Source organism: Gouania willdenowi, chromosome 22, assembly GCF_900634775.1.
Source record: "Gouania willdenowi chromosome 22, fGouWil2.1, whole genome shotgun sequence".
In the NCBI taxonomy this organism is placed as follows: Eukaryota; Metazoa; Chordata; class Actinopteri; order Blenniiformes; family Gobiesocidae; genus Gouania; species Gouania willdenowi.
This window is the reverse complement of record NC_041065.1, coordinates 21,548,475-21,620,563: the sequence shown is the minus strand read 5'-3', so window position 1 is coordinate 21,620,563 and position 72,089 is coordinate 21,548,475. Positions and strand designations below refer to the sequence as shown.

The 72,089-nt window shown below is 37.6% G+C and overlaps 2 protein-coding genes across 6 annotated transcripts; one reads left to right on the top strand and one right to left on the bottom strand.

Annotated features, from left to right (window-relative positions):
• Positions 1 to 5,282: 5,282 nt before the first annotated feature.
• Positions 5,283 to 10,388, bottom strand: pax1a (paired box 1a). 2 transcript variants are annotated; one of them, XM_028438955.1, is made up of 5 exons: positions 10,083 to 10,388; positions 8,974 to 9,603; positions 8,080 to 8,213; positions 7,599 to 7,812; positions 5,283 to 5,859 (listed from the first exon to the last, which is right to left on the bottom strand). In XM_028438955.1, exons 1-5 carry the CDS (start codon positions 10,090 to 10,092, stop codon positions 5,771 to 5,773), a joined length of 1,077 nt encoding a protein of 358 aa, XP_028294756.1. In that variant the 5' UTR covers positions 10,093 to 10,388; the 3' UTR covers positions 5,283 to 5,770. The 2 variants fall into 2 exon arrangements, with proteins under 2 accessions (XP_028294756.1, XP_028294757.1); XM_028438956.1 differs by having other exon boundaries at positions 5,283 to 5,855.
• Positions 10,389 to 52,634: 42,246 nt separating this feature from the next.
• Positions 52,635 to 66,747, top strand: nkx2.2a (NK2 homeobox 2a). Of its 4 annotated transcripts, none has more exons than XM_028439082.1 (3): positions 52,635 to 52,660; positions 57,223 to 57,565; positions 58,233 to 60,306. In XM_028439082.1, exons 2-3 carry the CDS (start codon positions 57,298 to 57,300, stop codon positions 58,811 to 58,813), a joined length of 849 nt encoding a protein of 282 aa, XP_028294883.1. In that variant the 5' UTR covers positions 52,635 to 52,660; positions 57,223 to 57,297; the 3' UTR covers positions 58,814 to 60,306. The 4 variants fall into 4 exon arrangements, with proteins under 4 accessions (XP_028294883.1, XP_028294882.1, XP_028294885.1 ...); XM_028439081.1 differs by lacking the exon at positions 52,635 to 52,660 and adding an exon at positions 56,870 to 56,998; XM_028439084.1 differs by lacking the exon at positions 52,635 to 52,660 and adding an exon at positions 66,280 to 66,747 and having other exon boundaries at positions 56,876 to 57,565; positions 58,233 to 58,565.
• The last annotated feature ends 5,342 nt before the right edge of the window (positions 66,748 to 72,089 follow it).

Sequence of the window (72,089 nt, the reverse complement as noted above, 5' to 3'; positions counted from 1 at the left end):
ATTTTTTTTGTTTTCTTTCTGCTGCTGTTGTTATTTTTCTAATTCATGTATGTCCTACATTTTGCATTATTATCTTATGTTAGTTTTTATTTTTGTTCTTACTCTTAATAGCTGCTCTTATATTGTGTTGCTGCAAATGTGAATTTCCCCTCATGGGGATCAATAAAGGTCTATTCTATTCTATTCTATTCTATTCTATTCTATTCTATTCTATTCTATTCCACAATATCTCGTGTTGGTAAAGAAAGAGGTCAGCATTTCTCTCTTTGCTTGAACATCAGTTTGATTCCGTGCTTGTTCATCATCAGACAAGGCTGGGATAGTTTTACTTCTATTCTATACTTTCATCTTAGTATTTTCTATATGATAAGAGCAACATATTTCTACCCAACAGACACTGGGATGCTTTGCCACATGGGGCTTTGAATAAACGCAGTCGTCCCTTTTATCACTACAGATGTAAATGCGAGCAAAGGACTCAGAGGATTATACATATTTAAAGTATAAAGTATTACATAGCTTGAGCTGAGCACGGTATATGTTTTGGCTTGCTCTAAATAGGTCACAGATGGGCCTTTCATGAAATTTGTAGTTTCCACAAAATTACAGAGGACTTTAGGACCATCTCTGTCTCACAGTCAGGATATTTATTAAAAAGAAAAGGAGAAAGAAAAATGATATCCTGCAGAATAACTGTTGACAAGCTTTCGGGTCTGATGTTCTTTCTCTTCAGGCAAAAGACTATAGAAATCTCAGCCACTTCCAAAAACCCAACTGTCAAGGATTTTCCATTCTATTTGTAGTTTTAACCAGATTTTTCTCAATATGTTTATTTTATCGTCATCAAAACTGGACTCCGCAAATAACAAAATCATCTGAAAGGAGATTGTTTTTGTTTTTGGAAGGTTGAATGTCATCATCGTGTCTTTGTCCCTTTCACTTTTCCGAGCAGCTAGTTGATGTGGTGAGCTGGGAGAGCAAGTAAGAACATGGAAAGGAGACATTTATCATCCTCCTGGTAACCCTGCCTGCTTGGAAATCTTGAGGACAGTCAATGGGGGGAAAAAAGAAGTCAACGCCGATCAAGTTACAAGAATGACATCGTCTCCAACACTTCCTTTCAGTCCGGCTATTATTGAAAGTATGATTTTATAGTGTTAATTTGTGATAGCGCGAGTGCGAGTGTCGCTTTTCAGCATCGTTTCCGGTGTTTTCTTCAATTCCCCAAACTCTGTTCAACAATATTCCACCATGCAGGCATGCAGCTCTAACCACGTTTAATTGATGCCTTTGTGTCTGCTTGTCAGGCAATGAAGTCCTGCTTGTCAAAGACAGGAGCAGACACATTTCCCAGCATGAAACAGGTTTGTATGCATCATGTTTCCATGGCAAAGTCCATCCATCCAAAATCAGGCGCTGACAGCGTCAACTCAAAGTCAGACACTCTGCCAACAGCTATTGGTTGTTTCGATATCTTTCCTTTCCGTTCCATTTGACTTGTGATGACCTTTTTGAATCATGCAAGTAGGAGAGGGTGCGTGACCTCAGGTTGGTTAGTTTTCCTTATTTGGGCACATTAAAAAAAAAAGTCATTCAGGAGAAAACGGTGAAATCGTAAACAGAATGACATTCAGCCTCTAAGTTACCTTTAAGCATAGACGTATTGCTACGCTCTAATTAGTATATGACAGAACATCTGTCATCATTCCAGCTGTACTTTGTTCAATAACATGACTTAATATCCATTAGGATCAAGCATGGGAAGTCCCTTATACAGTATGTCACTCCAAAAATATGTTTATATGGAGTTTTTAAAAAAACCTAAAATGTCTGCTGTGATACTAAAAGATCAGAGAACTGCACAGTTTTATATCTGGACGTTGGTTTGTTTCAGGGAAAGATGATTGTTTTTAAAATGAAGTTATTTTACTTAAGTAAGTTTTGTGTGGCGCTACACCCTGCGTCACACTGCAATGCCTAACATCCGCAGTGAGCTGGAAACGGACCAGGTACCCAAAGAACACGAAGGCAAAAAAGGAAATCACAAAATGTTCACATTGCAGAAATATTTTACTGCAAAAGGAGGTTTTTAAAGCAATAAGGATTGATGTATTTTCTTAACATATCAGGAGGTTATTTAAAATTTGCACAAAACATCTTCAAGTTTGGAATCGCCACATATTGGCCAAAAGTAAAAGTTAGGGATGTTTGACTTTGAGGAGGTTTTATCCTGTAAACAGTAATTTTTTAATATTTTTACATTTAAATATTCACAAAGCTGCTGCATTTGGACATTTTTGGATTTTTGCACTACAATGAAACCTAAAACTCAGGACACTTTATTGGTGGTCTAAGTAGATTATTATTTTATCATCTATCCCAAACCCTGTAATTATCTTTTTATTTCTTAACCCAAAATACAGCTGTGCACTATATTTTTTGTCAAAGAGCTCAAAACAGGTCCGCAGTGGAACCTGTTGGACACGTTTAGTTTGTTTTTATTAAATGTGAAAGTGAAAGAAATATATAACTTATATAATTTAGTATTTTGGACAGCAATGTTCTAAACTTTTCATTTTTGTTTGAGATAACTATACCTCATGTGCAGTTAAAACAGTATTGCTTTATGGATATTGTTCAATGTTTTACAATAAAATAAGTTTGGAACATTCAAGGTCAGGCTTTTAAAAAATTGGTAATCAATGATCAGCCAGAAAATAGCAATCGTGCACCCCTAAATGACCTTATATGATCAGTTATTTATGAGTGGAAATGTTTCTCCATCCTCATCATCAGGTCATGATTCTGCATCTTTAGCTTGTTCTGCATCAATAAGAAACAACATGTAGAACAAGGCCACCTGCTGCCTCGCTAACACTCGAGGTCTTCAGAAGACACAGTGGGGGGCAACACTCTCTGCTCTGATTGATGAGCATAGGTCCCACAGGAAGTAACCCCGCCACCATGAAGGAGTGTTTTCCGAACCCCAAGTGGTATCCGGAAAAACATGGACAGCTCCAACCAGGGAGCATATGTACTCAAAGGCCATCCTAATGTTTGGATACACTGAGTCACCAGGGACTTCAGTGCAGAAAGGGAACGACTCCCAGATTCCAATGGGAATGTTAAGAAAAAAGGTGATAAAACACCTTCTTTTTTGTCTTGTGTATTAATCAGATTACAAACGCTTCCCACATTTTCTCTATTTTTGAATCTCTTTTGCAATTGTATTCTATCACAGTGTCACGAACACTTTTCTCTTTCTGTATCCAGTAAAACATCACACAGGCCACAGTTATAGACGTGTGTTTATACAACATAAATGTTTAAAACTGGAATATCTTTTTGGAACTCATTGTTTTTATTCCCATTTTACTGTAGCACTTTAAGATTTGTTTGTCAAATGCATTATGACTAAAATGTATTATTATTATTCATAGCATTATAATAAAACTGGATTCTTCCAAAACAGCCACATACTTTCAGCTGTTTGTTCCTATTCTTTTACCGTCATTCAATTTGAATAGTATAATAATCTTTAAAAAAAAAAAAACCCACAAATGTTTATTAAATATATTTTCTTCTTTGTTTTTGATACTGAGTATTAATAAGAAACAGTTCTTCATCTTTCTTTCTTTCTTTCTTTCTTTCTTTCTTTCTTTCTTTCTTTCTTTCTTTCTGCAAACTAAGCAGGTTTATCTCTGTTTAGAGTGACAAGATAAAATCAGGAATCTCTCCGATTCGCTTTTCCCTGCTGAACATAAGCTTTTAAAGAAGTGGTGTCAAAAAATATGCCTTAGTGGGCCAAAACCCCACAGGTTACTGTGGCCCTAGTGCTTATATTGCAATATTTTGGGAAATATGAATACTAAATATCATATATGACAATATATTGTTTAATATATTGCAATCTATTTTTGTTTCGTAAGGGCTTATAGTTAGGAAAAAGAGGAATAATTTGCTAAAAGCGTGTGTTTTAGATTGTCCTCACATTTTATATGATTTATATATAGGATTTACTATGATCCATAAGGTATAAGTTCATAAACTAGAAATTATTATGAACATTATAAACAATTGTACGAATGTGGACTGACTTGAATTTTTTTTCAATGAAGCAAATCTTTTTTTTTTCTTTTATGAAGATGCTCATATATACAGGTTATCATGCTTTTTAGACTGTACATGAATAACCTGACTAGCCGTGTTTGTCTCTAAATGCTGATAAAAGATCTTGAACGCACCATCAAACCATATGTTTATGTATATTTAAAAACAGAAACGTCTATTTTACAGTACATGTTTTGTTACATTTAAAAAAGGTCTTAAATTGGTAAAAAAAAAAAAAAAAAAGTACAGTTTTTTTTTTGTTTTTTTTAAATTACTGTTGTCTTGTTCTTTTGCTTAACCATTGCGGTCCTATTTTTCTTGTAATAAAAACTTAAAACGTGTAGTTTTTTTTTTTTTTTTTTTTCATTTAGTGAAAAAAATATATTAATTTCTTTATTTTATTCCAACAGTTTCAGAGCAGAATGGGTCTTCCATTGCTTGCTGTGGTTTTCCAAATAGAAAGGTTGCCTATATACTGTATATATATATGATAATAATCAAATAAAATACATGATGAAAAGTAGTGCACTTGCTCCTTTCTGGTGCATCTGTTTGTGTTGCGCAAAACTACGCATATGATTATGTAAGATTTAAAACGTCATCAGGTAATATATTAGATGTGACTTATCATACAGAGCAAGAGGACAGTTTGGACTAAAAAACTGTAATCTTATGGATCAACAGGTAGGAATATAGTTCCCTCTCTTCTTCACATCGTTCATGAACGCGCATGGTTTCCACATCATGGCGCGTCTGAATTAAAGGCCCTGATAGCATCAGCACAGGCGCCAGCTGTTTCTTTCCCCTCGTTAATCATTATCAAAATTTTAAATCAAAAGCGTTTTTCGAAAATTACCAAAGCTATAATAAACCCAATTTAAACACAGCAATGATCGCTGCTGTTTAAAAGACCCAGAACTAAAACGAAAGGTCTCAGAGGGCCTCGGTCCTGCATGTTTTCCCTCCCTTTAACTGTGAGGCATGACGTGTGCAGTATGTATATGATAAAAAAAACAACAACTCCACCTCCAGATTATTATCAACAACAAATACCAGCAACAATAACCTGTTAAACCACTAGCCAGCGACTTCATCACCATTATCACCATTTATAACAAAAATAAATAAATAAATAAAGCAGAAGACACCATGCAGCTGCAGGACAACACAAATAGCAATCAAAAAGGCCTTTATTTTTGGAATATGTACAGTGACATTATAAAAAATATATAATTAAAGCTTTGGCAAATATTTTACATTTAGACAATTTATATATATTTTTCACATTCACATGAGAATTATGGTCAAATGGGATCATACAGCCTATAATATGATACAGATTACAGAATAGCCCGCGTGTATTGTAATAAGGACACATGACAGGGGGGACCGGATGCTGTGGTAGCACCTATACCGAGGATTCCCATTTGAATTAAGAAAAAAACAAGTGCGGGTGGGGGGAGCTGGGGGGGGGGGGGGTACCCGACACATCCATGCAAGCTTTACATTCATACGGCCACGAAGCCCCGATAAAGCGACACTGTGCTCGCATTGCGTGCTGAATGGCTCCGTGTTTGACTGTCAGTACAAACAAGCCGTTCAAGACTTACTGTTTGAAATGAGTTCAGTTAAAGGGGAGGAAAACAAGCTGCAGTCCACGTTAGGATGGCGAGGTAGCGAGACTGAGTCCGTGCACACTGCTCAAGTCTTCGTGCTGCTGTTTGCTCAAGGGACTGGGCGGCTTTCTGTCTGTGGTGATGGAGAAACACGCAGTGAGTGTGCTGTGCGTAAAAAGCGCACCATGCAGAAGCCAAAAGTGAGCCATTGTTAATAAAACGAGGAGTGAGGACAATGTCAGTCTATTGATCAGAATCTCACGTTCATGTTCATCTTCCCATTAAACAGCTAATAATCCAGTTTATCTGATCTCATTGCCATAAAAATACTGAAACTCATCTTAAACGTAACAGGAAATGTCTGCTGGATTCTAGAAGATTCAAATCCACATTGACAGTTATTGTGATTGATTATAGTGTAATTCATGTTTGCTTCATACTGTTGTTTCTGTCTATAATCAATGCTCTTTTTATACTTTATTAAATTATTGTTGTTGTTTTTTTACACACTGAATAAAGAAAAAAAGCATTCCCCTCCTGTGTCATTATAATTTCTTTATATAAATAGATAAACAACTTTGATTCTTGTACATATTTGTATTATATTTTACATTAGTGTATTTGTATTATTATTTTATCTTTTTTCTACTGCAATGTGTGCACTTGTATTTAATCCTTTTTTTTAATTAATAGTATTCTACTGTACGTTTTTACTTCTCTTTCTTTCTTTGTTTAGTGTTTATTTTTCATTTTTATTTTTCATTTTTTTTTGTAAATAAAGTATTTCAGATTCTGATTCTGAAATAAGCTGTTGTAACTTTCTTTCCCAAAGGTTTGGATGCACATTATCATTTAATTTTTAAAAAAACACATTCAGCATTCAGCTAAAACCTCATAATAAATAAATATTTAAATACTCAAAAAATATTTGATAAAAGAAACATCACCATTGCACCAATGCAACCTCTACTCACATTTGTTAATGGAAAAAAATAAATAAATACTTATTGACTTTTAAAGTGAAGACATAATACAGAATAAATAATAAAAAGTCAGAATTGTTTCCTATTTTTAAAAATGTGAGAAAATACATCAGGTTTTGATATTCGTTAATGGGTTGCATAATAATTTAAAAACAACCTTATCTTGTTATTCTTCTAAAACAAACTAGTGTGATATTCTCAGTTGTGTAGAAAAAAAGTTTAAAAGTGAGTATTAGATTATCAACATTGTATTATCTTTTTAAAGATGAAAATAAATCTAAATAATTATATTTGGGTGGATCGTTAATCAAATGGAATAAAAGTAAAATGATTTTGGTCTCTCTTTCACAAAAATAAGCATATTGCATTTTTCTAATGTGTTTTAAGGATGATTAATATTCAATAATAATTTCTTTAGAAAAAAAAAAACCTAAACATTACCTTATACTGTGTTTTAAATGTATTGTGTTGACCTATCTACCATTATTTTCTTTTTTCTAATTTCAACAGATTATGTCCATGTGGGGGAAAAAAATGGCCTCAAAATTGACAAAAAAAGAAAAAAAAAATCATTATTAGCTGAAACAAAATAACCAGGGAGCCTAAACAGTGAAAAATAAATATATATAAATTTAAAAAGCTAACGTGGTCTCAGTTAGAACACTTGGCAAACCTGAAAGGTCAACAGTGAGCATTTGACATTTGATTAGGCTTTAACAGTTGGTAAATGTTGACATTGGTTATGGTCACTGCTTAGAAAGTGATAGAGGAGGGGCGGAAACACAACGTTATTATTATATAACAGCTATTCTACTACAATATAATAATAATAATAATAATAATAATAATAATAATAATAATAATAATAATAATAATAATAATACCGCACCTTCCCGGGATTGATGTTTGAAAGCCATTGCTGAGTGGATGTCCCCCGCGTGCATCCCCATCCCGGTTCCCGGGTGGGACAAGGCCGGGCTCTGCGGCTGCCAGTGGTGGTGACCCGGGGCCACGTAGCCGCCCGTCGGTCCGCTGTACACTCCGTACTGGTTGGTTGGAGAATACGCACACGCTGAGACGTAAGTGGACAATGTTGAAGAAGGCTTCAAGGAGAGAGAGAGAAAAGAACAAAAAAAAAAAAAAAAGATTTGAAAAGAATAAGTGAGAAAAGATGTACAAAAGGTGTGAATATAAAACATACGATAATAGTTTCCCTTTTTTATTTACCAAAGAATGTTCAATAATAAACAAAATCATCATCATCATCATCCTGAAACAGTAGATTTCAAATAAATAATTTAAAATTCAAATTAAAACAAACATTTTTGACACAATTACCACCCAAACATAAAGTGACAGTGTTCTCTTACCTGGCCGTATTTGATGTCTTGTTCGATGGCTGACTTGTCGATGCCGTTGACGCCGTGAGCCGCGGGGAAAGCTGCTCTGTTCATACTGCTCCATTCCTCCATCTTTGGGGGATATCCCTCCGCCCCAGCGATCGCTGTTTGGGAGAGAGCAGCTTCTTTTTACAGTGCGCAAAACGTGTCCAAAATAACCCCAAACAATATAAAATACAATCTCAGTGATTAATACACCTGTTTAAAACATAAGCTTTGAATTAACAAACAAAATAATATTTGATCCTTCAATATGCGTAAAATAATTTAACCAAATGCAACTTTTTTTTTTTTTTTTTTAAGATATATGTTTTGTTTACGTTCATATAAATCATGCAAAGCTGCCATTTCTGTTTGGTAATAAAGCTACTCTTGTGCGTAAAGTCTGGATTTCTTTATCAGAACAGTAATGATGTACTAAGCTATTGTTTATTGGTTAAAAATGTTGCAAACAATATGTGAATGGATGAAATTTTAGAGGCAAGTTAAACATCCTGCACCATGCAGACGTGTTGAAAACACAGACAAATGAGCGGCTCAGAAGTGAATAATGACTATTTGAAGGACTGGGATGAGGATGAAGGTGTTTACAAATTCATTATGGCATGAAAAGGCCTATTGAGAGTGGATTTACTGGTTCAGGCCTGTGTAGCTTTTTAATGGACACATTGTCTCATCGTACGTGTCTACTGCATGGGGGAATAGGTTGTATGGAGATGTGGCAAATAAATTACCAACATTTAGTTTAATGAAGAAAAAAAAAAAAAAAAACACTTATTTTGAGATTATTTTGATAATTTTTATTTTTTTTAATTTTTTTTTTACTTTGACGCAGAATATCTGGGATTTCATATGTTTTCCTACCAGATGGATCCATGAAGGCTCGAATCCCCAGGATGTTGCTGACGGTGTGCGCAGAAGGCCAGGCCCGGGATAAGCTCATATGTCCAGCCGTGACCGATACTCCAGGAGGGCTGCCCATTTTAGTGCCAGTGGGGGACATGGCGTTGGGGTAAGAATAAGGATAAATGTGGTTATAGGGGAGACCGGCCTGTGCAGAGCCTTGCTTGCCGTTCTCGTACTGGCTCGGCTGGGACAGATTTCCAATCTTGTTGCGTAAAATCCTGCTGATCGAGCTCACCGACGGCACGTTGTACTTGTCACAAACACCGTCAGCCAAAAGCCTGTCCCGGATCTCCCAGGCAAAGATCCCGGGGTCACTTTGTTTGTATTCCCTGATGTTTTTCACCACGTTAGGTGTAGTGACGCGAGGTTTGCTCCCACCGATCGCTCCGGGTAAGATGGAGCCAGTCTCATTGTACCTCGCCAGGATCTTACTCACACAGCCGTGGGACACTCGCAGTTGTCGGCTTATATCACAGGGTCTGATCCCGAGCTGTGCCAGCTCTACTATGCGTAACCGTATGGCGTTGGGCAAGGGTCGGCCATTGACAAATACACCACCAAGCTGGTTCACCTCCCCATAGGTTTGCTCTGCAGGGAAACAAAACACAAATAACCAAACTGGAGGGGAGAGAAAAAAGTAAATGATTTGAATGCATGCGCCTGTTATTTTTTGGAACAAGTGGTATATCCGCTGCTTCTAAACCCTCTGTTTTGCATATTTACTCAAGTGTGCATGATAGCATAGCTGTGTGGTTACACTTGGGCACAACCAAAGCCGGTCTGAAAATGGCGAGATCCCTTCAAAGAGAAGCTTTACATGGGATAATTGGTGGTGTGGTTCCGTTTAGAGCTTTAACAAAGTGTCAGCTCTGCTAAACAGCGATGGGAGGAAAAAAAAAATCCCCCGTGAAATACATCTGACAAGCTGTCGACAAAGAGTTTCTTCACATTTGAGCAACAACCTTCGTTATTTCAGCTTTTTACGCAGGCGTGGTGAGTCTTTTTTACGCTTCCATATACGCGCCATGCCGCTGGAGCATGCATACACGGTAAATGGCATGGCTTACCCATCTGCATTTGTGCAATGAGATGCTGTGAAATATAGGTGCCCCCTGAAATGGCTGAACGCGTCAGGGCAGAAGAAGAAGAAGAGCCAGAAGAGAGGAAAAAATAGTCCTGCGTCTCCTCCGTCAGCTGCAGCAGCAGCGGGAAGCAAAACCTTCTGGTTTCAGGACGAGAAGGCACAGCGACAGCAGAGTGATCTTCATAGGATAAGTGGAAATTGTAGTTATCCCATGGAGTCCAGAGTCGGCTGAGATTAATTTGACGCGTCCTCCTCCACGTCAATCTTCACTGTTACACGCGCAGCCTCTTCTTCTGTCCTATTGGTCGCCGTGCGCTGCAGACGCACTCAGCCAATACCAACCAACCCCATCCGGTCCGGGCTGTGCTGCCTCTTTCAATGTTTTTGCATAGCTATGAAGAGAAGTAGCAGTAATGCAAACGTTTTAACCACCATTTTTTCTAAAGAATCTGTTTTAAGTAAAGTTTTTATTTTATATTTATTTATTTTTAGAATTATTTTTAAATGAGTCTATTTTCTAATATTTTATACCATGCAAATTTATACAGATTAACTCTTAAACTGATGAACTTTTTATTCCGACATTTACCGAAACCTATGTTGTTTTTATGATGATGTTTGACTTGAATATTTGCAGTGTACTTGGATGTCGTTGGAAGGGGCATGTGCAATTTAGTTGTATTGTGCAATAACAATAATAATAATAATAATAATAATAATAATAATAATAAAAGATTCTATTCTATTCTACAAGGAATTTTATGATGCAAAAAAAAAAAAAAAAAAAACAGAAACAGTATTATAATATTAATAAAAATTAACAAATACAAATAATTAATATAAATATGAACATATATACAAGTAGTGCAGGTAGTAACATGCATTATTTTGTAAAAAGTCAACAAGTCTTATTTATTTATTTATTTGATTTGATACAGTGAAACGTGTTCATAGTTTGCATTTTTCTATTTTTAGAGAGAACAATATGTTTTGCTCCAGTTTATATTTATATATATTAAAAAAATGCTAAATAAGGATTACATAAAATCTATGTGAAAAGCATTCAATCAGAGACTATATAAGTAAACTCTATGATTTCCTTTGCCTAACTTTGCATTTAAATTATTTTCCCCTGTGGATTATTAAAGTATTTCCAATTCTGATTCTGAACTATTTTCTATTTCACACTGTTCTAATATTTATTCTTTTTCATTTACATCCCACGGTGCGTGCACAAACACCATTTAAATGTTTTTATTTGAACAAAACCGGTCTTTAACGCACAAACGTCCTAAATGTGACCTAAAAATAACCCAGAATTATAGGCCTTATGTCCTCTCTTAGGTATCAGTCACTATTATGAGGATCACATATGCAAAAGGCCTTATGTAATTGATACGTAGAGCAGCCCAGACTATATATGGCCTGGATTGTGTAGACGTCTATTATCACAGCATGTTTTCCGCGTTTCCTGTGCACGTATAGAAGGAATCGTTTATAAGCTTGCAAAACGTGACTTGTAAAAGTTAACAGTTGACCCAATAGTAACAAGGTGCAGTTTCCTCATCCCTCCTCTTCATGCACCTTCATCCTGACAGAATCACAGGAGAAGAGAACCTATTGTTCTTTAATTCATACACGGAGAGTTGAACTTAAAACAGATTCATCTTGTCAAAAGAGGAAACTTCTAAATGTCAGGGGACAATCTGAACCAAATGGAAAATTTGATGTTCTCTATAGTTTGATGACAACAGCAGCATAACGTCCTTATCCCCTGTCAACCTCCTCTCTATATTTTACTCTATGCTTTGCTGGCCTGGTTGAAAATCCCTCATCTGGACAACATGGGAATTGCTTGTTCTCATCGCACTACATTTTTCCTCTGAAAACTAAAAATCATCTTAGAATAGATTAAGTTATTGTTAAAGTTTAAAATTTCCCCAAACATTTTTTTCTAAAGCATCTTTTCCATTTATTATTATTATTATTATTATTATTATTATTATTATTATTATTATTATTATTATTATTATTATTATTTGTGCAATTGTCTACCTAAATGTGCATTGATGAAATATTATAAGAATATTGCATAATAACATTATAGGAATGTTATATTTAATTAGCCTTAAAAAAATTCCACTTTTTTTTTTTTTTTATCATATATTATAATCTCTAGTATTTTTAAATGTTAACCTATTTATTTTTTTCTTTTTAAACCTGTGGTGGCTTCAAAAAAACAACAATAATAATAATACTAATAATAATAATAATACTAATAATAATACTAATACTAATAATAATAATAAGGAAAATATTTAATTTGATGAATTTTTTTTTTATTGCATTTCTATTTTCCCATTCATTCTGTAAAATTTTACGTTATTTGCAATTTTGCAGCCATTTTTCTGGTGTGATTTTGAATATACCAAAACTGATTTTATATATTATTTCAGATGCGAGCAGGTTAAATCAGCAGCACGTATCAGTGCAATTCATTGACATTTTTTTTCTTCTATGCCTTCATCATATAATGTGAAATAATTAAAAAAAATAGTTGGGAAAAAAAAAACGGATAAAGGAGAGTGCATGGGATAATCCCCGCCCGTGAGGTTCCATGTTCTTTACGTGCTTCCACAACCGTCAGATTGAGTTTGTCATGTGTGACAAAACAAAAACAAAAGCAGCAATAGACGGTTTTTAGCAGCAGTGTGTTCATGTAACACATGCCCACATCAACACAGCAGCACGAACACAAACAACTAATGGAGCCTCTACTGTTTGATATAAAACCTCACACACACACACACACACACACACACACACACACACACACACACACACACACACACACACACACACACACACACACACACACACACACACACACACACACACACACACACACACACACACACACACAGGCCTGGAACAGAAATTCAAAAGCAAAGTTTTGGAGGATTTGATTGGAGAAACACATGACTTCAAATGATTGAACTCACAAAGACTCGGGTTTATTTAATACATGTTTGTGTCCGTTCCGTCTATAATTTAGAAATTATGCTAATAATAATAACAACAACAACAACAATAATAATAATAATAATAATAATAATAATAATAATAATAATAATAAAAGATTTTTAAATGTTTGCATCCAAAAACAAGATTAAGTATCTTCCATATTACAATAAATAAATAAATAAATGAATATTCGTAACAAAATTGCCCGATTTTTATTTTATTTTTTTCCAATTTTTCACAGTTTTCAGCATGTATCAAAGTGTAGAGATAAACTGGCGTGTTCGGATCCCACAGTGGAGATGTGAATGTGAGAAGGTGAAAGGCATTGGGTCCCGTGGGCCCATCATCACCAAGGCCTCCAAGGCACAGTTTCTCCCGAGGATAAACAGGTCTATAATTAATATTAGGCCTATAAAACTAATTTAAATAATGCGCTGCAAATATAAATCTAAATGAGTGGTGATGCATTGAGATTCATGCATCAGAATATTAACCTTTTATTTCAATGATGATACATTTGAACATACATTACTGATTTCGGTTATTGTATTAAAAATGTCAAAAGCAACGTTAAATGGGTTTTGATTTATCACATTTACATTGGAATTATTTGCACAGTCCACATTATAAACAGAAGCCTCCACAGTCTTTAGATCCGGCTCAGGTAAAACCCATCTAATCGACACCTGAGTCCCGCAAGGTGCAACGACCCCCGTCGGTAAATATTGGCGTTGGTTTCAAGTGTCTTCAAAGGATTCACTTCCTCCTGTGTGCTTTGTCTTTAAAGTCTTTCTCAGAATTTAAGGACCGATTTTTCATTGTCTTCACAGGGCCGGGTTGGGGGGGGGGGGGGGGGGGGGGGGTGCGCACAAACCCCTGATTGGATCTATACAATGCAAGAAAATGTAAATTTTGCTCAACTAATGCCCACAATTGACCCCCTGTCATGAGAATATAAAAATGTGCGAACATGCACAATAAGGTATACCGTAGGTTTGACCTAGTGCAAAACCCCCCCCCCCAAAAAAAAAACATTTAATTTGACTAAATTGTAATTGCAGCTTGTTGCTACCATCTTCAGTGATGTTTTAACTACCAAAATGTCAGACCATTCATTTAATTTACATTTAAGTTAATTTATTAAATGACCTTATATCTATCAACCTGAATGAATCTGCCCAACTTACACTCCCTTATTTATTTATTTTTTTTCCTATAAGTTTGTACAGAGTTAAGTCCTTTTTTCTTTTTCTCTTTAAACTGGAATCAAATAATGTTTTTGTTTTTCAAACTGCTATCAGTGGCAAACTATAACTGTGGATTGAAAAACCTTATCATTTTTTCAAGTGGTTGGTTCCATTTTTCTAATCTTTTTTTTTCTTTTCAAAAAGATTACATCAAAATGTGCGTTCCTTTTATCGGTTTTGCTCTGTTTTCTATTTAAATGTTATGTGTACCTCTTAAAGGTGGGACGATGTATCGTGTGACAAGATTTTACGATTTCAAAACGTGACGATATGTACGTATCGTCGAGGGTAAAAGTGGTATCACGAGATGGGATCTGCACTGATCTTACGCATCAAATGGTTATGGTTTGTTTTTACTTTATTTATTTAATAAACTGAATAAAAGCCCTGTTCCAACTGCAATTTCCTTTGTTTTTTTTAATCATAACTCATTGCATCGTCCCACCCTCATAGTACCTAAATATCTCTTGAAAATGAGAACTTGGGTTTGACACTTGCTTTTTAAATAAAGTTTGAATAACTGAAGAAGAAAAAACAAAAAACTGTAGCACAATTAGTGTTAATACATGAGATCATTTATTCATATCTGAATGAGTCAGAGGTGTAAATGAGAAGCCGGTTCATTGTTGGAAAGCTTGATAATCTCAGTGAATGGCATGGAAGTGATTACCGGCTGCTTGTTGCACATTTTGGATTCAAAAGTGAGATAAAAGCTCGTGTTTCTGCAGCTTCATTTGTCTTTTTGCCTGCATCTTTGTTCTGCTGCTTTGAAACATAATACACGGACACATCAACCAATTCAAATATCTTGATGTTTAGCCAGCATGTGAACCTTTTTCGTCTGTTAGGTTGGCCAAAACATTGAGTAGCCTAGTTCTTATCTACTGGGAGCCATAAAGTGGCTACTATTGTTGAGTAGACCTATATATTAAAATGTTGAGAAAACCACAGATCAGATCTGTTGCTGTGAGAGTTTTGTCCATTCCTATCTAATCTTGAGGTGGTGATGTGTAGTTTCTTTGTGCTCCCGCTGGTGAGGCTTGGAAAGCAGCGAGTTCACTTCTTTTATAGCTACAAGACCCACTCGGAGCAGCAGAACACGCCTAATGAGGGCGTGCAGCGGTGCCATGTGAGACATGCCAGCTTTTACCAGGCTCCATAATAGCTTGTGACCTTCACTAAATACGTCTCATATGTCCTCATGTTCTGAGCGCTCCTCTAATTGTTACATTAAAGGGGACGCCTGAGGATTAGACTTTACAGGCGTAAAGAGCAGAGAAACTGCTAAATAATAGTTTATTTTGTTATGGATTGGTGCACAGAAAGTCTGTGAGATGACATGGCCAACACATACTGCCCAAATAAACAAGCTGCATGTTGTTTAACTTCGGTCTTTATTTAATAGTATTTACAAATGGCTTGTTGGGTTTTTTTTTTTTTGTTCTTTTTCTTGTTTACAAGTGATACCATAGCATTGCAGATTGATCTCTGATGTGGTTCGGCCTGTGTTATCATACTTTACAACAACACTATTCATTGTAGCACCTCTTAAACACTTTGATTTGATTCAATTGTGAAACAGCAGTCAGCACGGCGGTCAGGTTTTGGTTTATTTAATTCATAATAAAACAAATATCATATGGCAAATAATAAAAAGAATAACATGCACTACATCAGCAACTGTCCTTCCATTGGTAAATCACGTTTCACGTTTACTTTTTGTTACGTCTCTATGACATGGTGTTAGTTATGGGCTTCATTCAACAATAATAATTAATAACAACAACAGCCTTGAGGGCTGCTGTCCTGCAGGTTTCAGACGTCCTCCACACATGCACGAAAAGAGTTTTCTTTCATCGTACTCTCCAGAAGACCTCATGGTTACCAAATGTCTGCGTTCATGTGTTTTGGTACATTGCAACAGATTATGATATTTGTGCCAGATAGGCTCCAAACTACACAACAGGGACAGCTGGATGATGTAAGGACCTTATGACAGTTCAACAAGCCATGATATAGCTGCTTTTAATCTAATACGTTCTGCATATGAGGCTTGATAAATTGAAACAAAGAGATTTGGGGTCGATTGGCTTGAAGGCCAAACAAAAACTCCTACTCTTATGTGAAATAGACTAGACAAATACATAAAAATAATGATCATGAGACTATCCTGATCATGCTAATGTCACAGTCAGTTTTGCAAACAAATTGATTATCAATCTTCATGGAGATCACACCAACAGTGTGGGCTGTTTGTTAAGGTCTGATTGTGAATTTTTAATTTTTTTACTTTCAATCTATTCAACTAATATATGAACCATCTCTTTTTTTTTCTCCAAATCTGACACTTTTCCTGGATGTTTGTCAGCATAACGTGTTAGCACATAGTTAATTATAGATTTCCTGACACTGTCATTTATTATTATAGATAGAATGAAATCCTCTTAGAATAGGATAATGATTAAAAAGACGTGTTTACTCACTCAAAACCTCCGATTGTTCAATTCATAGTTATCAATAAGGACAAAATCACCTTATCACTCTGGATATTTTTAATAAAAGCCCCTGAACTAACAATCCCCTGGTTCAACATGTGGCTATGAACTGAATAATATATTAAACAAGTTCATTTAGGTTTACTTATATTATGATAGGGAGATTTATGATTATGATTCATTTTCTGGTTTGTATTGTAATTGATTATTATTATTTTATTGTTTTTGCAAGAACACGACTTAACAATAAAAACTACAATATGGAAAACGATGTCTGTCTGTATTTTAATCCTTTAGTTTGACACAACAATGGGCTCTAATGGCCCACTGCCCTGCATAAGAGCTGTGGTTATTGATAATATACACAAAAATTCTAATCTTAACAAAAAACTCTAAAATGTGTGTGATGTGCACATATCAGTGGAGCAATAAGTAGTGAGCACTAGTGTAACAGCTCCCTCTATGGTCATGAGTAAAGTAATCCTGCATGTTGGAGCAGTTGTATGAACATAAACAGGGCTTTTCCTTTGATTTCAATCTAAAACACAATTGCCCGTGGGCCAAATACATGTGCAACATCACTGAGAAGGCATAAAATACAAGGTGGGACATAAAAACAAGAATCAAACAAACTTTAATGAAGACTGAAAAAGGCTGTTATCTTCTGAGAGTTCCTTAAGTCCTCATTTGTTGTGTTCCTACTACATCATTAACACTCAAGCTCACAGTCAGTCCCATCTGTTTTGCCAGAAGAGCTTTCGAGGCATTGTTACGTGCATGTTTTATATATTATCGTGCATGGTTTTTGTTTGGCAGCAGGGCCTTTGCTGGGCTGGATCTGTTGTCAATTATGAAGAGGAACCTTAATTACTTTTGGAGCACTTCAGACTCCATCCATAGCTGCTGCTGATCCATGTCTGGCCCACTTGGAAATCAGCCCTCGCAGTTATAAACAATGGATCGTATGTGGGAAAACGATAGCCTTGTATCAATACGCAGAAATATTAGCGAAATAAAACCCTTGTGTCGTGCAATTATTTGAGAGGGTTGAATTGCTTACGGAGTGTAAAGATATTTGCATTATTTTACGTTCATCTAAAGGGTTGAGATAGCATTTGTGTCCCGACTCAGGAATGTCAGCTCCATCATGGAAAATGTTTGCTCGTGAATATCCAAGGCTTCGTTCAATCTGTGTGATATTGTTTTCCGCTAAACCAGAAATCAAGGCCTAAAACAGGCCTTTTTTATGTCAGGGATACGGGTACCGTATGTTTTCTGACAGTTGCTTCTTTCAAGATTAATGGGCTTATGAAAACCGGGTGTCTTTTTCCCAAAGCCAGGATAGTTATCAGTCACTGTTACCAGCATGAGCACACTGTCCTCAAAAAGGAATCCAAGAAACGGATTAAGTATTGATAGTACACAGGAGAATCAGATTCATTGTTTGATGATGTACCAGAAGGACTGCGGTGGAAGACAAGTTGTGGGTTTTTTTATTCCCAAAAAATGAGACACTAAACAGGCGGTGCTTTTATGCAGCGTAAATAAATCTTTGTTCCTTCTAATGAGACACATAATCCAAAAGATGCTCTTGCTCTTTTTATTTCATGCTCTGTATCAGTGCATTGACCTCACTGAAACACAGCCAGATGCTCATAAATACATCTCCTTAGTTTTACCCCAGTGATATGAAGTTGGTTTTTTTTCATGGGGTTTGCACTGTATTTTAGCCACATTTCCATCTTTTTAATCCAAATGCAATGCGGGCAATGCTTTTTTTCAGATCCAGTAGTAATTTAATGAAGATTTTCATGTCTGGTCACTTGTGGTGTTTTTACTAGATGAAGAAACCAGCCCTGATTCAGCAGCCGACCTATAAAAAGTGACTCTCACCAGGAATTCCAACAACCCATTACATGAATGTACTTTATATTATCTGTCTAAAGCTGAGTAATACAACTTGGTTATCAATTCATGCAAGAAAGGTCTTTAGAGTCATCTATATCAACTTTTAGCTTTAAACACACGTCATATCCATCACCATTTTGGAGATTTGAGCCACACAGCATTTGCACATCATGTTGTGGTCACGTCAGGACTATACTTTTTGTATTTCTGTTCCTACAGCGAGTTTATGGTGAGATAGCGTTTCTATTTGATGTTTTAGTGCTTCGTTACGTGTCATCCAGTGCTTTAGATGTTATTTCTAAGACCAGAAATGCTACGGTGGATTTTCATGTCGCACTTACCAACATGGGAGGAATGGGATTTTGAAAATAGTGATGCCTTCCAGCTGAACAAGGAACACACATTAAAACAGGTAAGTCCATGCTACCATGGAAACCATCTTTAAAGGTGCAGTCTGCAACTCTTAGAAAAGTGACTTTTTGTCATATTTGCTAAAGCTGTCACTACGTAAGCACAGCTTTACAGGAAACTAGTAGTTCCTGTGAAAAAAAAACAGGCTCAAGCGCCATCTTTTTACAGTGTATGGTCAGGAGGAGTAGAAGATGGAATTGGCAACTTTTCTACTTGAAAGGTAATTACTGCTGCTTGATTTACATTGTGTTTGATGTGTAATTGTTACACTAGAAATCTGTGGTGCATGTGTTGTTCATGTGCGCACAGCAGCCTCCGTGTGGGCTGCTGTAAGTGACATGTGTTGTTGCTGCTGCTGCTGAGGTGTGTGCACATTGAGAGAGAGAAGCGCTGCAGTAATATGCTTTTAACAGTGCGTGTTATATTACTGTGATGTTGCTGTCGAACTAACGTTAGCTTGTTAGCTCCTCTGAGGGAGGGACTTTGGAAAGTTTGGAGGCAGGGCAAGAGAGCAGCGGGGAGGGAGGGGGAGAGAGGGGTCTGAGAGTTGCGGACTGCACCTTTAACCTCAGTTGGAGTTACGTGAATGGACCACTTCCTTGAGTAATCACTACGTCACATGTCGACCTCCACAAGCATGTGTTTAGAGTGCTTTTTATTGTTTATGCTGCTTCTAAATGGCCTCTCATTTCTATTAATAACAGTTAAATATAATAGTCTTTCATTTGAGCCGTTGTCATTATTTAGATTGAGTATCTCTTTCAGTGAGCATTTACATCTGCAAACTCAACAGCCAGAAACTCAAGCCATATGGTCATTTTCTGGTCAAATCTGGACCCATTTTTTATTTTTTTATTTGTTTTTTTAGCTTTCAAACAATGCCGGTGTATCTCAGCGTTCGGGTGTTGCAGGAATCCGTCATGGCTCTCACCAGCTTTACATATTTACAAAGAATAAACATACGCTATTCAAAAATGAATCGTGGAGTATTGAGGGGTTTATTTCTGCTGGGAGGATGGTATAAATCAGTCTTACATAGAGGCAGAGATCCCTTAATGTACTGCAAAAGGAATTGGGTTCACTCACACCTAGTGGCGAAATGTCTGACATGTTTGCACAGAGCAGGGACAGATGGGCCTGTAACCAAGCCTGGACTTGCTGTCCAAATAAAAAGCCCCTCATTGCTCCCCCTTAACACCCACCCACCCCCGTACACACACACACACCCTTCCTGAGTGCAAGTGAACATGTTGTTCAGATAGTCAATCATAGAATTTCCTGTAATCTGCACGCGTGATTATGATTAATGTTTCATCTCTATTTTTCATCACAACAAAGTTATTATATTTACTTAGGAAATCTGTTATCTAAATCAGTGGTTCTCAAACTTCTCAAGTACCCCCTTTCTCTGAATTTTCAATTCAAGCACCCCTTTGACCAAATACAACATTTTGCTTAGAATATATGAAAACACAACTGTAGAGCATAATTATGGAATAAATGAGCGTTGACACACATTTTAAAGCAGTGGTCCCCAATCTTTTTTGTCCCTTTGCATTTTTGTCAAATCATGTGTACCCCCTTCTTCATATCATAAGTATCGTCTCCATAATTTAATATGCTTTTTAATATGCGCGCTCTCATGAACCCCTAAATGTGTCTCAAACATTGGTTTACCATGGCTTAATGCATAAATTCAAAACGTGTGCAAAGTGTAAATTATTTTTAATATATCATGCAACTTATATGTGATTACTGCAATAGTAAATAAATAGGGTCTCCTTTGTAAAAATGCAGCTAATTATTGTCTCCTATTGCCAGACGTGTGAGAAAATGGCTTCAACAGCATAAAATTATTCTGTTTAAATAAATTAGAATCAGAATCAGAATCAGAAATGTTTTTAATGGCCATGTACAGTTTTAAGGACAGTACAAGGAATTTGTCTTGGTAGTTGGTGAACAAAACAAACAAAAAAAATATAAAAACAAAGAACAACCCAGCAACAATAATAATAATAATAATGATAAATATAAAGGATGAGGGATAAATAAAGGATAGATAGAGAATAAAGGATATATATATATATATATATATATATATATATAAAATATCGCAATTTATTGAGCAATATTACTGTTTGTGGTGAATTTGCTCAAAAGAAAAGCCTAAAAAGGAACTAGGAACAATTCTTAACAGTTTTTATTCATTCGTTAAATCTGTCCGAGTACCCCCTGCAATGTGCTCATAGGGGTACACATACCCCAGTTTGGGAACCCCTGTTTTAAAGAATCTTATTTTGTAAATAAGTGGAATAAAATGGTGTTTAGTGGCTCCTGAATATATTTTTAACCCTAACTCTAACACTTGGTCATGGTTGCAGTAGTTGTATTCATTGTAATAAAATGATGACGTCACATATCAGGACCATTTAAGATTTGGAACCAGTTTTCTTCACGACCAGACGTACATGTAGAAAAACGATGGAAAGGAGAAAAACAACACCTTTCTATGGCCACATTAATGTGTAGCAGGCTTTATGCACCAGTACATGCCCACCATACAGCTTAAACTTACAACAGCACGAGTCAGTCTTAACTAGGAAAGTCTTAGCCTAAAGTCAAGAGTAGAACCTAAGACTGAGTAGATTATCTAAATTTTTGTGTGGACAGACTCCATGAAACCTTTAGTAAACTGTTGTTGAGAGCAGAGAGAGGCAGAACTCAACAAGCTTTTTGAATGAGGGGAAAAACAACTTCATGCCAAACTTCCAGCACATTCGTTTGCCTGCTAACCTCAATGAAAGCTTCTGGTAGGTACTTCTGTATTACAGCTCCTGCTAGCTCTGCTCTGCTAATTAGCTCTATGCATTTCACCTGTGTGTCCCAGCTGCAACTAATTTGGTCATTAAGGATGAGCTTCTCCTGTGCTACTCTGCTGCTATGTCTATGTTCCTTCACTTAGGCCATATGCAGACCCTTTCAAAAAAAAAAAAAATAGAAATTTACATAATTTGGGCTTCCAGCTCATAAAACCCATGAAAACAGGAATTCAAAAAATTAGAATACTGTGAAGAAATCACCATTTACATTTCAGTTTTTGCAGAAAAAAAGAGAAGAAGGAGGACTGGACTGTTGGCCAGTGGTACAAGGTCCTCTTTTCTGATGAAAGTAAAGTGTGTCTTTCATTCAGGGTCCAAGGGTTTGGAGGAAGACAGATGAGGATCAGAACAATCCGTGTATCGATTGTTCATTTGTTTTTCATTATGTAACAAAAACACGAAAAACAGAAAAAACACTCATTTGATATTTGTTTCCAAAACCAAAATGAAAAAACGGAAAATGCCTTGTTTTTCAAACTCAAGCTCTTTTGGTTCGGTACAGAAAACAAAAAATGGAAAACGAACATCTTTATTTGTTTTCTCCATTACCGATTTGCCAAAGTACGTGACCCGGAAGAGAAGCGTTACACATTCCGCGATATCTTTACGTTTTTCATTTTTGTACCGAAGCAAAAGAGCTTAAATTTGAAAAACAACGCGTTTTCCGTTTTTTCATTTTGGTTTTGGAAACAAATATCAAATAATGAGTGTTTTTTTTTCATGTTTTTGTTACATAATGAAAAACGAATGAACGAATGATGGGATACACGGATTCAGAACAGAACATTGCACCCCAAGTCATGATTGACTGTGGATATTTCACGCTGGATCTCAAGCTTGGGTTCTGTTCCTCACCAGTCTTCCTCCAAACCCTTGGATCTTGATTCCCGAAGCCCAAATCATGTCAAAATAAACAAATAAATACTTCAAATTGTTATAATCGAATATATGGAAATTAAACAACTGTTCCATGATATTCTAAGTTTTTGGAAAGAATCTGTATGTTAAGACAGCAGTTCTTAATGCACAATTTAGCTCTCTCTCTCAGAAATATGATTTTATGTGTGCTTGTTCATTATTCACATTAAACGTGACTTCTATCAGTTTATAGGGTATGAACTGAAAGCAACCCTAAAGTGACCTGCACGCACTAAAGAGATCCTTAGGTACTACGTGACAACGCAGACACACACTGTGTTTACGGAAGCAAATATAGAGACATCTCGTCCCGCCGTGTGTGGTACTGATGATATGTAAATATTCCACTTTACACTCTGTATATGCCATGGCTGGTAGAGGACGAGTGTACCACATTTCAAATACATGCAACCTAGCCATTCAGACAGTAGTCCCATTGCAAAACAATTGATATTTATCAGATTTAGGATCACGTATCAAACTTACCTGAGTCGTATTTGAAAAAAATCTATTCAAACTGCCTTCAGCAAATCGGATACAGGTTGCATAGGGGGAAAAAATTGGATTTAGTCCTTTTTTTCCCAAGTTGCAGTTTAGATTTTGCTAGCACCTACAGATGAGAAAGTCGATGCAAAGATTGAAGATTTGGCACATAGAGTCTGAAAAGAAACATGTTGTTAGACAAATTCAATGAAGCATCTCTTAATTTGGCATTCCCAGTTAAAATGAATAGTTCATTATAGTTTGTTGTTTTCAAACTGTCCCAGGAAAAAGCCCGACTTTTGAAATGTTGTATATTCAACTAAAATTGGTAAATTGAATTTCTCTGACCAATGCGCAACTTGGTGTCGCACCGTTTGGTATTTCATTCCATTCACATCCATTTTCCGACCCACTTATTCCGTTTTTTTAGCGTTACGAGGGTCTTCTGCTGCCTATCTGGTGTTTCTTTCTTTTATTTTAATGATTTTCCTCAGTTTTCGTGTTGGGTATTAAAGACCTTAGATCTTGTGGTGGTTTTTACGTGATATTCATCACAAATCGAACATTTCCAGCTTCGTCCGCAGCTGCTGTTAAGACAACAGAAAGAATCAGTTTGTGGTCAGTTTACTGATCATTTATGGAAACATTAACGAGAGAAATGGTGACTCATGTCTAATGCTTTCAAACTGAGCTATAATGAAGATGGGTTTGCGTGGCAGAGTTCATCTGCGGTGATGTTGAACAACACAAGAATGCCTCGTGTCAATGTAAGGAAACATGTCATTTGAAAGTGCAAACACTCAGATTGTGGCTAATTATGCAATGTATAAGACTTATAGAATAACTGTTGATCAGCAGGAGCAAGGAACAAAGATAGTCCCTGAACTGCAAACAATGGGTGAAACAGACTCATATTCATGTTTTCTCTGCTTTTGCCATGTCTGATACTTTTACAACACCAATCATATCAGTCTCTGGTATACACTTCACCACCTGCAAACCATATATCTGACAATTATCATGTTAAGTTTAAGTTTTTATTACGTAAATAGCTGATAAAGGCACGTGGGTTGACTCAAATGTTTGCACTGTAACCATACAATTATAGGTCATGATTCATGAGGCAGGTGGCGTTTTCTTCTCTTTAATCTGATATTTAAAGGTTTTGCTTTTGCTATGTCTCAAAAGAAAATGTAAATTGCTGTCATTATCTCAATGAATTTAAGACATCCTGTAGAAATCGTGTTGTAAACTGTTTTAAGGATTTTGTTCCAAAGTGAGAACATACTGCTGCCACATCGCCAAAACATCCCAAGTGGTAAAAATCTGTACACAGTATGTCAGCGAAAAACTTGGCAGAGAGTTTGCAGCTACTTACAGAAAGAGAAGGTAATGATAATGGGTGCATTCAGCTTCATTTTATCTGTCTTCAATACAATGGTGGACAACATTTTCATAGGATATAGGATTTGTTACCATCGGTACCTCCATCCCTCTCCTGAATTCTCAGTCCTCAATATTTACACTGATTTTTTTTTGGGTTTTTTTTTTTATTTCTTTTAATCACCTCACCCGTTTGTGTTTATCTTTAGCTAAAGGTGTATGGACTTTACATTACAGTGTACAATGCATATGTAAATTATGTAGGATAATGCAAAATGTCAACAGATATTTCTTGATGCGGAATTGGAAAACCTCTTGATGTCATTCAATGATATGTTGTCTGCAACAATGGAACTATACCGTAATTTCCTGACTATAAAGTGCACCACTATATTGGCCGCATCCCAATAATTTATCCATTTTCCAAGAAAAATCCATACAAAGGCCGCGTTGTCACAGGCAGCACTGTATTGGCTGACTCGGCCAATCAGAATGGGCAGGTGGGCGGGCTGATATACTAATGTAAACAGAGATTTCCGCGTTTCAAACGATGAGTTTCCATCTCCACATGAAGTCTCCTCCTCACTGCCCCACGTCTACATATCAGTCAATTTACAGCTTTTTATGGTCACTTTTTACTGGATCCAGACTGATACTCCACTTTGTTCATTCTTCACCGTGAACTACGACGGAGCGATCACGCCAAGTCCAGACTCTGAGTCAGAATACAGACGCGATCGCTTCTGAACAAACTAGACATAGTGATTTGGCAACTTTATCCTGTTTATTTTTTCTGCTAAAAGCTTTCCTGTTTTCGTCTCCTAACCATGATTGGGGGACACACGGGAGATCCATACTTAGCTTCTCCTCTGGGGTTACCTCCTGTAGAACTCACGCTCAATAAAGGTGGTACCGCGTAGAAAGAAAGAACAGGCCGTTTTGTTGTTGGAGAGCTGTACTTTATTAACTAACTGCACTGTAAACATAAACCTCGCTACCTGTCTTGGTCGCCGTGTCGGACTCTACTCAGGACTAACAGGCACGCACACACATGTCTGCTCCGCGGGCGCACTCACACACACCTGCATTGGCCACGCGCATGCACTCACTCAGATCCACGCATTAACATGCCTGATCTAAAACACATTCAAACAAGAAACATCTCACAACATTTTCTTCTATTATAAACTGGCTGATTTTTACTGTACTCCGTCTCCGTCTGTCTGTTCTCCTTATGTAAGCTTCTCCATCAGCCTCGCCAAAATGACTGATCAGAATGATTCAATGGGAACGCGCTCAATTTAATGTAAACAGTTTCATTGGTCCACCTTAATGGTAATTTCATTGGTATAATGTGACGGAGCTAAATTTTTGGCTGCATGAACTTTGAAAAATCAGGGGGAAAAAAACACAAATTAGCCGCGTCATTGTTTAAGCCGCAGGGTTCAAAGCATGGGAGAAAAGTAGCGCCTTATAGTCTTGAAATATATGTTTTCCTGGTTGCGTGACAAAATAAAAGTGAGAATGTTTGACAAATATACTTGGGTAAAAAAAGATGGCAATATTTTGAGAGGTGATGAGCCGTCATGTCAGTGCATACCCGATGACTGACTGAGCATGAAACTTTCACTCACTCTTGTATGAGCTGAATTGCATCATGATGCGATGTTCCTGCACAAATTCCAGATACGTTCAGTGGTTATTCTTCATTTTGTTGAGGCTTGATGGATAAACATGTAGAAGGGTTCAAACATGACAAAATAGTGTCAATGTAAACCATTGTGAAACTGAACATTTTAATATTATTTTTGCACACACTGCATGTCATCTGTTGACAGTGATTTTGATATTAGCCCATGTTTTATTGATAAGATGTTAACTTTTCAGTTTCATGCCAACTTTGTGAACATTCTGGCCTCCAACCAGCCCCTAAGATACTAAACATGCTAATTTTTGTGATTTTGCAATGCATTTTCTGTGTTTTTGAAATTTATCCTTCTATCCATTTTTCACTTCCTCCTATATTCAGGGTAGCGGGGGTCTGCGATGCCTATCGCCAGCTCTCATTGGGCGTTAGGGAGGATACACCCTGGACAGGGTGTCAGTCCGTTGCCAGGCATTTTTTTTTTTAATCAATTTTGTATTTTTCATTTTATTCTAGTGTCTTTGGAGTCTTTTGCACATTTTTAAAACATGTTCTTTATATTTTAGTTGTATGTTGGAGTAATTTTAGTTATGTGTGTTGCCATTTTGTTTACTTGTCTTTGTCATTTTGTGTTTATGAACTCATTTTTGTGTATATTTTGTGATAAAAAAAAAAAAATAGGAGAAACACGACAACTACAACATGCTCTAAAATCACTTCAATGTTGAATTGCGAACACAAGTGTTCAGTAAGTGCAGACACGGTAAGTCATTGTCAGGATAGTTCTTTGAGGCCTGTCAGCGAAGAGGGAAGTGTGTGAAAGTGATACCTTCTCCCCAGAGACCATTTGGCCAAACCATGCGAGACGTTATTAGCATTCTGTAGCAAAAATGTTTGAGTTTAAGCTAAAAAATGGATTTGTCACTGTCTCCTTGCCTGCAGATGATTCATCCAGTCATTCTTTGTCCTTTTTTTGCACTTGCTGAACTGGAGCCAAGACAAGTGCTAGCAAGTCCAGAAGGACAGGTTTGATGGGCTACATTTAATAGTTTTCTTTCGTCTACACAGTCAAGGAAAGAAGACGTGAGTCCAAACAAGCGCAAATTTGTTTCCACAGCCACAGTTAGTCATTTTAAATACAACAACCTACAACTTTCACTGAGATCTTGTGCTTTGCTAACACTCTAAAAAATGTGAACATCCTTTGAACCAACATTTAAAGCTTAAAAGCAACAACTTTCCTCTTCTCTTTTCCAGGATCTTCATAGCACTCAGGGTCATATCAAGTTCTCAGGGAGAATGCAAATAGAAGCGATACCATCGACGAGATGGTGCAAAGTGATGACACGTTTGCAGAATCAGCTTGTCTAACGAGGCGTGCGTTACGGGTGACTGAGAACACGTAGTTGGTCGTTTATGTCATCATCTTTAAACCCAGACAGACTGTGCTGCGCCTGCTTGCTTAAGACACATGTATTAGAGAAACAAACTGTAACGGATACTTTTAAAGTCTTATGTTATTTGGTACGATACCTGGTAGAAATTTCATGAAGAAAGTAACTCATTTTATTTACACATGCAAGCGTCTGGGGGCTTTCCTATTATCTGGGTACTCCATTTTTCACTCACAGACCAAAAATATGTCTGTTAAATAAATGTACTCCGCTTAAAGCTGATATACGGAGTTTCTGAGAGGACGTCTCGATGTCCCGCCCTAAACAGCCTCACTTCCTCACCCTGCCTCTGCAATCTACCAGAAGCCACACCTCTACTTTTCTGCACGCGCATCGCGGAACATTACAAGGTTGCATTGATATAGGTCTATGGGTCAGATAAGAGCCAAAATCATACTTACCTGTTTGCTGTTGTGACGTGCAGCCTTGTTTTTGTACACAGTTCCGCATTCACTGTGATTGACAGTCTCAAAATCAGGAAGTCTAAGCCTATTGGCTGGGCACACTCGGCGATTGTTTCCATTTGTATAGGGGTCTATAAGAAGGAAGGAGGGACTTATATACATTAATGTATATGAATGACCACCGGCAGTAGACCATAGTAAAAGACTAGTTCGGTATTTTTTTTGCATTTCAAAAGAATTATACATAGACATAGATTTCTCAGAAACTCCGGTTATCAGCTTTAAGTGACAAAGAAGTGAATAAGTATGTTTGTCTCTGTGAGTCCTTTGAAGGACTGGTTTCCTGTCCGAAGTGTAGCCATGCCTCTCGTGTTAAAATGGATGTTTTTTTGTACATGCATGGGTTTTCATGTTGTAAATGCATATAAACCAACTCAGTAAACACATATACATCACCACAAACACTGCAACCAAGTGGCCAGTAACCGGAAATGCTTTTTTTTTAATTTATTTTGTTTTTATAAAGGATAATCCAATCAAAACAGCTGGGAGCGGGGCCCGACATCCTACCCTGCCCTTTATCCAACCCCGCTCCATTCCGTGGTCCGCAGCGAGGACCCTCTCATTTTCTACTCATCTCCATTTGTTCTAAGAAGCCCAGCTGTTTTAAACACTCACTGTAGCTACTATGTCACTTGCTTGTCATCCTGACCACTACTGATTACAGAACTAGTCCATTCAAGGTGATAATCCACTGACCCGTCGCAGTGGGTCACAAGTACGTCAGATCATCTCAATAGCAATGCCAGGTGGTATAACTGATACTAAAAATGGAACTGATCATTACTGCTCCCTGTATGCTACTCCATGGCTGCCCACTGCTCCTCAGGGTGCAGGTTAAATGCAGAGAACACATTTTGTGTATGTAGTTTTACATTTATGACAATAAAATATAATGTATATTTTATATTCTATATTAAACCAGTGTTTGTTTTATCTGTGAGGTAGTTTGAGAAGGAGGAGCTCACATTCTTATGAAGGGAGGAGGAGCGAGGATTGTCAGGAGGAAGACTTTCTGCGATGTGACGTCACATGGCGAGAAAAATCCAACTCGCCCATTTGGAGCTGATATTTAATAAAATGTGGAATAACAAGGAAGGGAGGAAATAACTTTTTCAACTGGCCCTCTGCACGAGGCTAAAGGGATGTACTGTATATCATAGGTAGCAAAACCATTATAAAGTAAATTTTTCATAATTCTGCCCCTTTAAACTCAAAATCAAAATACCCGAGAGAGCCAAAAATGCCAAGTACCTCAGGAGATCCATGTAAATGTTTCTAGAGCAGGGCACCATTGAAAATGAAAACAAAATATGCTGGCTTCAAGTAACATATTTTCTGGATATTTGTATAACAATGGGAGACATTTGGAGTTAATCATACGTCCACTAAATTGGAAGCCATGCATCACAGGTAATATTTAAAATGTGATTCAGGCCAGTTCCATGCTTTTCTTGATACATCTGATCTCCAATGACATTTATTAATGTCAATTAAATGTAATTTGTTAACAGAATTTAGTAAACGGTTTTTGAAAAAAAAAAGTGAATAACAATTAGCATCTTTATTATTTGTAGAGTCCAAATGCAGCATGTGATAGGAAGGCCTACAGAATAGTGCAGCATATATCATCCTGTCAGGGTCTGTAATAATGGGGTTGTTTTCAGCTCTGTGCGGGACCTCTTAGCTAAATCTTTTCAGTCATTCCAATGTAGTCTTACTTATTTTTGGAGTACTGGTTTCTTGTTTTTGTTTTGTTGACTGTTTTGTCTTTGTGCTTCCAGGTAACTGTGCTTGTGTCTCCACCTCCCAGTGTTTGTGCTGCGAGTGATCAGACTTCCTCCTGTTTCCACTTAGGTGTGCTGCATTCCCAATCAAGCCTCTTCACTATAGTATTGAGTGCAGAGTTTGGACACAGAATTGTCGCTGCATGCTTTGTTGTCATTTGACATCATTTGTCCTAATCCCATACTCCGAGAGTTTCTCTACCACAATCCCAGAATGAATGAAATAGCAACCATTCGGTGTCCAAACACATAATTAGTAATGCAGCACACCTGAGTGCCAAACAGGAAGACGTCAGATCACTCATCAGCACAAACACACTGATGAGACAAGGTGGAAACACAAGCAGGATACCTGGAAGCACAAAGAGACAAAAGTTACACAAGTATAACTAAAGGACTGACTGTAAATATATAACCAAAAGAGGCCCAAAACATTGCTGGAAAAAAAAATGTATTATTACAGATCTGAGTCATACATCAGATATCCACCATCAAGAATATACTTTTCTACAGTTCATTGGTTGGGAACCAAGTTCAGCATTTTTGTACTGCTTTGAAAAGTGTAAAAATATCTTAAAAAGTGAGAAAACATCAGATTAGCAGCTTAAAAAATGTGTTCCCTTCATAGTTTTCACACGTGTCATTTTCATGGTGTCCACTTAAATGGGCGTCTTCCTAAAAAAATTCAAATGCATCATTTTGTATATGCCTAAAGGATAATAACACACAGGAAGAAAATCTTGACAAAGGTTTTCACAATTCACGCAGGAAAGGGTTAATAACACATCCTAGATCTCAATGAATTAAGAAAAATATTCAATTTGATAATATTAATTTATTACATTATGTAATGCGTTGATAACAAAACAACTTCAGAATGATCAATGGATATCGTGATCTCATGGAGGTCTGGATTCAGAATTGTATTCAAATAAAAAATCAGGTTTTGGCTGATCCAACTTCTGTGGGAATTTGCTAAGTTGATGTGAAGATGTCAGATTTGAAAAACCCACCTTGATGAGACATAAAATGTTCTTCCGCAGATCTCCTCCCAGACCTGGATTAAAGCACCAGTCAACTCCTTGATAGTCTGTGGTGCGATGTGGCATTGGTATATAAAAAGAGACAATGCCCCAGATGTGCTAGATTGGATTAAAGTCTGGGGAACGGGCAGGTCAGTTCGTAGCATCAATGCCTTCATCATGCAGAAACTACAGACACAGCACAGACACAAAAGGCCTAGCATTGTCATACATCAGAAGGAACCCAGGGCCACTGGACCAGCATATGGTCTTACTATGGGTCTAAGGGTCTCATCCTGGGACCTAATGGCAGTCAGGATACCTCTGGCTAGCACATGAAGGGCTGTGCGGCACAGACCATTACTAACCCATCGCCAAACGGCCATGCTCTATGATGTTGCTGGCACCAGAATCTTCCAGACTCTGTTTCATGTGGTCAATGTGAACTTGCTCTCAGAGAGAACAGGGCGCCAATGGCGAAGCTGTCAATCTTGATGTTCTCATGCCAATCACCCTGCATGGTGTTGGACTGGAAGAGCAGACCCCACTTGCGGATGTCGGGCCCTCATAACACCCTCATGGAGTTTGGGGAGAAACATGCACATTAGTGGCCTGCCCTTCATTTTGTAGGACTCTGACAGTGATCCTCCTTCATAACACTTGCGTAAACAGAGGGGATGAGCTGTCAACCCATCACCACCTGTCATTGGAGGGGAGGATGCCGGTCAGACCTAGCTTAGAAATGGCTGTGTCACACCTGTAAGCACACACTCACCCCCTCTGTTCACTTCTATATAATGTCTGAGTAGAGGGATGTTCTCCCTCTGATAGGTCACAACACTGGCACAGCAGTTTTACCTCCGAGCTGTGTCACGTTATACCATCAGTGAAAGCACAAATGACTTATTCTGCTTTTGGTTACCCTCCCAAACTCCTTTTCCCTTACCACTCGGGTGTTATGGCTTTCTCCTAAATTCTAGCTTATCCTTCCCTAGGGAGGACTAGGGACACTCACAATTAGGATGAAACAGAACCAGATGAAACAATAACATTGCACATCTCATAGTGTTGTTTGAGCCCTTTTGCAATGCACAAATCTACAACTGATCATCAGGTCAAAGCTGTCTCTGGTATTTCAGCCAGTAGGCCTGAAGTTCCACTTTCCAGAACTTTCCAACATCTTTACCTGACAAACCCAAAATAAATACTGAAGTATTAAGACTGATAGATGGAAGAAAATGAGTCAAAGAGAGCGTGACTGGGCTGCGTTGACAGAACAGAGACCTCAGAGTGAACTCACTCTCTTTGGGGGTTTACGCATAAACACGTCCAACATGCAGGTGGAAATACAGCACTATAGGGGTAAATAACCGGCACTAGTCTGTGGTTCCAGACATTTTGCAAACAACAGAGTTTTTAGTTAAACTTGGTCTTGACTATTCTAAATTCTTGACACACAATAAATCCACTCAGACATGGACTTTCACAAAAGAAAAAGATAAAAAAAAAAATTAATTTCATTTTAGCTACTGTTCTTTTGCTACAACATATTTCCTAGAATATACAGGTCAAATCAACATATTTGCTTTTGTTGGTTGATGTGGTACACTACATACAGAACACATGCAAGTCTGCGTGTATGTGCTATCCTGATACAAAGACTCCATCATCTGGCCTGCTGTGGCTGGTGCTTGTGATACTTTTTGTTTAAATCTGCAATGTTGATAAATGATGGGGTTATATGTATTTTTCTGCACACATCTTAAGGTAATCAAATAAATGTAGTGTTCTTTAAAAAACAGTCACATAATGTAAGTAGCAGGTTGTGTTACTTGGGAGAGAGATGGTACTTTTTTTTCTTCCTTTTTAATTCTTTTTTTTTTCTTCTTTTTGAATCAATGTTCTGATGCACAGTCTTTAGTTTTGTCGACCATTGTTGCAGATTGTGTAGAGCCTACACAGCTTTTTCATTTAAAAAGTGCTTCTTCTTATCAAATAGCACATCTAATCCATAGAGGAGCCACATATTGTCTAATGTTCCCTGGGCTCTCGTGTTCCTGTCCCTAACCATTCATTTACAATGAAACCCACTAGATGGCGGCATAGGGTCATATAAGAGTACAAGGGCCTGAACCCAGTTTATATTCCTTTTCTTCTCTTTATTTCCTTAATCCTAACCTGCAATATTGAGGTATTATTTTGTTAATAATTATTGTATATTTAATGTTCTTTTTTTCTCTATGATAAAAGTGTGTACACAAAGCCAAAGCTCAAAAAATGAAGTTTACGCAGATGTTCAGGTTTTCTTTTTTCTTCAAGTGGCCAGATGATGGCAGTATTCACCAAGATTTTTCAGGCAAAGGGCTCACTATCCCACAGAGCTGGAAAAATCTAAATTCTTCTCAAATTCATCACAGAGTTTATTTATAAAATGCAGGCATACATGTCAGATATTTTTATTAAACAAAAACAAAAAAAAAAAAGAAAAACTACATGCACTTTGTGCTTGGACTGCTAAGGTTTTTGTCAAAGCCTTTACAGAAATATTCACTCTGCCAAGATTATCTTTGGATCGTATAATACAAGCATTTGTGGATTTGACCCCACATCATGGTCAATCCCTACATTCTCTCTCTCTCTCTGACTGGACAAAATACCCTGGACCATCCCTTTAACTCAGAGAATAGAATCTATTATCTCCATCAATGCTGTCTGCACAGAACTGCAGTGAGAAGTTGAAAAGACACCATTGATTGATGTGACACTGTATGAAAAAAATATTGACAGCTGAGCCCACATTCTTCATCGGGTTGGGCGATGTCAGCTTCCTTTTCTCTCCATCCTTCATCTGCTCAACCCCCGTCCCCTCCACCATGAAAGTCGAACAAATGTGCTGACATTGATCCTGTCTCCTCGCCTGGCCTAATTTCATTTCGAGCTAAGAGAGACTGCTATCTCCAAGGATCTTGACAGACAATTGTATTTACTGTTTTCTTTTCACAGGCCAATAAAGAAGAAGCAGTTATTGCATCAGATTATATGAAAAACTGTTTAATGATTCCAATTTATAACTCTAGACTGAATAATGATACAGTTAAGAGCTGACAGACCATGATAAATGAAGCCTCATATAAAACATATTTAGTGTGAAGAATGGCTGGAGATGAATTGCTCTGTGATACAAACTCATGATAAAGAACAGTAAGAGCCACTAGAAGACTTAATAATGTGCTATTCATTTTGAAGTGATTTTGCTGGTTAATAAAAGAGCACAAATTAAAAATATATTTATTGTTGAAAGATGTCTGGGAATATTGCCCCACCACCTCACCCATTTTCTTCATCTACCCACGCTCCAAATCTTTTGAGATAGAACCATCAAACTCCTCACTTTCTCTCCATCACCACTGACTCTGTGCATTTCTCTGAGTTCTCTGATTTAGTGCCTGTATATGATTCCTTCCTCAGAATATATCGCCCATGTGTCCTCTTGGCAACATCGGTCATGCTGCTGTTTGGACAAGACTGATTCAATTTAAACTTCAAAGAATAACTGTACTAACCATCAACAGGGATTGTGGATCATGCAACAAGGATTTCAGTAGTGGCACAATTAATCTGCTAACGAATGTTTGAAAATGAAATATTTATGTCATCCTTGACCTTGATTCATAGCAGGTAACATGCATCCTAAACATCATAGAGGATGAGAATGCATTCATAGCTGAATGCGGTGGAAAACATTAGTCAAGTGGTGAACCCTTCAAAATCCCTGTCAAGGACTAGAACTTATGCGGTGGTTGTGGATAATAGAATGTGTAATATCTCGGAAAAAGACATTTAACTCAGAGGATGCAATGTCCAACACTTCTTTTGTACGATAGCTTTTAAAAGGAAGGTCACTTTCAAGTAATTTGTAAAGTTCACGGTGAGCTGCAAATGTGTTTTATTCAGCAGATCTATGGAAGATTTCATTTCTTGTGAATAATAAAAAAAAAACAATGGCTGCTTGCATCCACAGACGGAGGGTCTATGGGGGCATTTATCATAATTTTTTAGCCAAATCACATCTGATACATTGAAGCAGCCCAGCAGCACACTACTGAATATGCAACACAGTCTCATCCCCAGCTCATCACATATTGACAATGAGTCAGGACCCCTTAGCGTCAGTGTTCAACACACAGGATACCCCTTTGGTGTTCATTTTTGACGCCGAGTGTCCGTAGATGCTTTTCATCGGGCTGACGTCGGGTCACGTCACTGCTGACTCCTCAATGAAAAACAATGGCGTAAATCTTGTATATTTTAGTGGCAAATATTATTTCAAGATAAATTGTGGCTTTGGAATTGTTTTGATGACATTTTTTAGTGAGAAATGTACCCTTAACTTTTTTAGTATCCATTTGGTTTATGTAAACGATCTGTATTTTTTTCCTGTACAACGGTCATTTTTCTGTGGTTGCTGTGACAACCTATGGATGCCAAAAACTGCAAAGCAAATATAGATTCATATCCATTCACGGGCCGAGTGTATCTTGTAATTCTTTTGTTAAAACCTTGGGACACAGACGCTATGGGACTGTGGCTAGGCAATCAAGTTTGCAGCAGCCTGATGATCGATATGGAAATAAAAACAATGAAGTATACATATATCAAAGCCTTTATTCTTCAGTGAGTTGAGATCACAACAGATCGTGACCTGACGTCAGCTCGTTGAGAAGCATCTATGGACCCTCGGCGTCACAAATCAACGCCAAAGGATTTGTATTGAAGTCCATGGGACAACCCTCAGCGTTGAAAATTAACGCCAAAGGGGTACCCCGTGCGTCAAACACTGTTGGAAAATGTGGCAGTTCAGTCATCATTAGAAGTGAGGTGATACACTGAGTTCACAATACAAAACGTTACATGATGTTTAATTTATTATTATTATTAATTTATTTTTTGTATTTATCTTGAAGTCTTTTTTTTTATATACTATATATCTGAGCCCCTCCAAATACCCACATTCAATGAAACTTCACAGTATTTCCAAGGGCTCACAGTTTCCACATGCTTAAGTTACAGTATAATATATATCACATAATGGCAGGTATTTTTAATCTCAGATTGTTGAAAGAACTCTTGTTTTCCCAAATCTTGCAATTTTCCTCAAATTATTCCACAAAATTTCACCAAATAAAATCTAAATTAGTCACACAATCCAAGACATTTATGTGAAGATCCTGCAAGGCGGATATTGGTAACTTAATGATTGTGTACGTCAGTGCCTTACATATTTTGCATGTTATTTGTAAGTGGAAATAAAAACTAGTGCACATTGGTGTATAAATTACTCAACATGTCAGATTCTGAAGGAAAAAATATTGTTGAACATGCAGTATCCCGCTGCCCCAAACCTTCATCCTCACCATCCAATACAACGATTAAACTCTATTCCCCATCGAGACATCAAGTGAGGTTTTTGTATTGTGACTTGTCTCACCCCTAGTCAATATATTTTACACTTTGTTTTATTTGCTATTCTATTTGGCAAACATTCAATTTAAAGAAGCAAGTTAAGATTCACACATCAGAATGTACAAAGGGTCATCTTAACCTTAGGGATCAAAGCTCATCGTAAAACCATGGCTATTTGGAAATTATTACCTTACATGTCTCATACTGGCTTTCTTTTCACGATGTACCTTACCATGCCCTCGCCCAAGGAAAGCAAGTAGAGGATGAATTAATGAACTTAACTTAGTGAATGCTTGAAAATTTCCCACCAGGTATAGAAGAGGAATAAATTAAATGTAATAAAAATGAAGGCTATTTCAAAGAGCTTTACAATCAAGTAATTATGCTGGAGAGAACTGAACTCTTTTAGACCTGGAAAGGAAGATCTGATGAAGGTCATAACAAGCACCAAAACTGCAGGCACCATAATTTAAAGAACCTTGGAAAAGTATGCAGAATATTGAATATCTGAAAAACTTTCAATGCTTTTAAAAGTCAACCATGGGGCCACATAAAGAAGCTTCTTTGACTAAAGAACAAAACAAAACCCTATCAAAGTAAAGGTTAAAAGAAGTTATTGCAAAGAGATTTAGGGCCATGTGAGAAGCTTTGAATGTGGTGGCGTGGTGGTTAAGCTACAAGAATTCATAACTCAATGAAACACAATTAAAAGTTTCAAAATCAAAGTTACGGGTGCTTTAAAAGGTTAAATGTCAGGAAAGCTTTTCAGACTGGTTAGCGTTGGCACAGAGGATAACTTAAATATTACTTTTAAACAAATTGGGACACAAATCATCCATGAAACCAAAAGAAGAAAATACAACTTTTACAACTGTGAATGGGTCACAATTGGCATTTTTCCATTAGCAGTACTGCACCGCAATGCCCGGTCCTGCTTTCCACCAAGCTGCATCAACTGGGTGGCGTCTGATAAGCCCATAAAAAACAACATTGCATTTAGTTCCAGGACTTGTGTATTTGCTTCTTGTTCTGTAGTTTTATTGCATAAGTACAAGTAGACAGTTGGTCCAGAGGAGGCTCAAAGCTGGAAAATGATAGCTGTTGTTGAAGCTATAGGGTGCCAAAACTGCTACATAGGGGAGCAGTCACGATGCACCAATCACAGCACTCCGATATGTCATATTTTGGCCTTACTTGGCCCGGCCAGTAAGAATGTGCAAAAAATACCAGATAGTACCCACACTAGTACCGTCAATAGGTCAGTGGAAATAGAAAAAACTTTAAATCGACAGATATTTTATGGTTTAATCCATTCATCTATCAAATTAGTTGTTTTATTTTAAAACGCTCTGTCCTTTATTAGAGTAAATACCACTCATATCTGTCTTAAGTTTAAAGTCTCTTCTTTGAGCCGTTTCTTTACGACAATACTCCTACGGTAGCCTATGTCGATTGGTTCCTCTAACCTGCCGTTGACACCACAACGTCAAACACGTTACTATATATGAATAGTAAATATACATTCCCTTTCTGAACTGAACTCTTTCTCTTGGCCTTATTGAGTCATAAACATAAGAACACCAAACTCCCTGCTTGTGGATTAGACTGCTTCCAACCAAATATTTATGATCGTTGTGCATGTAAGGATAGCTCGGCTGTCTTGGATCAAGTGTCTGAGTAACACTCGCATGAATTTTACTGCCTGTGGAAATAGTACATTGTTGAGTTGTGAGCGGAAAAGAGCGGATATTGTTGTGTGTAAAGGAGAGCAAAGCAAACCTTTCCGAGGCCCATAAAAATACAGATTCTTCCTCTCAACAATCTCCTCCAGATGCAGATCATCCGTGATTGCCTGTCAGTTCCGGACATGGACAGAGGCAAAGCCCTTGTCTACCTCTCAAAGCCAACCTAGCAACACCCTTCGGACACCCACACACTGCCTGAGTCCTCTTGGCCACTCCTCTCAGGCCCCCCACCCAGATCCAGTCCTTGGAAAAGACCCACAGGCCAACGAGGAACAAGGAGCTCCCTGAATGGGCACTGGACAGGCCTTTGTGTGGCCCCACAGCAGAGTCCCTTTATTTACACAGTCTTTAACACTATATGTTTTCTTCTCTCTTAATTGCATTGGCCTTTGCTGCCCCTTGGTCAATCAATACCATCTCTCCAATGACATCAGCACCTCTATTCAACAAGCCTTTCCAGGTGATGGGTGTTTCGTGGGAGAGCTGGTGGGAATGAGGAGAGTAAATGTAGACCCACAGCTTTCTTCTTTGCCATTACTAAAGCCATTCATAATATAAGGCTGGTTATATGCCTCAGAGGAGAGATGTTTTAAATACGGCTGCTGGGCCAATATAGGAGCCACAAGAGAGTGAAAGAATTACGAAGAGGAGATTGATCGGATAAATGGATATAATGTGGTTCAGCTCCAGAAACAAGTGACAAAGTGTGAGGTGTCAATTTCCATCATCTTTGATCTTTCAGTTGAGGGCATGTTTAATGTCAAGCCCAATGGAGATAAAATATAGTTGTTTGTATCTTGACACAATGTCCTAGAAATGTTAATATATTCATTTTAAGGCTAGAAGAAATGCTACCTCTTTTTGAACACCTTGCATTTTTGTTCTGGGGTCTGTCCATCTATCCATCCATCTATCTATCTAACCATCCATCTTTCTATCAATCCAGCCATGTATCCATCCAGCTATCCATCCAACTATCTACCCCTCTATCTAGCCATGGATCCATCAATCTATCCTCATGCATCCATCCATCTATCCATCCATCAATCCTCCACAGCAAACTTTTATCATAGCAAGGGCTACAAAAATGTGATTGTTAGATCTGAAGGCCACATTATCAACATTCATATCAGCATTCAGAATAATGCCAATGTGAGCATTAATACAGGAATGAACAAAGGGTTTGTGTGTTTCTGTTGTCGGTGTGTGGGTTTTTTGAGTAAATTTGTGCATTTGTGTTGACATTGTATGTTTTGGTGTAATTTTTTCCTCATTTTCTATGCTTTTGTTGTTGTTTTGTGTGTTTTAGGAGTCTTTTTGTGCATTTACCATATGCACCCCTAGGGCCTAATTTTGTGTGGCCCCCAGGCCTTGAGTTGCCCATGTTTGCTGTACAGTAACTGGCTCTTCTGTTGCGAATGCTCACTCATTCATTAGGTAAGCTGCACATTTCGAGCACATTTAAAGTCCAACTGAAGCAGCAATCAAAACAATTTCGCTAACCCTTGATTCTGCCAGAGGGCATTGAGAGTTGAATGCCTTCCATATCTGTGTGTGTGTGCGTGAGTGTGTGTTTGTGAGATCGAGCGCATTAATCAGAAGAGGAAAAACCCTCTCCTGTGTCCAATTTAGCGATGATTCTTTAGTGCGGCACTATGATGATGTTTAGACAGAGGCAAGCGTAATTATCTTTTTGTGTACTTTAATAAGGAGACATCCGAGTGCTTGGACACTCACGGCACCAAACTACTGTGCGGTGATATTATCCCCTTCATTTTGTCTAATTAAAACATAAATAATTAAATGCCACTAACTAACGTAACAGCTATGCAAATGTGATGATTTATTGAGTTGAAGAACACAGGGATTTTTTTTTTTTTGCCAAATTGGGGCCATTTAAAGTTGATCTTTGGAAAAGTTTTTTTAAATGCAATGTGATGGAGCTGTTAAATTTGAAGAGGTGCTTATCTCAAAGTCAACATCTTACTTCTGTTTTTCTGACGCACACTCAGTCTCTGTATATTAGGCAGTAGCCTGGCAACCACAAGAGTAGAGCCATAGCAAATGGACATGTTAGCAGTCTGTGCTCCTTACTGCTGACCCCAACTGCCATTTGGGTTCCGTCCTGTAAAGGTGTCAGTGATAAATGTTACCTTGTCGCAGCAGGTGTGTCTGGATGGAGGACCCTGTCACGCGGTTGGGGTCACCAACCCTACAGTGTCTCCCCTTTTATTTGAATAATGGGCCATTAGGACGGCTGGATATCCAATGCTAAAGTAGCTTTATGTGTGTCTCTACATAAAAGACATAATTAACTGAAAGAGAGAGGATGTGTTGCTGGTGCACACTTTTCCTCTGGCAGCTATAAAGTGTATGCACACTCCTGCCTTTAGGTGGCGACAGAGGGATGGAAGAAGTGAATGAGAGGGAACCTTTTGGGGGTCAAGGCCTTAAAATGGGCTCAGACACACATTAGCACCACTGCAAATAGAACTAACGGTCAATTTAGAGTCATACTGAGTTTAAAAGGGACTTGTAGGTAAATCAAGCATGCAAATTAGTTTGAAACTAACGGATTTGAGTGTTTTCAGTCTTTTTAAAGCCACTTACTTCAAGTTGTCCATTTTAATTCTGGACGCACCAAAAACAGACCGAAATTTCAAAGTGTTTTTGAATCTGTAAAGCAATTACTGCTCTTGTTTAATGATATTGTATCATAACGAATAAAGAGTGGGCAATTTGCAATTCTTTGTCTTCCTAAAAGATAAAGTTGTCTTTTTTTTTTTTTGGTCTTCATTGTGACTCATTTGACCCTCCATGATGTGAGTTCAAGAGAGACTTCCCAAGCCAGCAATGGAAATACAGATAGAAAAAAATGGAGTGGTATTTAGATGAACCATTAAAGATGTGGTCTTTATCATTTATTTGGCCTTGAATTTTTTCAATCCTTGAGTATTTTTTTTTCAATCATGTCACTATCATCTTATAAAAGCATCCTTTTTAGCACAAAGAATAGAAGCCCATTTTCAAGATCCCCTCTTATGCATTTCACCCATCCTCAATGTGTCAAAAAAAGTTTTCACCTCTCCATAAAACATGTTAATTGCCATCGTGAGCCCGGTATAAAGAAATTATCTACACGTTAATTATCCAAATATGTTGGCAACCCATTTACAGAAAGGCATTGACAATTCTAAAATGTGTTTTCTCCTTTTCTGCTTTCATTTTGGACACATTGTTAATCAAAAGGCTTCAGAAAAGTGCAGATGGGAAATCCTTGTGTCTGCAAAGAGCATGTTTGGTTCAAGGTGAGTGTTTAAGGGCCCGAAGCCCTTCTGTGTGTCCCCATTGTGTTGTTTAGGTGACATATCCTGACAGGCTGTTCACTGCACTAAAATAGGAACGTTCCATGCAGACACGAACACTGTAATAAACGCGACACCTCTTCACAGCAAATCTCTACCTGCTCACTGTCAATGCTAACACATTCAGCAAGACTGGAGGGGAATAATAAATGTGAAGTGGTTACAACTGTAATTTCTAAGTAAGCAGCAGATTTTGATGTGGCAGAGCTACTTTTAGACTTAAAATGTTGTTGTCAGGTGGTGTTGAGGTCTCCATATACACTCTTGGTAAGACGTCTTCCTATAACTGACAATCAAAAGATTGCCTTTTCTTGTCTTGTCTTTCTCTAACTTTACACAAAAACAGTTCAAGTCACACTAGAAAAAACCTAAAAACCGGTCAGATCAATGATCAGTAAGGATCTGCATTATTAACCGGTTTCATTTGGGAACCGATTCTTAGTCAAACAATTCTTGGGAATCACTAACAAAAACCGTTTACGATTCCGCTATCATTTATTCCTGGGCTGCGTCGCCATTGTAAACAAACGTACCCCATTCGCAAATTTGCGATGACGTCACACACAAGCTGCTGCAGAGCAGAGGTGAGCTTCTTGCTGCATTTCACAAAGAAGGACGACACCTCGGGGATCGTCACCTATAATTCCTGCAAGAAGAACCTGTGCGCCAAAGGCTGTAACACAACCAATATGTCCAAACATTTGGCCACCCAACACGGCATTATACTCAAGCAATGCTGTGTCTTTGATGCACTTAGCAGCACCCGTGCTGGCACTAGTGCAGCAGGTAAGATTAAACAACTGGCTGACGTTGTGTGGTAATGATAAAAATGAGGTTAATTTATTATCCTAAGCCAAAAGCCACTTGACTTGTGGACTCATTTTACTCATTTGAGTATTGTTTATTTGTTTATTGGAGTTCCATTTGAGTATTGTTTATTCTCAGCGGTGAATAATTAAGATTTATATTAATAAACCTGATATGTACTTTAATAAACCAGGTTGTATTCTTTTCTGTACTCATGTACTACTTGTTTTTCAACCTATTTGGGACTCAATAAGATAATCAATAGAAACGAATCGATAAAGCATAGGAATCGCTAAATCCTTATCAATATACGCCCCTACTGATCAGACCCTAATTATGACGTACTTTCTGAAATAGCTTGCTCAAAGACTTTGCTAGTGTAGCGGACTTTGTCTTTTGACTCTGTGAAATGCGATTGCCTTGTCCAGACATGAAAAACTATATATGCTATTTATGAATGAAATAAGCAAAAACTGCCATAAAATAACTCAAGCCTGATTGCAAATTCATTGCATTTGAGCAACTATTTATAAAAAAGTCTATACAAACTGAACTCCTCCAGATACTGGTACTTTGAAGGTTGTGTCATCACTGATAAAAACCTCTTTTTATTTAGCTTTTTTGAGGTTTCATCGTCAAAAATAAGTGTCCGTGCTTGCAAGTTCTACTAAATGTAGGCTATCTGTAAATTCACTGATTCTAAGGCATCAGGCTGATGAATCCAAATTCCTTACTGTCTTTTCGAGAGAACATGGGATGGAAAATTACAACTGGGGGAGCTAACTGGAAAAAGCTAAAAATGCCCTGTTTATCTTAAAACACTTGAGTAAATGTTCCCTAATGGTATTATAGAGATATTCAACCATTTCTATGCATGTCAAGATAATTGCCACCGCCAAGGAGGTTATATTTTCACCGACGTTAATTTGATTATTGCTTTGTTCGTCTGTTAGCAGGATTACATCAAAAGTACTGAAAGGATTTTGGCAAAACAAAAGATAGACCTTATGCCATGGAAGATTCCAATGAAGTTTGGAGGGGATCCGGATGAATATACTGATTCTGGATCAGATTGAAAATCAAACAATCCCTATCTCTCATCATTGGCAAAAATTCAAAAAATCTTATCAGTTATGTTGTGTTGGTTCCTCAGTTACTTCACCAAGTTTCATACAGATCGGATCTGGATTGTGTATTTTATTGAAATTCTTAAAAATACCCATACATTTGGACTTACTGTATTGTTATTAACGGGGACAAAAATGTCATGGTACCATGACCAGGATTACTGATTCAAATAACTGACAATATCTGACAAATAGGATATTTTGGTGCTTGGCTGATGTTTAAGAATTTATTAACACAATTACTAATAATGTATTTTCCTTCTGCCCAGTTGCATCTATAAGAAAGTAGACAAATGCAGGCTAAAATATATTTAAAGGTAGGCTAGTGCAGTGTGTCATGGAGTTGACTGCATGTAAACTCAATTTGCATGCACACGCACACACACACACACACGATTTGATTTCATTTCCTCACTCAGTGTATTGCTCTTATCTCTTCTCATACCAGGAAACACCAACACACATTATTTTTGATTTGTCATTGATTTTACATTATTCCAATGTTTTCCTTTGGACGATTTCCTACAACAACAATGTTACACACTGCATTGATTTTCTCTGTAAGATGCTTTGGTCAGAAGACGTCCTTGAGATGCAGCCCTTCTATCTAATCATGTTTTTGTCAATGCAACACTATTGAGTACAAGAGTCATATGCTTTTTTTTTTCTTCTCCCTACTTGACGATGGACCTGCAATGAAGTCAACAGTCGATATCCTTGCAACACTTTTCAGTCTTTGCTCCAAGGCGGTTCTGTGTAGCCAAGATGAAAACAACGGCCAACTCCCCGGCTCGTGGTTATCTGCCCTTGACTCGAACTGTGATTTATTGTCTCCAGATCTTGGGAAGACTAAAGCAACCTTAACTCTTGCTCTGAGTATTTCTCAAGAACTCTCTTCATGAAATCAATATGGCTCTGCAAACCAATGCAGACTTTGCCATCTTTCTACATGCTGCAGTATTTCCATTTTAAGGCATGCCACTTTTCAGGTGTGCGTTTTATGTACGACCGTTGGGTTCTTCGCCCTTTTAAATAAATGTCCGACACAAAAATGCACTTTATTATGAAATGAGTCAGAATGAAATTTGATACTGCTCCTTTTTCTCTCACCTTGGAAAGTAGCTATTGTCCATGTTGTTGGAACTAACATTAAGATGATGTTACTTTTTTACCTCTAAGTTTAAAGATTGCCAGACAGCTACTGAGTGAGAATGTAGCCCACACACTCACACCACTGTCCACATAACACAACCACTGTGTAATGCTTCTGTGCTGTCCTTTCATAACAATCTGTTCCTATGGTATCTAAGTCTAGCTGTAAATGTCCCTTCCATTTGATAATCTTTCTTCTTTGCTTTTTATTCACTGACACTCGTGTACTTGTATGCTGTATAGAACCGACATACCACAGGGACTGACATGTTCACAGAATGTGTCAGCTGTAGTGACGGCATTTTTTTGCCTTGGAAGCAGGGTTTACAAATAACTGTAAGGCTCTTCAAGGCTGTCCAGTAGCCATGCATTAGAAAAGAAAAAACGGTATTCAAGCATAGGCGGAGTTTAAGATTCTTGCCAAGGGAGGAAGCAAATATATAGATATATAGAACGTCTCAAGTTTTGCTCCACAAATAAGGAATGAAAACAAATGCACCAATCTAACTGTTTTTATTATTATTATTTCTCATTTCTATAACATAAGTTTCTAAAACTGTTATGGACTTGCCAAAATAAATCCAAAATGCAGCTCAAAATGTTTAGCACCCTTTTGTAACTTAAAGAATGAGAGCGTAAAGTTGGTCAAACTAAGCAGTGTTATTATTTCTGATGAATCATACAACACTGGATACATGTACTTTAATATAAGAGATACACTTTAATATGAAGGGATAGACTTTCTGTCAGTTGTAAATCACTAAGTTAGACACAGGTAAGGATGGAATAAAATGATTTAAAGCATTTAAAACTCCAACAATGTAGATTATGGCATTAAAGGTCCAGTATTACGCATTTTTTACCCATCTTCATTTGTTCTAAGAACCCCAACAACACAGTATTTGCAGTATATTTCCCCAAACCCGCCTGTTTTCTGGAGTTTTAGCCCTCTGAAAAGTGGCTTTCTGAGCAGTTCTAAAAACTGGCTGTTTTGCGGCCTACTTATACATATTCATGAGTAGTCGTGTCTGTAGATGCTGACTCCTCACAACAGCTGATCACTAGCAATTTTCTTTTTATATCCACACACTCTTGTTATTGTTTTCAGCCAAAAAACTGCACCTTACAGTAAATACATGGCTTTTTAAGCGGCTATTGTGATTGTGAGTCATACAAACACTGTTTCATGATGTGTGTAAGCCGTGCGGCAGCAGCAGCAACAGCAGCAAAAGCAGTGGAGTAAATCAGCTGAGTCAGCTGCTTCAAACACTTTCCAGAGCTGCTAAGTCGCTTTCTTGTCATCATCTCCTCTAATGATTACAGGAATAGTCCATTCAAGGTGATAGTCCAATGTTTTGTCCAACCGCTGCGTCACATTGTGTCACAAACAAGTCAAATCTCAAACGCGAAACCAGGCGGTATAACGGGTACTAAAAATGCTCCGAGTGCTATTGTTGCTGCCCACTGCTCCTCAGGGAGGGGTTAAATGCAGAGAACACATTTTGTGTATGTAGCTTTACATATATGACAATGAAGTATAACATATATTCTATATTAAACTGTAGTCTTTGTTTTAGCAATAAGATAGTTTGAGAGGGAGGAGCTCACATTCTTATAGGGTAGGATGAGCCAGGATTGTCAGGCAGAGGAGTTTCTGGTAGGTGACGTAAGTAGCGGGGGAAATGCAACTCGTCCTTTTGGAGCTGAGTTTTTACAAAATATGGAATAACAAGGGAGGGAGGAAACAGAACTTTCTCAACTTTGGCCCTCTGAATGAGGCTAAAGAGATGCATTTCACTGTAGCAAAACCATTATAAAGTGATTATTTCATAATACCGCCCCTTTAAAAGCCTCTAACAACATTACTCCGCCTTCGTTGAATGCTGAATGCATGCGCACTCCTATGGTGGCCAGGTCGGGGAGGAGGGAACAGAATGGAACAGCGCTTTATATCCAGACAAGCGCGCACTGATCGTGGGTTTTGCTCTTTCTCTGTTCCAGTTGCTTGTTTTCTTGGTGCATCACTACAAAAAACAGACTAATGAGTCTACGGAACACCTGCGGTGTCTGCCATGTTGTAAACACTGCAGCGTCTGAGCTGCTATGGGAAGAATTGTACATTGCCATTTTTCATCATTTCCTAATCACAGTGTTTTTGGCACTTAAAATATTTGTATATTATGTACATTACATCAAGAATGTTATTTATTTTTTATAAAATTTGGAATACTTATAATACACTTAATGAATTATGAAAAATAGAAAATGTTTTTTACTTTGCAATGTATTCATAAAGAGCTGTATTACTGTTCTAAAATATGTGATTGCAAATTGTACATTATTTTCTATGAGATTTGAAAAAGTGAAATTGTTGTTTGTATTCAAAAAAGGTTGCACTTTTTTTTTTTTTTTTAGTATTTTGTCACAAGGGGGGGGGCTGAGAGTTTTTCATTTTTCTAAGGGGGGTACAGCAGAAAAGGTTTGTAACCACTGCCTTTATTGATAAATGTAGATTCGGTTATTTTTGAAAAGGACGTGTTGTAAAGACTAATGTTGGAGATGTTACATGTAAATTTACATTTTGAAGAATACCTTAACTGCACTGAATTGAAATATTTTAGAACAATACAATGAAATGCAAGGCTTTACAGAACAGCATGCTATTGTTATAATAATATGTTTTGATCTAAAGTGGGCCAGTCTGAGGTATGAAGCTCCTCCCCCATTAAGTCTTAACTTATTCTTGTTGAGTAATGCACAAAACCCTTATATATACGACCCTCAAATCTGATGTGTGATGGAAAAACCAGTCAGTTTGCAAACGTCTTGTTGCTCCCATAATGGTAACGCTGCGTGGCCAAAATGTGAAGTCTAATCATCACTATGTATGTAGAAGCCCCTTTAATCCAATGCGCTGTTGTCTTTAAAGAAAAGGTTATATTCAGCAGTGTGTAGAATTGGCTACTTTGATGGAAAACAACTCATCTCCTCTGCTTTGCTTCACATTTCTTGAAAGGCTAAAAACTCCCATTTACTCGCCTTAACACTAAGGACTTCATTGATCTAATGCTAAACCTCCCTAAGAGAGAGAGTGTGTGTGTGTGTGTGTCGAAATATCCAAGCCTTTCACACACTGATGATAAAACTGGCAATCATCATGTATGAGTCCCTCAGCACAAGTGAGTCCTCAGGTTTAATTAAACTTTTTCTTTTTTTAAAGTGTATCTTCCATGAAAATCAAGCCCATCACTCTGGTGTTTTTGTGTTGAAGCTTTCCTTCAGTTCGTTGCTCCTCGAGTGGTCGATACATTAAAACTTGAACTGATTGATTTCAGAATGCCTGTGCCACCAGTGTCTTTACGCTGCTATTATCTACCTCTGAAGTATCTCAGTCATCAAGCTTTAGGCCGGGGATTGATAATAGCTTGACCGGCAGGGCCTATCTTACCCATCCTTTTTCAGGAGGTCTTGTATTTAGCACCCAGAGCACTTGTGGCAAATCTCAAACAGCACAAGGGTTTTCACAGAGCGGCTGAGTGGAAAGCTTTTTTTTCTCATTCATCCCAGCCTCATGAATACATTCCAACTCTAACTAACTACTTTGCCTTAATGTTGAATTTCAAACGGAGAGCGAGGCCAGTTTATTTATTTGTATTCTCAGCGTCTTAGTGATACTCTTGAACACAGTCGGATAATCTCTGTCTTTCATCAGCAAAGTGGCTCTAAAACCCATCAGCACTGTATTCGCTATTGATTGATAGTCGCTCCTGCACTACTAGGCAACACCAGTATTATCATTCCTAAATTCCAGGCTGCCCACAATAAAATCTTTGTCTTGATTTAAGTTATCCACCCCCCAAAGTGTTGACTGTGTTTGCATCCTAGGTTCTCATCCTCAGGGATTACTGGCATTCTTGGTTATCCTCTTTACACCAATTGTGTGTACATAAAGCAGGTGTAGCCACTGGGAACTTGTTCTGTTACTGCTTTGAAAAGAGTAAAAAAAAACATTTATATCAATCATTGTGAATACCAAGCACAAAAAATATATATATATATATATCCTTGTTATTATTTTTCATAAGAAAGAACACAAATGGTACTTTCAGTGTTTTCAACCTTGATATAAAGTTATGCTTTAGACACAAAAACTATGTTTGCATATAAACATTTCAAATATTCACTATATCAACTAAAATTGGATTGAATTACTATTAAAGGGTATACCGATGAAACTTCTACACTTCCAATGCAATACCGATAATAGCCTTCCTAATTGGTCGATGCCGATATTTATCCAACAGCATATTTAGCACAAATCAAACATGTTTTTATTACTTATTTCGTAGTGTGGAATGTTAGAAAAGGCTTGATCAAGTAATGTTACTCAAACAGAGAACAAAAGTCAGCAACAGTAGGGATAAGGAAAAACTGACCCATTTATCATGAACCAATGGGTTACACATTTTAACCTCAAATGTAAGAATATTCTGCAATTGAACTAAATTAATTCAATTTAAAAAAAATTTATCAATTAAAAGACCCTGAAAAATAACCTCAATAAATCCCATAAAATCTTTACACATTATGTCACAGATTTTAGATGCAGGCCAATATAATCTAATACACACGTTTGCTTATATTAAATCAATATAGTATCGGATCGGGAAACTATTAATTACTATCCACAACTATAAGCAATTCTTTCAAGATACTCATATTTATTTATATCCATCTAACCTTAAAGAGAAACTGTCCAAAGATATTTTATATCAATAATTACATTGTATTATTTTTCACTGTGGGTGACAAAGATGTATTTATCATTCTAAATTTAAAATCATTTCCATCACTGTCCATGCATATTTTCACATATCAACCACTGTCCACACACCTTTCTGTTGTTTTCTTTTTCCATGTATTTCTATCTTCCTATATATACATGTTTTATAGCCTTCAGTGGCGTGGCCAGATGGGGGACAAGGGGTGGCACTGGTCCCCCATCTGGTCCTCATGCAGCACCAAATAGTCGAGTTTCACCCCGCCCTCCAGCGCGTGTAAATGCAGCACACCACCAACACAAGGGGTGCAGAAGGCTCCACACCAAAAAATATATTATACAACAAACACACAGCACACTTCTGATAACCATGAGAATCCTAAATTAAAAGCCATGAGCTGGGAGAACCATTCTATTCAAGTCTCTGTGAAACACTGGGCTGGAGATGGAGTCCAACAATTCGGAAAACCGGGCTTACGTCACAGATGACGTCAGCGGTAGTAAATAAACGGGTGCCATCTTGAAATTGGGGAAAACAACTCGTCTGCCTGCTGTTTGTTGTTTATTTCAATACAGGAATGATTTATGTCCCGGAATGTTTAAAGATCATGTGGTGTAATTGTCTGGCCACGATTTCTGTTTAAAAAAAACATTTTAAATAATTCTAAATCTATTACATTTTAGTTTATGTCTATAATTAAAGTCGTGTATGGAATTTCAAATATTTTTTTCAATATTTTTTCCATCAAAACATTCATGCTAACTCTGTCTGCTAAGGCACATTTTATGAAAGATCGAGCGGTTAAAATCTTCACACGCCAGAAATCAGTGTATTTCATAACGGAGCTACAATGGATATAATAAATACATCATATTGCCATGTAAAATGAAAACTAAAGCCAACGATATGGCCCTAAAATCATCAATCCTCATTTCAGATATTAACTATTTACTTACTCTTTATGCAATGTAGAGAGCACACGTAGGAATGGGACGTTTTTGGAGAGCAGTTTTTACCCATTTCCACCTTACCACACAACAGCATTTTTGACCGTCCTATGTGAAGGAAAGCCAGTGTTTTCTTAGTTTTTTTCTTTCAGATTTTTATAAAAATTATATCTGTATGATTATTTATTTTTTTTTACAATGGACGAACAGCCAAACACACAACAGCTCTTCTGCATAGTGAAACGTTGTTAATGTTGTTTTACCCCCAAAAACAATATGGCGACTGTCGGTTACTCGGCAGAAATGTCACAATTTAACCGGATGTCCGACTTCCCGAATGGGCGCGTGTGTCCATATATACTTACAATCCCAATTGTCGGTGTTGCACCTTCAGGTCTCAGTGTAAGGAGAACACCGTAACATCTGGTTGACTTTAATCCACTCCACAGTCCAATCCGTTTGTAAAAACGTATCTGAATGAACGGTGTACAAGTTTAACACTGCATCGCACCTGTACAGGTGCATTGCTTAACACTCCGGCTGTGTTGCGTTCACGTATCTGTTTAAAAATAGGACAAAATGTTAAAAATAAATAAATTAAAAAATAATAATAATAATCCTACTATCTGAGCAGACCAAATTATTATTGTTGTATTTTATTCAGTATGGAAAAGTGAATTTACTCAAGACAAAAAAATTAAAAATTTAAATAATTAGAAATTAAATAGGCACCAGTTGTTGTTTTTTTTTTTTTTTTTTTTTTTTTTTTTAAAATGCTGTAGTTAATAGTTTATTTGTTGACGTGTATTGATTTCTATAATTTAAATTGTTAAATTTGAGACTTGTCATATGTTGGCTTGCAGTAGATTATTTTTGTGATATCTATGATTCTAGATTGTATCTTTTACTGCACCAAAAGTCCCCGAAAATTTGAAAGCACGCCACTGCCTGCCTTTATCCACCTCAGCCAAAATGTATAAATTCTATACCTCCGTATTTCTACTTTCATTCCATCAATGCTGTCTAAACTCATCATAATATATCTATTGGTTTTATTATATTTTATAACAAATATTGTATACGATTTATTGCAATATTTATAAAATGAATATATTTGTAACTTGTATTTACATGCGATCCGTTCTGTATATTAATGCATTAAAACTAAATCATTAAAATTATTACAATTATTATTATTATTATTTTCAGTATTAATTTTCCAATGTCCTTAATTCAGTACTACCTATACTAAACCTGATTGAATGCCTTATTAAGGAAATCCGATCTTGTGTTGCTGTTCACACGTTGACCTTTTTTTTCCCCCTTCAGTGTCTGAACATGTGGATAAATTGTGGCTCTATCTCAGTCTGTCTCATGGGTGTTGCCCGGGTTGTGAATTACCCTACCCTGACCCTGGTTATCAATAATTGTATCAAAGGGTATCTAATGTAAACGCAACCGAGGTGTGGATAACATGCCACATCTGCTCTGTGGACGGAGCTACGACTTGGTTACCAAGCGATTTATTAGAGAGCCCCGTGTGTGTGTGTGTGTGGGGGGGGGGGGGGGGGGATAATAGGTCGTAGTATAAAGATCAACCAGCAGCGCCGTCCACGGGCGCACAATTATCTCTTAAAAAGGTTGTTGTGCCATTATCACTCACCGACAGTGTGCAACAGATACTCTGGTGTCCCGAAAACATCTCAAAGAGACAAAAACTAGTTGTGCGCCCTAAAAGCTGCGTCCTCAGGGAGCTGTGTTTGCGCTCCAGTCCAATTTATTGCCGATGAACATATGGCCAATATTTTGTCTCACGTCATAGCAAGGGGGAAAACAAACAGCGGGCAATGTGAGCGAGTCAGCAAGAGCACAGCCACTTGGCCAGCTATGCAAACGCTTTTGGACAATATGAGAAGAAGCACTTGCGTTGTGTGGGTATATAAAGCACATCAGGCTTATCTCTGAACGCACTTCTGACTCCCATTTGGAGATATTTCATTAACTCTGCGCGTTTCCCTAACGCTGGCCACACATCCAACCCCCCTCCAGTCTAGGTAAGCGCACTGGATGCTGCAGGCAGCTGCACACACGCACTCTTTTCTCTTTTCAATGCTTGATGGACAATGTTTTGTTTTGTTTTTTTGTTTTTTCCTTACTTCTGTTTCACGCTAATGGCCGTGCACCTTAGTACTTGAATGCTGAATGACCCTGATTCTCACTGCTCTCAATTTCTGCTTAAAACACGGGACTGTTTGTGTTGTGGGTCAATGTGTGTACTTTACACAAATCTCAAAGAAAAACTACCAATTACGCACCTGCTTGATAAAATATAACAATCATAATACCAATAAAAGTTTGGGCTTTCCTACTCAGGCAAATGTTAACATTTTTTTTTTTAGATAATGTTCAAGGTTTTTGATATATCTTCAGGTAAGATGTGCCAATGGATGATAATGTTCTCACCTTTATAATTAAGCCACACATGCAATGAGCACCCCCTGTTGTTTTTTAATTTGGCCGGTAGAGATCGCTAGAGCCCTACAGATGTCAACAGCTGTCGGTGGAGAGATGGGGGGAGTGGGTGGTGGGTGGGTGGGTGTGCATCTTTACACCCTCGAGCAGAAAACACACAGGTCTCACAAACACACACAGAAGACTGAGGAGTTGTGTGCATGGAACAAAGCCGGCCATTTCCGGTGCGGGATTTATTTAATTATTCATATATTTATTAATTTATTTATTGTGGTGGTCAGTCAGCTCATGGGCAGCTGTGGCTACAGTAGTAGCTTACCACCACTCTGCGTAGAGATAATTAAAATATAACTTTGAGTGTCTATAAAGGCGCATAAAATTAAATGCATTATTATTATTATTATTATTATTATTATTATTATTATTATTATTATTATTATTATTATTATTATTATTTAATTCGTTTATTCCGTTTATTTAATTGCTGTATTAGCCGTCACCTTGATGTACCAGTGTATTCAGACCCTCCTCCGCTCTGTCAGTGTGTGACACTAAAATTGGAAGTGATTAAAAATAATAAATTCTCCTTTTTTTCCCACAGTAATGCGTCTTACACGAAAAAAGAAAAGATTAAGGAGAACACAGTGTGGCATGAAATTCACCGTTACAAATAAACTGGTGGTTTAACAAATGAAGGCATCTCCTCGGGGCGTGCGCGCGCTGCTCTAATCTCGCCGTGACATGTTTAATCATTAGACCAAAGGAGACGAATAAAGACTCTTTGCCCTGGAGGAAAAGGTGGCTGGATTTCTGTAAAAAGAGAAGAGAAAGCGTTCCACCCTAACTGGCTTTGAAATGATTTCTACCCTCCAGCTATACGTGTCCTCAGGCCACGGATTAGCCCCCGCCCCCCCTAAATAGACCGGACCAGCCTTTACCTGCGTTTAATATATAGGCGTTTAATCACAGGGGGAGGAAATCAGTCTTGTCATTCTGTACATTTATCACGGACACCCCGAGGCGGGCGGGGTTACCTTTATCAAAGCCTTCTCCCCGCCTGAGGCGTCCAAACACGCTGAAATTCAGCGATTAAAAGGAGGCAGTGATCAACATCATTATGGATTTTCCTGCGGCTTTTATTGTGCATTAAATCCCAAGATTTATTTAATCGAGAATATAAAAAGCTCTTTCTTTACTTATTTGGGGAACAATCGTGGGGATGAATTTTTAAAGGAAGAATTAGAATTAATCAGACGGCCCTTCTATTTTTTTGGGAAGGTTCATCCAAAAAATTAATTGTTTTTGGATGAGACCATCCTGCTGCACGTTTGATTGCAAAACTGGAGTCGAGGAAAAAACTAAACGAGACAGTAAGCTCTGTGTGCAATAATAAAAGGCAGGCAGTGATAGTTTAATTAAAGCAGCAAAGAGGATAGCAAAAAAATAAAATGAAATAAAGGTCTGACTTGTGCGCGCATTTGTGCGCTTTTACGCACAGAAGTCACGTGAATATCCCCCATAAACTGTATTACAATGTCTAATTGTGGTGTCAGATCTCGAAGATTTAATGTCAACTGAACTCATATAAGCGGCTGATAGGAAGCGACAGCTCAGTTGTCAATTGCGTATTGTCCCTTAAACCCTGATGCATCTGCAGCTCAGAGGCCCTTCTTTTCTCCATGTGTGGTTTAAAAAAAAACACAAAAAAAAACACCCCCAACACGCACAACCACACAGTCACAGGGAAGAATAAAATAATTATGTCTGAACAGCAACAAAAAATTATATTTGTTTATATTTATTTATTGATTTTAATTTTATTCATTTATTTGGGTGAAACAAAAGCTTTAAGAATAAGAATAAAAATGAGAATACGAGTATATAAGAATACAAGTACATAACACAAATAATAAGAATAATCAAAGATCGCAAAATGTAATCATTGTTTTGAGCATGGAGTGGGAAAGGTAATCGTTCTGTTTGAACTACCTAGGTAAGGTAAACAGGTAAACACAGAGCGATAGGCTCTCCAAGTGGAGTAGGTCCACTCAAGCACTGCACATTTACCTCCTCTTTCTGAAAGCCTTGGCTTCAATTGGTCAAATAGTTCCATCCCCAGTAACTTGCCACAGCAGCCACTGCAAAGTGTGACTGAAAAACGACCCAACGTGACTCACCCTAAAGTATAAAACGTGTCACTCCAGGAAGAAAAACAAGCAAACAAACAAAAAAACGAAGCACAATGACTCGAGGAATAACTCAACATGCTCACACACACACACACACACACACACACACACACACACCCTGATTAAGTCAATCTAAGTCATGATCTAACATGAGCCAAACTGCAGCCAGTACCAGTTTCTCTATAGTGCGTAAAAGCTCTGTCTGCACTGCAGGGGCTGCGTATACTGGTCCCTTCACATGTGAGATTTAGCTGCGCTGCATCATGGTGGATCAGGTCAGTCACCTCTCTCCTCTCTTCTATAGAAAAGCTCAGGCCAAGCTGCAGTTTGTCTACGCAGCCGCGGTTCAGCTCAATGGAGCCTTTGTAGGAGGATGAGACTGATTCTGCCTGTCTGCCTCGGACTTTTTATTTCATTTTATCAAAAAAAAAAAAAAAAACGAAAATGTTATCAATCTTTTTAATGTAATAATAATAATAATAATAATAATAATAATAATAATAATAATAATTATTATTATTATTATTATTATTATTATTATTATTATTATTATTATAAATATATATATATATATATTTTTTTTTTTTTTTTTTATTTCGTGTGTGTGTGTGCGTGCGTGCCTGCAACGCGCGAACGAAGGACTTTTCTCCCCTTAATTTTGTGCAAGGATCCAGGAATTGAATGAAGAGATAGTCCATTGAAAGCAGTTGAATGCCATGACAACTCGGAACAAGCTCAGATTTATTCCAAACAGTTAGAAAGCATTGTGCGCGGGGCGTCAATCATCCATTATTTCGGCCCTGAAATAAATGCAAAAACTGCAGCAGTACAAAAGCTTCCAACAGGAGCCGGACATTTGTCTACATTTCCTCCATTGTCTGCAGCTTAGCAATCGGTTTGTATTTGTGTTTGCCCCGGCTCCGACCACCCAGGATGCGCAGAGGAGTCGCTCAAAAACGTGAAACATTGTCACCCACATCACATACTGACGGGAGGCAGAAGGAAAGAGGGAGAAAAGTCTTGAAGGGGAGGAAAATAAAGTAGCTAACAATGATACGTGATAATAATAATAATAATAATGTTATTATTATTGTTATTATTATTAAGATATTTTCTGCTCTATTGTAAACTCATTATGGCTGTCACATGTGGATAGGCCCACTTTCTTGAACACTTGCTTTAGGTTTCCAAACAAACAGTTCTGCTTTCACTTTCAACACTAAGCCCTGGTCAAAATATTGACTCAAAAGGTTTACATAAATTATCGCCTACCTAATATTTGAACATCTCCTCAATCACTGCGTAAAAAGGAATAATTTAATCCACCATTTTCAAAAAAATACGAGTGTTTATGATTTTTTATATATAATTTTTTAATATAGTCAGAGAAACAAAAAACGCTTCAAAGACTGCAATTTGTTAAAGTGTTGTGAGTATAATGCTACTTGGAGGTTCTTTGTATGTAAATAGGGTGTAAAAAAAAAAAAAAAAAAAAAGGCCCTCCCCGTCTTTGTAATTAATTGACACGTTACACCACTCATCATGCTCTGAAGCACCAATGGTAGAGGCTCAAATCTCCCCAAAACCCACAATTTCACATCTGCAAACACTGTCTTCATCCACTTGACTCCTAAGACCCGCCCACACGTGGCCAACCTTTCGCGTTTTTTAATGCTTTTTCACTGCAGGTTCATGTGTGGAGACCAACCTTATATGGACTGATCGGACAAGGTAATGGCTTATTTCCCTCTAGCACCCAACAGTAGCACAGTATCCATGAGCCGCGTGTAGCAGCACTTTTAGCCACTTGGGCAGCATCCTTCCCTGGACTTACAGACACTGAATCCTCTCTCCACAGTAACCGTGCTTCTGCGTAGAGCGACTCTTTCTTCGTCACATTTTCATCCTGAACCTCTTTTTTTTTTCTCTTTCTTGTTTATTTTATTCCTAAACAGCGGATTGCAAGAAGAAGAAAAAAAGCTGGTGCTTCAACTTTCCCCCCCATTGCCTGTTTCCCCCCCTGCCCGAATATGTCGTTGACCAACACAAAGACGGGCTTTTCTGTAAAGGACATTTTGGACCTTCCTGACACAAATGACGAAGAGGGATCTATCACTGGAGCGGAGGAAGACACGGAGGGATCGGAGACCACATCATCCACGACGAAAACCACTGGAGTTTTGGTGCAAAGTCCACTGGAAAACGTTCAAAATCTGCCTTTAAAGAACCCCTTTTATGACACTAGTGACAATCCTTACACACGGTGGCTTGCAACTACGGACAGTATTCAATATTCATGTAAGTAGAGCTCGAGTATTTTTTCCTTAATAATGCTTATATATACTTTAGAATGTTGTTTTTTTCTCAGCATGCAGCTACATTACAACCACATTAATCCCACGCAGCCTCATTTTCCGCCCTAATGATGCCCTTGGGTGGCGTGCATGTGTCCAGCTCAAGCTGTGCGCGCACGCAGCTCCTCTTGTTTACATTTAACGAAATAAACTGCACTGATGGTTTTTATTTATTTATTTATTTATTACGATTTGAGGTTTCGATCGAGAAAAGAAAGGGACTAAAATGCAAGCAGTGAATGACAGAGCGGCGGTGTGGAGCTCACAGGAGTGCATTCATTCTGTGGGGATTTACGCGCAGACAATGCACCTTTTAATGCTTCACTGGTTCGCCCTGCTTGTGGGCAAAAAAAAAAAAAAAATAGGCTGAGGAGTTATTTGGCATTTCCCTCTGAGAATCTGCACCAGAGAACTTTGTGTTTTGTGTGCTGCTTATATAGTCCATTTTTATTTTATTGCATTATTATTATTTATTTTTTTTAAGTGACGCATGTTGAACTTTTTTTTCCGGCCTGGTTTTTTAAAAAAAAAAAAAAAAAAAATTATTTCTTTTAGTGTGTGTGTATGTGACAACTCCCACTTTTGGATTCCCCACCATAACATTTTGACAGTGTTTCTCCCATTTCTTGCCGCAGTGCACGGTCTATCCGCCAGCTCGCAGGACTCGGCCAAGTCTCCGGAGCCGTCCGCGGACGACGAGTCGCCCGATAACGACAAGGAAACGTCCAGCACCGGCGGCAGCGACTCTGGCAAGAAGCGAAAAAGAAGGGTGTTGTTTTCCAAGGCGCAGACCTACGAGCTGGAGCGTCGCTTCAGGCAGCAGAGGTACCTGTCCGCCCCTGAGAGGGAACACCTGGCCAGCCTGATCCGCCTCACCCCGACCCAGGTGAAGATCTGGTTCCAGAACCACCGATATAAGATGAAGAGAGCCCGAGCCGAGAAAGGTATGGAAGTGACCCATCTTCCTTCTCCCAGGCGGGTGGCCGTGCCCGTCTTAGTCAGGGATGGAAAGCCTTGTCACACTCTTAAAGCTCAGGACTTTGCGGCCACTTTTCAGGCCGGGATTCCCTTCTCTGCATATAGCGCCCAGTCTCTCCATCACATGCAGTATAATGCGCAGTACAGCGCCGCGGCCCCCCCACAGTTCCCCTCAGCACATCACTTGGTGCAAACGCAACAGTGGACTTGGTGAGAGAAATTATAGAGACTCGGCTTTGGAGGCGCGATAGAGCAAAGAAAAAAAAACAAACAAATCAAACACAAAACGAAAGGACTTTTCATTTTTTGCAGCTTGACTCATATATATATACTACCATTTTTATTCGGGGCTCATGTGTGCGCCGTGTTTACATGTTTTCGTTAAGAGAACTATGGGCCCGACCCCCCCACCCCCCTCCCCCCTCCCTATAATAGAATTTATCAAGAATGTCAATGCTCTTCTTGTGAATTTTCCTTTTTTGTAAAGTATGTTGTGTGTTGGTTGTAGAGATGTTTTCCTCTCTCCCTCTCCCCCTCTCTCCACCTTTACCCTCCCCTTTGTCCCTTCGTGTTATTATCAGCACGTACGAACCACTTTATAATTATAGAAATTTTAATTTCTTGCTTCTTTTATTGGACCGAAAAATATTTATGGCCATGAATAAACACTGGCAAGTTTTCAGTCTTTTTCCCCCCCTTTGTTTTTATTTCTTGCAATTACTTTGCTGGGGTTTTAAAAATTAAGTCTGGGTTATTGGTTTTATAAATTCACAAGTAAAATATACACATTTAGGGATCATTGCCGTTTAGTAAACAACAGCAGTCAGATTACTGAAACTATAAACCTAAACTTGGTTTACTAATTTCTTTCAAAAGCGATGAAATTAAAGGTCAAAGGCTTTGGTTCGGGAATAAGAGCTTGAATACGTGTATTTAAGGAGAAAGAAAAGCTGCCAAATACAAGTATATACTCAGAATATAGATAACCATGGGAATAAATCTCCAGCGCACTTCACTCCTTTCTTTATACGATAATTTAATCCCGGGAATATTTTTTCTCTGTATCTGAACACCTCGCTAATAAAGAGCCTAAAGTCACTCGTGAAATGGGACTAAAATCCACTCACTTAATATAAGTGGGGCTTCTCGACTTAAGAAGCCTTTCAGTCAAAAGCTCTCCTTTTTGTCAGCACGCACGGCCACTCCCGGCCTCGGGGCGTAAAAAGTAGCTTTAGACTAATGGAGGAAAACGTTGCGTAATGCAATAAAATGTCTTGTTAGCCAATTGTTAAGCGCAAAATTGGGAATTAATCATAAATAAGCAATGATCGGGGAGACGTTTGTGTTGAAATCTATAATGACTCTCCCAGTCATGTATCTTTTTTTTCCTTCTCATATTTGGATTAATAAATGCTGTGTTTTTCACGCTTTTGGGACCAAATTACGCACAGATTTTCTCCTCTGGTGATACGCAAAAGGCACCACGGATTACCAGCCTCCAGTCAATATCTTGAGTAAATATGATCACTTGCTAAGAGGAAAAGAGAAAAAAAAAAAAAAATCCATGGATCCTGTTGGTCAAAAAAAAAAAATCTCACAGCAGATGTTAGAGTCGCCCCTATCATCACTGAACAAACAGCTAAATTGGGCAGATTTGCTAATTATTTACAGAATTGAGTCTCAGGGGGCTACTGCTTTTGTGGAGAACACAGACTCAATTTGTCCCTGACAGAATGGTTTTATGTCTCACCACCGGTTGAGCTTGTAGGTCAAATAAATCAACAACTTTAGGGCGTGCGTTCTGGTGTTTTTTTTGTTTTGTTTTTAAAGAAGAAAGGCCGTAAAAAAAATGCAGGAAAAAATTAAAATATGAGAGCTTAATGCAAGCACAGAAATGATGATTAAAAAAAAAAAAAACACACACACACACACAAAGAAGCGAGTTAAACCCATGCGAAAAAACTGTAAAACCATACTTGACAATAAAAACAAACCAGAAATTGTTTTTTTTTTTTTTTTTTTTTTTCTCCGGTGAGAATTGGAGCATCCCTTGTACACAAGTGAAAAAGCCCATTGCTGGTTTGGCTGTGCATGCTAACAAGCAGCGGGTGTGGAGATAGACAGAGTTCCGTGGTGCTGTCAGGGAGATGTAGCCTTTTCCCTGAGCTTTTTGTCCCGCCTGTCACTTGGTGCCATTGTTGATCTTTGCTGCACACGTTGCGTCCCATATGGGCAGCTGCGCTCGGAAAAAGGAGAAAGAGATCTCACACAAACCCCAAATTGTACCAAGCTCTCAAATAAAGCATTGTTGTCCCTCAAAGAAAAACGATTTAAAAATTCGTGCCATATCTATTCTGGTCAAAAAAAAAAAAAAAAAAAAAAAAGAAGAAGAAGCCCCTGTCACACTTAACAGGGAGTCCTTCTTCCTTGATAGAGCTTTGCCAACAACAGCCTTCTCATTTCAATTGAAAAGTGAAAGGCTGCTTATTGTGGGGCGCTCAAAAAGTGACCGCAACAACTATTTTTAATTCCAGACAGTGTAAGTCCTTGTTTTATCAAGTCAAGACCATGTTTCAACACTGAGCACATGGAAAAGCTTTGACGCTTCCTGTCAGAATAAAATCAATCCTGGTTACAACTGAGCGGATTTATTTAAAAATAAAATACACTGAAATTTACAACAATAGCATTGAGTAGATCCGATTAGTTTGCTGAATACGATGCGTTTTAATATTATCAAAAATATAAAAAGAAACAAATCGTCTTGTGTTTTATATTATTTTGCGCGTAATGATTTCTCACTTTTGAAGTGCGACCGATTTTACGCACAGCTTTCTTTTTTTGTTTTAAAATACCACAACTTTCCAGTTTTATTCACCCGAACGTTCTGCTAAACAGCATCACCAATACTCGCAAATGCATAATAAATGACTTCAAAAATATGAAATTTAGTCTCGGTCTGATGTGTTTACCCTCCAAACGCGGAACAAACACGTGCGTAAAATATTTGACTGTATAAACTTGAACGGGGTGCAGCCTCATGTATTGTCATCAAGCCACCAGAAAATTACTCCACCTCAGCACCGGGTCATTTTCATCGGAAATTGCTTTTGGCTGCTGGAGGGATAAAGCAATGCGGCATTAAAGCAAACATCTTGGTGTGCATACATAGTTCAACCTGCGTGGATAACACTATTATATACAATACTCGAGGAAATGTGCACTTGGGACACTGTGGATCCTCGTCATCCTGCCCATTTGAACCTCGACATCAATCAATTTTTTCTTTTTCTTTTTTCCTATCGCGCACATCACCAAATAAACGAGGATTTCAAAGCCATAATAAGCGACGCTTTTTCATTTAAAGGAAGCGATCTGGGTTTTATTACCTTAAAGGAGATCCAGATTAGATTCACCACAGTGCTGGTGATATTAAAGAGGGAAGGAGGGGAATGATGGTGGAAGCAGAGGCGGAGGAGGGGGTCGTGACGCCCGGCTGCCACTAGATGGCAGCAGAGGCCTTTTTGTAAAAACCTCTGTTTATACCTGCACACCGTCACTATCACAGCGCTGCAGCTTTACCGTCTCCTACCCAACGCGTGTCATCACGTTTCACTGTTTTCTATGAGCATAATTGCGGTTTATGACACTATTGTGGATTTTGAGATCATTTTGCTCTTCAAACCTTAATAAACAGTCCACAGGCACTGAGTACAATTTGTGTTTTACACTTAGGGAGAATTACGCACGGGGTTTGGCCGCTGTGTGGCGCAACAGGACAACTTGACGACTCAGTTTCATTCAGTGAGCCTAACTTGTCTGTGATTTAAGCTTTATACAGCAACATACAACAACATGACTATCTTCACTCACCTCTAACAGGGTTTATCAAACACAGGGTCACGGCTCAGTAACAGGATAAAAGACAATTGTCGCGATGTCACGCGAAATAGGACCGTCTTCCTTCCTATTCATCTAGTGAAAATAAATAAATAAATAATGTAGGAACCCTAACAGAAAAGACAAATGAGATGTGGGACCTTGAATGTCACTCAATATTTTCTAACAAAATTCACTGCTCAAATGTGCAAAGCTGCATCTCCTCACAGCACCAGAAAAAGCGTTCAAAGCGCCTCAAACTGGGTCAGATGACGTCGTTCCAACTGCACGAGGTGCACTCTCATTCAACGGTGCACCCACACCTGCAGGGGGCGTCGTTGGGTAAGAAACAGGCAGCAGCAGCAGCAGCAGCAGTGGGTGGGACAAAGGTGTCAGAGCTGCACAAGTTTACAAGTTTAAAGGGAAAATACACATGGAAAGGGAGATTGAAGCAGAAAGATGTTTAATTTCACCATATAATCTGATTTATACAGACTTTTTCATTGGATAAGTTAAAAAAACAAAACAAACAAACTTATAAATAAAGTTAAATAAGTTAAGTAATTATTAAGTTCATATTCAAATTCAAATTAATGTATGAGTTGTGAACTGGAGTAGCTCAGATGTTCTGCTATGTTCACTCAGTGCATGGGTCAAACACCCAAACAGGATAATTCAAAGAACCTTAATGTGCATGTGAAGCGCAGGACGCCCTTTGGACTGACTGACAAAGACACAAACATCTTTCCTTTGATGAAGAGGAACCAGAAGATCTCCAGCAGCAGTTTTAGTGCATCTCTAACTTTTGATCTGATTATCCAACAAACAAGAAGATATTTATCTTTATACATTTGGATTTTACCTTTAAGCTCATTGTTCCAGTAAAGTACTTGAAACATCAAGGTCATGTGCTTTATTGTGAAGTACAAAAACTGTTATTGCAATGCATTTTTCCATTTAGATTAATACTGTCAGACTGCTTGTTCTTCATTATTGCTATTTTAGAATCATCGATTGTCATCCACAACTCAAACTTTGTTGAAAAACCCTCTGTGTCATTTATTTATGACTTGAATGTAAAGTATTATGTTGTAGATAAATGTTTACAACCATGATTTTGTCGTTTGATGAGAGCGACGGATGAATTATGAAACAGATAGGGCTCAGAGAAGGAGGACACTCCTTACAATTTTGTATCATTCACATTGATTTACATTTTAGATATCTGTGTAACAGAATGTATTTATTTAGGTTTTTATATTAATTTAGTATTCTTGTTGACATTCTGAAATAATGTGACCCTTATGTGAAATAAAGGGGTGCTCATTGTCAAATATTAAGAACCGGCCCAGATTTATTGTTAAATGTGTGTATCTGGCTTTATCTGAGGCAGGCTAAGACGACCCGGTGGCCACATCATTTTGTGTGGTCCCTAAAGGAAATGCACAAATTGACACCAAAAAAACATACGCAATTACATTAAAATACACGAAAAAGACAATGAAAATAATCAAAATGACTCCAAAAACACACAAGATGACTAGAAAAACTCACAACATTTTCAAAACAACATCAAAAGTACAAAAATGGCAAAGAAAAATAAATAAAACAACAATACGTTAGGCCAAACTGCAACAAAAATACACAAAATAACTCCAAGAATAAACAAAATGACAATAAAACACACCAAAGCTTTTGTTCCTACCTGTAATTATGTTAAGATGGGTCATTATTTAAAAGAATGTTGATAATGTGGCCCTATTGGATCAGACAATCACATTTTTGTGGCCCCCACTGCATATAAGTCGCCCATCTCCGATCTGAGGTATGTAACACGAGTAAATGGAAAACGACGAGCCAGCAAAAACTGCTGAAACTAAGCAGTGATGACTGTTGAAGACGCTGATGGTGCGGTTCCATAAAGCTGGATGGACTGACAGCGACTCTGAGTGTTGATGACCCACAGCCTGCTCGGAGTCAACTCACTGAGGAAAGGAGTCAAGGTTCTTGACTCTGCTGAATGTTGGGATTAGGAAAAAAGCTCAGCGTGAGCAGAGACACTGGTGGGTTGATCCAGACGAGTGCTCAGAGAAGAGAAAGCATCAGCCAGGAGATCTCATACCAGACAAACCTTTATGGCTTCCTCATGTAAAATCCTGTAAACCTCTGTGAAAAAAAAAAAAATCAAAATACAAGTTGCAAATCGACTCTTTTTTTTTCATACTTGGGTTGTTTCTAATAAATAAAGTGTGGGTGTTATTTTAAAACACAAACAAATGACTTTGTCTTCATTATGGGTTCAACTTCCAGGAATAAATAAATGAGATAGGCTAAAATACATTTCTCACATTGAACAAAAAGGTAAACCCACTTTACAAACATGCTGCAAACAGGGAGCTTAAACTTCATGATTCACAATAAAAGCCCACACAAAGAAGAAACGTTAATAAATATGTGTTAATTATGACACCTGGGCATAATGGCAAAAAAAATATTTTTGGAAGGAAATTACATCACCAATTGGCTATACTGGCTATCTCCCCTTATATAATAGTTGTGCCTCCATGGACAAGGTGAATAAGCTCTTTTTCTTTGTAACTGTTGGAAAAGACTGGTGGTAAATTACAACATATTTAACACTTTACTTTGAATTATTCTAAGTTTTGCTAAAGTTTTCTGAGGTTACTTGTATTTATACATATTTACCCAATAGCTTTTGAGGTATTTATCTGTGACATAAAGATCAACAAATGCTGCTTCGACCAAGGCTCTGATTCACACAAGCCAAGGTTTCTCTGATCAAAACTCATGTTTTTTTTTTTTTTTTCTCACAGTGTTGGATTTTTCTGTTTAACATATTTCCTTCAAAAAACATTACCATGTATGTGAGGATGGTGCTTTTTGTGTAAACCTTGTGTACTTTGCATTCCTACTGTAAATGCTAACGTTCTCGTAGCAAAGAAGATACAGATGTGTTTTTGTTGTTGCTATTGCTGAAAAAAGAAAAAAAAAAAAAAAGGGGGGCGGGGAGAAAAAAATACATTGTTTATTTCAATATTACTTTATGTCTTTACACCACTTCTATTACAGTAAACAGCTTTGGTTCAGTATTTAAGTAGAAACGTAGACAGCGAGCAAGATATATTGACGCTTTTCTATGAAAAATAATGTGAATTACTATTATTATGAACTTATTTATACAAAAAATACTAAAGTGAATATAGTTATTCTTTCAAAAGAAAATGAAAAACACTATAAAGTTTGTTTATTAGTCTAGTTATTTATTGAAATACTTTTTTTGATCACAAGAAATTGCTTCTCTGTCATCCATAAAGTGCTCAATACATTTGACAACAGTCTTACAAATCTTCTTTTTTTTTTTTCTCCTTCGGTTGAATTGAAATCCTTCACATTTAAAAATACAAAAAATTATTTCAAGCTGCAGCCTTGATTGAAGGAGTTTGCATAATGTCATTGAAGTATATCTGTTTACAAGCATTAGTGGTGCTAAGCTAAAGCTAAAAGATAAAAACCTGTATGACCTTTAATCATTTTAATGCATACTTTGACTTTGAGTTCTCTCTTGGTTACGATCATGATGAATGCAATATCTTTCATGTTGGGGGGGGGGGGTAATAGCTACTGTGATGTTTTGCATGCAGACATTTAAATCCCACTCCTCTTTGTCTCTGCATTTCTGAAGTTTTTTCCTTTAAAAAGTTGTGCCGGTATCTTGTGCTTTGTTTGTCGACACATGATCTCACGTCCCATTGTCTTCTCTTTCTCAATGTTCCACCTCAGGACTTGAATTGTCATGTATAAAACCCACAGCCTGCTGCGGTCAGGTGGGCTGGACGGGCGGCCGTGCCAACAATCCAGTTCCCAGAGTTGAGTGTTTATGCCTGCAGTCGCTTATTGGATCGCCTCACCTTCTTCAGAGGATGAGCATGAGGTGCTTGAGATGCCTCCACTGCAAATGGATCCTGGGCCTTTGAGGCGGATAACGAGCGGCTGTCATCTGTTTCAGACATGCTTCAATCAGCACATGTGCTGATCAAAGAGCAGCACCGAGGCTGTTTCACTGATTCAAATCATCTCATTAACTTCCTGTTTAAAGAGGGCGTCTGTACAACGTGTGTGTGTGTGTGTAGCAGCCTGAGTCCACCATGTATTTGTGTGTGTATACTTGTAAACCCTGCAAGAATAAATAATGTGTTTTGAGCTGGAATTAAAGAATATGAAAGCTTGTGGATCATCTTTCTTTATTGTGTGGACCTTAGTTTGGCTCTTTCATTACACACTGTAATATCTGATATCACATTAGCATTAACCTCATTTGTCTCCTGCAGTCACATTATATTGTTTCTCTGACCATGTTTCTATCCACACAAAAGAAGCTCAGCAACACAAGCAGCTGCAGGAGACAACACACACACACACACAGACGGACAGAATGCAGTTAGCGTAGAAAAGGCCGTCAAGACTGGCATGCTGGCCCTTTAAGGGGCGGAGCCTTGCCCACAGGTGTGTAGCGAATGAGGCGTATCAGAGTTTACGGTCCTTAATTCTTAATCACTTTGAGTTTAGTTTGCAGTTTGTTGTTTGTCACTCACCCTACTGATGGTGTTTGTGCGTGAACTACAAGTAAGTTGTGTCGAATGTTATAAGCCAAGTTTGTGGTGAAATGAACCATTTTCACTGTTAGTTGCTGATATGCCCTGTTCACGTGAACACTTAAAGCTGATATCCGGAGTTTCTGAGAAATCTATGTTTATTTATGGTTCTTTTGAAATGCAAAAAAATACCTAACTAGTCTTTTACTATGGTCTACTGCCGGTGGTTATTCATATGCGTCACTGCATATAAGTCCCGCCTTCGTCCTAGACCCCTATACAAATGGAAACGAGAGCCATGATCGCCCAGCCAATAGGCTTATTTGTATTTATGTAGAGATTGTATATTATTGTTCTCTGTTTTACAACCACACTGGCATCAAAGTGTACATTTTTTTTATTTTTTTTATTTGCTTCTCACTAGTCATCTGCACTGCTGTCCTAAGAGTCGCCTCTAGTTTCACACCTGATGCATATTCTGACAATCACTTTATTTTGCACATTTAATGTTTGGACACTTTAATGACAATCACTCTTTTTATGTCTGTTTTCACCTATTGTTTAGACACTCAATGCTCATCTGCCATCACTTTATTTCTTTATTTCCGCACCTTTTCATGTTTGGACACTATAATGACAATCACTTTAATTTGCATTTGTAATTTGCACCCTTAATGTCTGCACTGGCTGTTTAATGTCCGTTCGTGTATATTATATATGGAAGGGAGGGAGGACAGCGCGTGTTTATTTCTTTTATTATTTTATTGTTTACTTTTACTGTTTATTTTACTTATTACTGTTTATTCTATCTATCTATCTATCTATCTATCTATCTATCTATCTATCTATCTAAAGGACAATCTACAAGTTCAAATCTGCATTAAAACCCCACTAAATCAACAAAGGACTGATTTTTTTGAGTTCTGATTGGACTCACCACAGTGATTTGACATTATCAACCAGTATTAAAACAGTCACTATTTTTCAGTTGGTTATAGCTACAAATCATTGTCATTTGTTTTTGTCCTTTGTCAGGATTTCCAAACAGGGTACATGGGGGTTTACTTACTAATAATAAAAAAAGTAGGAAAAAACCCTAGTTCCTGTATAGGCTTTTTTTTGGACAAATTCACTACAAACTAACTTTACTATTGCTAAATAAAAAACAATTTTTCTTGTAGTTTATTGAAGAGGATTATTTTATGCTGTAGAGGCCATTTTATCACACCTCTGACAATTGGAGACAATAATTGGCTACATTCTTACATAGGAGACTGTATTTACTTACTATTGAAGTAATCACATAAAAGTTGCATTGGTATTTAAAAAAAAGTAAAAGAAAAGTTTCCACTTTAAATTCCACTAATTGTTTTGAATTTGTGGATTAAGCCTTAGGTTCAAGACACAGTTAGGAGTTTAGGAGAGCTCGCTGTTCCACAAATGAAAAAACTATTAAATTATAGAGAGGGTACTTATGATAAGAAGAAGGTAACAGATTGGGAACCACTGTCTCTATGTCATCCTGAGAATTCCACAGGTTCTTCCCACAATTTAAAGAAATTGATTGGAATCTATAGATTGGCCATATAGGTTAATATAGTGGTTCCCAACCTGTTTTGGATTGTGCCCCATTTTATATCACCAATTTATGGGGACCCCAAATAATTACTTTTTGACAGAGGTGTCGTAGAGGTTTCACTCTAGCTTATCAGTCACCCAAAAACCAAATGAACCATACTTCATTCGAAAGCCTCTCTCTTGAAATTGTAATTCAAAAATTATTGGTTATAGCATAACGTCCTCCTGGTCCATATTCTGAGTTTTCTCTCTAAATTCTCTGACTTTCTCATTGATCTGGTGCTGAGCACTGATAAAGTTATTGTAGTAAGTTACTTTACCATTCATGTAATTATGAAAACAACAGCCTAAATAAATTAAGTACCTCACTATTCGATTTCAATCGGCTTTACACAAAATGTAAACAAACACAACTCATTATCTTAATCATGCCCTGCCCCTTGTTCATATGGATTCGATATGATCACCTGACAATAAAATCCTCAAAATCCTATTCTTTAAGATAATTTTTTGTTATCCTTTAAATTCAGATTATCAGTTTGCTTAAACTCTGAGAGAAGAATACACTATAGTAGATCACTGTCTGAAAAAGCTGTAGCTAGATTTAAAGATCCATATGTTATCCCAACAGAGAGTTGCTATCAATGTCCTATGACAGAGAAAATAGATGATCTTGTCAACAGTGCAATGTTGACACTGCTCTGGATGCTGTTGCTCAGCTTAAAAATAAAAGGATATGTCATAAAAAGGTCGCTCCTTGGTATAATTCTGAATTGCGTCTTTTAAAAGAGGCATCCCGAAAATTGGAAAGGAAGTGGCTCTCTTCAAACATGGTAGAAGATAGAGTTCATATTGCTGGAGAAAGAGTTTGTTCGCTTACAGTATTAAACAAATCTCAAGGACAGCCTTCTTCCACCTCCGTAATATCTCTAAAATCAGGAATATCTTGGTCCAGAGTGATGCTGAAAAACTAATCCATGTATTTGTTACATCTAGAATAGATTATTGCAGTTTTTCACTGTCAGGATGTCCCAGTAACTCACTAAAAAGTCTCCAGTTAATTCAGAATGCTGCGGCTAGAATACAGGTACTAACAGGAGAGAGGATTTTTCTCCAGTATTGGCTTCCTGCAAAATCTAGAATAGAGTTTAAAACCCTTCTGTTAGCATACAAAGCTCTACATGATCAAGCTCCTGTGTATCTTAGAGACTTGTTAGTGCCCTATCGTCCAGGCAGAAAACTCTTGTGGAACCAGCTCCCAGTCTTAGTACGGGAGGTTGCTACCCTCTCCACCTTTAAGGCTAAACTCAAAACCTTTATTTGCTAAAGCATATACCGTATAATAGCGTTAACATAACCACTAGAATCAAAGCCCTAAACCTAAATATAGGAACTAAAAACTAAGATCATATAATAGAACACAAACACTATATTCAAACACAATCCAACCATAGCTCTAATGGGTTGCAATGGGTGAAGTCCAGTAAAACAAAGTTGTGCTGGGTTGTTGTCAACCCTCCACTTCTGAACCACGTTGTATACCCATCACATTGCTCACACTGCTTACACACCATTTTCACCGATGTCCACCGCATACTCATTCCACTGCATTCTTCTTATTATGAATTTTATATTTTGATAGCGCTTTGAGATGACTTTGTTGTAATTTGTGCTATATGAATGAACCAGCGCGCGTTTAGCGCAGACTTTCAAAAACTGCCAATCAGATCTGCACGTCTCCACGGAGACACTGTTCCAAATAGATAATGGTTTTCGGAAGTATGTTGATCAGTCTGTTTGTGTGTGTGTGTGTGTGTGTCTGTTTGTGTCCACGATCGTACACTGATGACATCACTGTTGATGACATCATCAGTCCTAAACCAATGTTTAACGGGAGTTCCACAGTGTGGATGGGAAAATGAATGGGATGTATATCTATATGTTTTCTTTTGGTATCCAGAACATGACCAAAATTTAATCAGCTGCTCCTTGACCCATTATATAACTTTTCATGTTATCGTGTACACAAACAGACAAACACACGCAAACAAACTGACCAACATACTTACCGAAAACCGTTTTTGTTTTTGAAAGTAACAAACAAGCACACATATCAAAATCACCTCATGACTTTTCAAGCTATCTATAAATTTTCCCCTAGTAGCCAGATATCACTAAAATGTAATCAGTTGTTCCTTGTCCCATTATCAACAATTCCTGAAAATTTCATTGTACAAGTAAGTCATACATAAAAGCTCAATTAAATAGAACTCAAAGTAAACGTTAATAGTTACTTTCACCCCCCCATGTTTATTTTAGTAATACATTTTGCCACGGTTCCCTTGCATACAGTAAACATCTTATGTATAAACTTAAAAAGGAAGAGATCAAATGTTGCACGACTGTGAACTTAATGGTTGGGTGTAGAAATGTAATGAATTATTTTACTTCTATTAAAACATATTAAGTACAAGTGAAATTAATGTTTTAGGAATATACTGAAAAAAAGTACAAGTACCCATAAAAACAACTCAATTATAATAAAGTGAGTACTTGTAATCCATTACTTTTACCTCTGCTTTTTCATCATGTTTGTCATACTGTGTAACAAACAAACCAGGATTAGTGCACAAAGTGACAAGATGCACCAGCTCAGATATGTTTATACTACATTCTTTTTATTTTTTTTCTTACGTTTTTTCTTTCTTCCTTTTTTTATGCTGCATTTTATTTGAACTAGATTTATATTTGAGAAAGTGAAAGTAAATGATAGTTGCTTAAGTTTGTGTTTTAATTTTGAAAAAAAAAAAAAAAATGTAAACATTTAATTTTAAACAGTAACTATTTTTTTATCATTTCAGGTGACCCCATTTAAATTACAGGCGACCCCATGTGGGGTCACGACCCCAAGATTAAAAAACACTGGGTTACATTAGGTGTTTGTTTTAGCGTCCCATTAGCAGCTATATTAAATGCTCTCCAAAACCACACTTGACCTCGTCTTGTTATTTGTTTTCTCATGTTGTACAGTTTGAAACATTTAATTCACTTATCATAAATCTATGTACAGTCATATAAAAGTAAATATGACTCAATAAGAGAGCCAGTGAATGCTGAGAGTCCAACACTTTGCAAATGGTTTTTTTTCCACTTGAATTGCACTAAGATTGTATTTGTGTATTCTGATTATATTTTACAAAAATGATCACTGAAAAAAAAAAATATGTCGCTCAGATTAGCGAAGGTTACACGTTCTGCTAGTTTGCATTTATTCCCCGAGTGCTTATTTAAATGTGTTTATAGATAACTTTGTAAATGGAAACATTTGTGCCAGTGATTCTCTATTATTGTTCATAATACAAATATTATTATTAATAAAAATGCAAAAATTATGAGTTGCACCAAAGAGGCTTCAAGACA

Coding starts and splice junctions, on each gene's coding strand:
- pax1a (XM_028438955.1), bottom strand. Junction 7,813..8,079: donor AAGACATCAAATACGGCCAG/GTAAGAGAACAC, acceptor CTCTCCTTGAAG/CCTTCTTCAACATTGTCCAC. Junction 5,860..7,598: donor CAAACATCAATCCCGGGAAG/GTGCGGTATTAT, acceptor CCATCACCACAG/ACAGAAAGCCGCCCAGTCCC.
- nkx2.2a (XM_028439082.1), top strand. CDS start 57,298: ATGTCGTTGACCAACACAAAGACGGGCTTTTCTGTAAAGGACATTTTG. Junction 57,566..58,232: donor GGACAGTATTCAATATTCAT/GTAAGTAGAGCT, acceptor ACATTTTGACAG/TGTTTCTCCCATTTCTTGCC.